The 72,089-nt window shown below is 37.4% G+C and overlaps 1 protein-coding gene across 1 annotated transcript; it reads left to right on the top strand.

The window, feature by feature from the left end:
* The first annotated feature begins 35,401 nt into the window (after positions 1-35,401).
* On the top strand, positions 35,402-51,997 carry LOC138330933 (hemocytin-like). Its single transcript, XM_069278413.1, has 7 exons — positions 35,402-35,473; positions 37,242-37,441; positions 38,921-39,070; positions 49,128-49,281; positions 50,006-50,248; positions 50,590-50,778; positions 51,122-51,997. The coding sequence occupies exons 1-7, from the start codon at positions 35,422-35,424 to the stop codon at positions 51,322-51,324; spliced, it is 1,191 nt and encodes a 396-aa protein (XP_069134514.1). The 5' UTR covers positions 35,402-35,421; the 3' UTR covers positions 51,325-51,997.
* The last annotated feature ends 20,092 nt before the right edge of the window (positions 51,998-72,089 follow it).

Genomic DNA, 72,089 nt, shown 5'->3' on the forward strand with positions numbered 1-72,089 from the left:
TTGTCAGTATAATGTGACCGGGTGGGGTGTGTTGCTTGGTGTCTTCGGCGACATGCTTCAGTGATATAGCACTATAAAAAGGGCAAAAGTTCCACTATACAAGAAGACACAACATGAATATACCGCAGTCTCCTGAAACGCGCACCTCGCACAACATACACGCAACACACCGCATACATGGGAGGCCGTCCTTTACATGACCATAGCTGTTAATAGGACGTTAATTAATCAAACAAACAAACAAACAAACAAACATATACATTGTGCCCGTCCAAGTCAAGAGTCATCTTGATCTGGGCAATGATATTAATATTTACACAATGAATTAGTCACTCAATGCATTACCAAGAAAGAGATAGCAGTTTGTATTCCAGCTCTCTATTCCGGCTTTATATGTATGTATTGGAGTGTTTGGTGAATCACTTTCTCGAAAGAGAGGCACGTGCTTATGTACGATAAACTAAACGGGAAATAATTGAATTGGGTCAGTTTCGTACTAATGGTAGATATACATGACCGCAAAATACATAACAGTGATGTAAACTAAATCATATACTCTCAAAGTAGGTGTTACAAATGTTACAAAGATAACAACATACCTATATCCTATTGTAATAACACACCCGGTGTAAATATCAACAATACGATGCCTAATCATGCTTATAAAGTTAAACACGATACATGAGTAAATTGATAGGTATGGTCTAAAGATATAAATCATGATGCAGATATATCATGTGTAAACATCTGATTTACAAAACATATTCATCGGGTAAGAAAGCATTCTAAAAATATCAGATATATCATGTGTGAACATATATCGTATTTACAAAATATATTCTAGAAATTAAAGTTCCCTACTGTTTGTGTAAGGGAGATGTATTTAGCTTAATATCGTTGACAGGCCTGTTTACAAAGTAAGATCTTAAATACAAATATACCTAATGTAATAGTGGAAAGATAACTGAAATATATAGCTTTTTAGGTCATCTGACCCGAAGGGTCAGGATGACCTATAGTCGTCATGTTTCGTCCGTCGTCGTCCGCCGTGCGCCGTGCGCCGTGCGTTAACTTTTCACATTTTGAACTTCTTCTCAAGTTCTACCAGTGCGATTTAGCTGAAACTTACACGAAATGATCCTGACATGGTCCCGACAAAGTGTTGTTATTTTTCGGGTTGATCCGAAATCCAAGATGGCCGCCACAGCCGCCATCTTGAAAACACATTTTGAACTTCTTCTCAAGTTCTACCGGTGCGATTTGGCTGAAACTTGCATGAAATGATCCTGACATGGTCCCGACAAAGTGTTGTTATTTTTCGAGTCGATCGGAAATCCAAGATGGCCGCCACAGCCGCCATCTTGAAAACACATTTTGAACTTCTTCTCAAGTTCTACCAGTGCGATTTAGCTGAAACTTACACGAAATGATCCTGACATGGTCCCGACAAAGTGTTGTTATTTTTCGGGTTGATCCGAAATCCAAGATGGCCGCCACAGCCGCCATCTTGAAAACACATTTTGAACTTCTTCTCAAGTTCTACCGATGCGATTTGGCTGAAACTTGCATGAAATGATCCTGACATGGCCCCGACCATGTGTTGTTATTTTTCGAGTCGATCAGAAATCCAAGATGGCCGCCACAGCCGCCATCTTGAAAACACATTTTGAACTTCTTCTCAAGTTCTACCAGTGCGATTTGGCTGAAACTTGCATAAAAATGATCCTGACATGGTCCTGACAAAGTGTTGTTATTTTTCGGGTCGATCCGAAATCCAAGATGGCCGCCACAGCGACCATCTTGAAAACACAATTTGAACTTCTTCTCAAGTTCTACCAGTGCGATTTGGCTGAAACTTGCATGAAATGATCCTGACATGGTCCCGACAAAGTGTTGTTATTTTTCGAGTCGATCTGAAATCCAAGATGGCCGCCATCTTGAAAACACATTTTGAACTTCTTCTCAAGTTCTACCAGTGCGATTTGGCTGAAACTTGCATGAAATGATCCTGACATGGTCCCGACAAAGTGTTGTTATTTTTTGAGTCGATCAGAAATCCAAGATGGCCGCCACAGCCGCCATCTTGAAAACACATTTTGAACTTCTTCTCAAGTTCAACCGGTGCGATTTGGCTGAAACTTGCATGAAATGATCCTGACATGGCCCCGACAATGTGTTGTTATTTTTCGAGTCGATCAGAAATCCAAGATGGCCGCCACAGCCGCCATCTTGAAAACACATTTTGAACTTCTTCTCAAGTTCTACCGGTGCGATTTGACTGAAACTTGCATGAAATGATCCTGACATGGCCCCGACCATGTGTTGTTATTTTTCGAGTCGATCAGAAATCCAAGATGGCCGCCACAGCCGCCATCTTGAAAACACATTTTGAACTTCTTCTCAAGTTCTACCAGTGCGATTTGGCTGAAACTTGCATGAAATGATCCTGACATGGTCCCGACAAAGTGTTGTTATTTTTTGAGTCGATCAGAAATCCAAGATGGCCGCAACAGCCGCCATCTTGAAAACACATTTTGAACTTCTTCTCAAGTTCTACCGGTGCGATTTGGCTGAAACTTGCATGAAATGATCCTGACATGGTCCCGACAAAGTGTTGTTATTTTTTAGGTCGATCTGAAATCCAAGATGGCCGCCACAGCGACCATCTTGAAAACACAATTTGAACTTCTTCTCAAGTTCTACCAGTGCGATTTGGCTGAAACTTGCATGAAATGATCCTGACATGGTCCCGACAAAGTGTTGTTATTTTTCGAGTCGATCTGAAATCCAAGATGGCCACCACAGCCGCCATCTTGAAAACACATTTTGAACTTCTTCTCAAGTTCTACCAGTGCGATTTGGCTGAAACTTGCATGAAATGATCCTGACATGGTCCCGACAAAGTGTTGTTATTTTTCGGGTTGATCCGAAATCCAAGATGGCCGCCACAGCCGCCATCTTGAAAACACATTTTGAACTTCTTCTCAAGTTCTACCGGTGCGATTTGGCTGAAACTTGCATGAAATGATCCTGACATGGTCCCGACAAAGTGTTGTTATTTTTCGAGTCGATCGGAAATCCAAGATGGCCGCCACAGCCGCCATCTTGAAAACACATTTTGAACTTCTTCTCAAGTTCTACCAGTGCGATTTAGCTGAAACTTACACGAAATGATCCTGACATGGTCCCGACAAAGTGTTGTTATTTTTCGGGTTGATCCGAAATCCAAGATGGCCGCCACAGCCGCCATCTTGAAAACACATTTTGAACTTCTTCTCAAGTTCTACCGATGCGATTTGGCTGAAACTTGCATGAAATGATCCTGACATGGCCCCGACCATGTGTTGTTATTTTTCGAGTCGATCAGAAATCCAAGATGGCCGCCACAGCCGCCATCTTGAAAACACATTTTGAACTTCTTCTCAAGTTCTACCAGTGCGATTTGGCTGAAACTTGCATAAAAATGATCCTGACATGGTCCTGACAAAGTGTTGTTATTTTTCGGGTCGATCCGAAATCCAAGATGGCCGCCACAGCGACCATCTTGAAAACACAATTTGAACTTCTTCTCAAGTTCTACCAGTGCGATTTGGCTGAAACTTGCATGAAATGATCCTGACATGGTCCCGACAAAGTGTTGTTATTTTTCGAGTCGATCTGAAATCCAAGATGGCCGCCATCTTGCCAAAACACACATTTTGAACTTCTTCTCAAGTTCTACCAGTGCGATTTGGCTGAAACTTGCATGAAATGATCCTGACATGGTCCCGACAAAGTGTTGTTATTTTTTGAGTCGATCAGAAATCCAAGATGGCCGCCACAGCCGCCATCTTGAAAACACATTTTGAACTTCTTCTCAAGTTCAACCGGTGCGATTTGGCTGAAACTTGCATGAAATGATCCTGACATGGCCCCGACAATGTGTTGTTATTTTTTCGAGTCGATCAGAAATCCAAGATGGCCGCCACAGCCGCCATCTTGAAAACACATTTTGAACTTCTTCTCAAGTTCTACCGGTGCGATTTGACTGAAACTTGCATGAAATGATCCTGACATGGCCCCGACCATGTGTTGTTATTTTTCGAGTCGATCAGAAATCCAAGATGGCCGCCACAGCCGCCATCTTGAAAACACATTTTGAACTTCTTCTCAAGTTCTACCAGTGCGATTTGGCTGAAACTTGCATGAAATGATCCTGACATGGTCCCGACAAAGTGTTGTTATTTTTTGAGTCGATCAGAAATCCAAGATGGCCGCAACAGCCGCCATCTTGAAAACACATTTTGAACTTCTTCTCAAGTTCTACCTGTGCGATTTGGCTGAAACTTGCATGAAATGATCCTGACATGGTCCCGACAAAGTGTTGTTATTTTTTAGGTCGATCTGAAATCCAAGATGGCCGCCACAGCGACCATCTTGAAAACACAATTTGAACTTCTTCTCAAGTTCTACCAGTGCGATTTGGCTGAAACTTGCATGAAATGATCCTGACATGGTCCCGACAAAGTGTTGTTATTTTTCGAGTCGATCTGAAATCCAAGATGGCCACCACAGCCGCCATCTTGAAAACACATTTTGAACTTCTCTTCTCAAGTTCTACCAGTGCGATTTGGCTGAAACTTGCATGAAATGATCCTGACATGGTCCCGACAAAGTGTTGTTATTTTTCGGGTCGATCCGAAATCCAAGATGGCCGCCACAGCCGCCATCTTGAAAACACATTTTGAACTTCTTCTCAAGTTCTACCAGTGCGATTTGGCTGAAACTTGCATGAAATGATCCTGACATGGTCCCGACAAAGTGTTGTTATTTTTCGAGTCGATCTGAAATCCAAGATGGCCGCCACAGCCACCATCTTGAAAACACATTTTGAACTTCTTCTCAAGTTCTACCAGTGCGATTTGGCTGAAACTTGCATGAAATGATCCTGACATGGTCCCGACAAAGTGTTGTTATTTTTTGAGTCGATCAGAAATCCAAGATGGCCGCCACAGCGACCATCTTGAAAACACAATTTGAACTTCTTCTCAAGTTCTACCAGTGCGATTTGGCTGAAACTTGCATGAAATGATCCTGACATGGTCCCGACAAAGTGTTGTTATTTTTCGAGTCGATCTGAAATCCAAGATGGCCGCCATCTTGAAAACACATTTTGAACTTCTTCTCAAGTTCTACCAGTGCGATTTGGCTGAAACTTGCATGAAATGATCCTGACATGGTCCCGACAAAATGTTGTTATTTTTTGAGTCGATCAGAAATCCAAGATGGCCGCCACAGCCGCCATCTTGAAAACACATTTTGAACTTCTTCTCAAGTTCAACCGGTGCGATTTGGCTGAAACTTGCATGAAATGATCCTGACATGGCCCCGACAATGTGTTGTTATTTTTCGAGTCGATCAGAAATCCAAGATGGCCGCCACAGCCGCCATCTTGAAAACACATTTTGAACTTCTTCTCAAGTTCTACCGGTGCGATTTGGCTGAAACTTGCATGAAATGATCCTGACATGGCCCCGACCATGTGTTGTTATTTTTCGAGTCGATCAGAAATCCAAGATGGCCGCCACAGCCGCCATCTTGAAAACACATTTTGAACTTCTTCTCAAGTTCTACCAGTGCGATTTGGCTGAAACTTGCATAAAAATGATCCTGACATGGTCCTGACAAAGTGTTGTTATTTTTCGGGTCGATCCGAAATCCAAGATGGCCGCCACAGCGACCATCTTGAAAACACAATTTGAACTTCTTCTCAAGTTCTACCAGTGCGATTTGGCTGAAACTTGCATGAAATGATCCTGACATGGTCCCGACAAAGTGTTGTTATTTTTCGAGTCGATCTGAAATCCAAGATGGCCGCCACAGCCGCCATCTTGAAAACACATTTTGAACTTCTTCTCAAGTTCTACCAGTGCGATTTGGCTGAAACTTGCATGAAATGATCCTGACATGGTCCCGACAAAGTGTTGTTATTTTTTGAGTCGATCAGAAATCCAAGATGGCCGCCACAGCCGCCATCTTGAAAACACATTTTGAACTTCTTCTCAAGTTCTACCGGTGCGATTTGGCTGAAACTTGCATGAAATGATCCTGACATGGTCCCGACAAAGTGTTGTTATTTTTTAGGTCGATCTGAAATCCAAGATGGCCGCCACAGCGACCATCTTGAAAACACAATTTGAACTTCTTCTCAAGTTCTACCAGTGCGATTTGGCTGAAACTTGCATGAAATGATCCTGACATGGTCCCGACAAAGTGTTGTTATTTTTCGAGTCGATCTGAAATCCAAGATGGCCGCCACAGCCGCCATCTTGAAAACACATTTTGAACTTCTTCTCAAGTTCTACCAGTGCGATTTGGCTGAAACTTGCATGAAATGATCCTGACATGGTCCCGACAAAGTGTTGTTATTTTTTGGGTCGATCCGAAATCCAAGATGGCCGCCACAGCGACCATCTTGAAAACACAATTTGAACTTCTTCTCAAGTTCTACCAGTGCGATTTGGCTGAAACTTGCATGAAATGATCCTGACATGGTCCCGACAAAGTGTTGTTATTTTTCGAGTCGATCTGAAATCCAAGATGGCCGCCACAGCCACCATCTTGAAAACACATTTTGAACTTCTTCTCAAGTTCTACCAGTGCGATTTGGCTGAAACTTGCATGAAATGATCCTGACATGGTCCCGACAAAGTGTTGTTATTTTTTGAGTCGATCAGAAATCCAAGATGGCCGCCACAGCCGCCATCTTGAAAACACATTTTGAACTTCTTCTCAAGTTCTACCGGTGCGATTTGGCTGAAACTTGCATGAAATGATCCTGACATGGTCCCGATAAAGTGTTGTTATTTTTTAGGTCGATCTGAAATCCAAGATGGCCGCCACAGCCGCCATCTTGAAAACACATTTTGAACTTCTTCTCAAGTTCTACCAGTGCGATTTGGCTGAAACTTGCATGAAATGATCCTGACATGGTCCCGACAAAGTGTTGTTATTTTTTGGGTCGATCCGAAATCCAAGATGGCCGCCACAGCGACCATCTTGAAAACACAATTTGAACTTCTTCTCAAGTTCTACCAGTGCGATTTGGCTGAAACTTGCATGAAATGATCCTGACATGGTCCCGACAAAGTGTTGTTATTTTTCGAGTCGATCTGAAATCCAAGATGGCCGCCACAGCCACCATCTTGAAAACACATTTTGAACTTCTTCTCAAGTTTCTACCAGTGCGATTTGGCTGAAACTTGCATGAAATGATCCTGACATGGTCCCGACAAAGTGTTGTTATTTTTTTGAGTCGATCAGAAATCCAAGATGGCCGCCACAGCCGCCATCTTGAAAACACATTTTGAACTTCTTCTCAAGTTCTACCGGTGCGATTTGGCTGAAACTTGCATGAAATGATCCTGACATGGTCCCGACAAAGTGTTGTTATTTTTTAGGTCGATCTGAAATCCAAGATGGCCGCCACAGCGACCATCTTGAAAACACAGTTTGAACTTCCTTCTCAAGTTCTACCAGTGCGATTTGGCTGAAACTTGCATGAAATGATCCTGACATGGTCCCGACAAAGTGTTGTTATTTTTTGAGTCGATCAGAAATCCAAGATGGCCGCCACAGCCGCCATCTTGAAAACACATTTTGAACTTCTTCTCAAGTTCTACCGGTGCGATTTGGCTGAAACTTGCATGAAATGATCCTGACATGGTCCCGACAAAGTGTTGTTATTTTTTAGGTCGATCTGAAATCCAAGATGGCCGCCACAGCGACCATCTTGAAAACACAATTTGAACTTCTTCTCAAGTTCTACCAGTGCGATTTGGCTGAAACTTGCATGAAATGATCCTGACATGGTCCCGACAAAGTGTTGTTATTTTTCGAGTCGATCTGAAATCCAAGATGGCCGCCACAGCCGCCATCTTGAAAACACATTTTGAACTTCTTCTCAAGTTCTACCAGTGCGATTTGGCTGAAACTTGCATGAAATGATCCTGACATGGTCCCGACAAAGTGTTGTTATTTTTTGGGTCGATCCGAAATCCAAGATGGCCGCCACAGCGACCATCTTGAAAACACAATTTGAACTTCTTCTCAAGTTCTACCAGTGCGATTTGGCTGAAACTTGCATGAAATGATCCTGACATGGTCCCGACAAAGTGTTGTTATTTTTCGAGTCGATCTGAAATCCAAGATGGCCGCCACAGCCACCATCTTGAAAACACATTTTGAACTTCTTCTCAAGTTCTACCAGTGCGATTTGGCTGAAACTTGCATGAAATGATCCTGACATGGTCCCGACAAAGTGTTGTTATTTTTTGAGTCGATCAGAAATCCAAGATGGCCGCCACAGCGACCATCTTGAAAACACAATTTGAACTTCTTCTCAAGTTCTACCAGTGCGATTTGGCTGAAACTTGCATGAAATGATCCTGACATGGTCCCGACAAAGTGTTGTTATTTTTCGAGTCGATCTGAAATCCAAGATGGCCGCCATCTTGAAAACACATTTTGAACTTCTTCTCAAGTTCTACCAGTGCGATTTGGCTGAAACTTGCATGAAATGATCCTGACATGGTCCCGACAAAGTGTTGTTATTTTTTGAGTCGATCAGAAATCCAAGATGGCCGCCACAGCCGCCATCTTGAAAACACATTTTGAACTTCTTCTCAAGTTCAACCGGTGCGATTTGGCTGAAACTTGCATGAAATGATCCTGACATGGCCCCGACAATGTGTTGTTATTTTTCGAGTCGATCAGAAATCCAAGATGGCCGCCACAGCCGCCATCTTGAAAACACATTTTGAACTTCTTCTCAAGTTCTACCGGTGCGATTTGGCTGAAACTTGCATGAAATGATCCTGACATGGCCCCGACCATGTGTTGTTATTTTTCGAGTCGATCAGAAATCCAAGATGGCCGCCACAGCCGCCATCTTGAAAACACATTTTGAACTTCTTCTCAAGTTCTACCAGTGCGATTTGGCTGAAACTTGCATAAAAATGATCCTGACATGGTCCTGACAAAGTGTTGTTATTTTTCGGGTCGATCCGAAATCCAAGATGGCCGCCACAGCGACCATCTTGAAAACACAATTTGAACTTCTTCTCAAGTTCTACCAGTGCGATTTGGCTGAAACTTGCATGAAATGATCCTGACATGGTCCCGACAAAGTGTTGTTATTTTTCGAGTCGATCTGAAATCCAAGATGGCCGCCACAGCCGCCATCTTGAAAACACATTTTGAACTTCTTCTCAAGTTCTACCAGTGCGATTTGGCTGAAACTTGCATGAAATGATCCTGACATGGTCCCGACAAAGTGTTGTTATTTTTTGAGTCGATCCGAAATCCAAGATGGCCGCCACAGCCGCCATCTTGAAAACACATTTTGAACTTCTTCTCAAGTTCTACCGGTGCGATTTGGCTGAAACTTGCATGAAATGATCCTGACATGGTCCCGACAAAGTGTTGTTATTTTTTAGGTCGATCTGAAATCCAAGATGGCCGCCACAGCGACCATCTTGAAAACACAATTTGAACTTCTTCTCAAGTTCTACCAGTGCGATTTGGCTGAAACTTGCATGAAATGATCCTGACATGGTCCCGACAAAGTGTTGTTATTTTTCGAGTCGATCTGAAATCCAAGATGGCCGCCACAGCCGCCATCTTGAAAACACATTTTGAACTTCTTCTCAAGTTCTACCAGTGCGATTTGGCTGAAACTTGCATGAAATGATCCTGACATGGTCCCGACAAAGTGTTGTTATTTTTTGGGTCGATCCGAAATCCAAGATGGCCGCCACAGCGACCATCTTGAAAACACAATTTGAACTTCTTCTCAAGTTCTACCAGTGCGATTTGGCTGAAACTTGCATGAAATGATCCTGACATGGTCCCGACAAAGTGTTGTTATTTTTCGAGTCGATCTGAAATCCAAGATGGCCGCCACAGCCACCATCTTGAAAACACATTTTGAACTTCTTCTCAAGTTCTACCAGTGCGATTTGGCTGAAACTTGCATGAAATGATCCTGACATGGTCCCGACAAAGTGTTGTTATTTTTTGAGTCGATCAGAAATCCAAGATGGCCGCCACAGCCGCCATCTTGAAAAAACACATTTTGAACTTCTTCTCAAGTTCTACCGGTGCGATTTGGCTGAAACTTGCATGAAATGATCCTGACATGGTCCCGACAAAGTGTTGTTATTTTTTAGGTCGATCTGAAATCCAAGATGGCCGCCACAGCCGCCATCTTGAAAACACATTTTGAACTTCTTCTCAAGTTCTACCAGTGCGATTTGGCTGAAACTTGCATGAAATGATCCTGACATGGTCCCGACAAAGTGTTGTTATTTTTTGAGTCGATCCGAAATCCAAGATGGCCGCCACAGCGACCATCTTGAAAACACAATTTGAACTTCTTCTCAAGTTCTACCAGTGCGATTTGGCTGAAACTTGCATGAAATGATCCTGACATGGTCCCGACAAAGTGTTGTTATTTTTCGAGTCGATCTGAAATCCAAGATGGCCGCCACAGCCGCCATCTTGAAAACACATTTTGAACTTCTTCTCAAGTTCTACCAGTGCGATTTGGCTGAAACTTGCATAAAAATGATCCTGACATGGTCCCGACAAAGTGTTGTTATTTTTTGAGTCGATCAGAAATCCAAGATGGCCGCCACAGCCGCCATCTTGAAAACACATTTTGAACTTCTTCTCAAGTTCTACCGGTGCGATTTGGCTGAAACTTGCATGAAATGATCCTGACATGGTCCCGACAAAGTGTTGTTATTTTTCGAGTCGATCTGAAATCCAAGATGGCCGCCATCTTGAAAACACATTTTGAACTTCTTCTCAAGTTCTACCAGTGCGATTTGGCTGAAACTTGCATGAAATGATCCTGACATGGTCCCGACAAAATGTTGTTATTTTTTGAGTCGATCAGAAATCCAAGATGGCCGCCACAGCCGCCATCTTGAAAACACATTTTGAACTTCTTCTCAAGTTCAACCGGTGCGATTTGGCTGAAACTTGCATGAAATGATCCTGACATGGCCCCGACAATGTGTTGTTATTTTTCGAGTCGATCAGAAATCCAAGATGGCCGCCACAGCCGCCATCTTGAAAACACATTTTGAACTTCTTCTCAAGTTCTACCGGTGCGATTTGGCTGAAACTTGCATGAAATGATCCTGACATGGCCCCGACCATGTGTTGTTATTTTTCGAGTCGATCCGAAATCCAAGATGGCCGCCACAGCCGCCATCTTGAAAACACATTTTGAACTTCTTCTCAAGTTCTACCAGTGCGATTTGGCTGAAACTTGCATGAAATGATCCTGACATGGTCCCGACAAAGTGTTGTTATTTTTCGAGTCGATCTGAAATCCAAGATGGCCGCCACAGCCACCATCTTGAAAACACATTTTGAACTTCTTCTCAAGTTCTACCAGTGCGATTTGGCTGAAACTTGCATGAAATGATCCTGACATGGTCCCGACAAAGTGTTGTTATTTTTCGAGTCGATCTGAAATCCAAGATGGCCGCCACAGCCGCCATCTTGAAAACACATTTTGAACTTCTTCTCAAGTTCTACCAGTGCGATTTGGCTGAAACTTGCATGAAATGATCCTGACATGGTCCCGACAAAGTGTTGTTATTTTTTGAGTCGATCAGAAATCCAAGATGGCCGCCACAGCGACCATCTTGAAAACACAATTTGAACTTCTTCTCAAGTTCTACCAGTGCGATTTGGCTGAAACTTGCATGAAATGATCCTGACATGGTCCCGACAAAGTGTTGTTATTTTTCGAGTCGATCTGAAATCCAAGATGGCCGCCACAGCCGCCATCTTGAAAACACATTTTGAACTTCTTCTCAAGTTCTACCAGTGCGATTTGGCTGAAACTTGCATGAAATGATCCTGACATGGTCCCGACAAAGTGTTGTTATTTTTTGGGTCGATCCGAAATCCAAGATGGCCGCCACAGCGACCATCTTGAAAACACAATTTGAACTTCTTCTCAAGTTCTACCAGTGCGATTTGGCTGAAACTTGCATGAAATGATCCTGACATGGTCCCGACAAAGTGTTGTTATTTTTCGAGTCGATCTGAAATCCAAGATGGCCGCCACAGCCACCATCTTGAAAACACATTTTGAACTTCTTCTCAAGTTCTACCAGTGCGATTTGGCTGAAACTTGCATGAAATGATCCTGACATGGTCCCGACAAAGTGTTGTTATTTTTTGAGTCGATCAGAAATCCAAGATGGCCGCCACAGCCGCCATCTTGAAAACACATTTTGAACTTCTTCTCAAGTTCTACCGGTGCGATTTGGCTGAAACTTGCATGAAATGATCCTGACATGGTCCCGATAAAGTGTTGTTATTTTTTAGGTCGATCTGAAATCCAAGATGGCCGCCACAGCCGCCATCTTGAAAACACATTTTGAACTTCTTCTCAAGTTCTACCAGTGCGATTTGGCTGAAACTTGCATGAAATGATCCTGACATGGTCCCGACAAAGTGTTGTTATTTTTTGGGTCGATCCGAAATCCAAGATGGCCGCCACAGCGACCATCTTGAAAACACAATTTGAACTTCTTCTCAAGTTCTACCAGTGCGATTTGGCTGAAACTTGCATGAAATGATCCTGACATGGTCCCGACAAAGTGTTGTTATTTTTCGAGTCGATCTGAAATCCAAGATGGCCGCCACAGCCACCATCTTGAAAACACATTTTGAACTTCTTCTCAAGTTCTACCAGTGCGATTTGGCTGAAACTTGCATGAAATGATCCTGACATGGTCCCGACAAAGTGTTGTTATTTTTTGAGTCGATCAGAAATCCAAGATGGCCGCCACAGCCGCCATCTTGAAAACACATTTTGAACTTCTTCTCAAGTTCTACCGGTGCGATTTGGCTGAAACTTGCATGAAATGATCCTGACATGGTCCCGACAAAGTGTTGTTATTTTTTAGGTCGATCTGAAATCCAAGATGGCCGCCACAGCGACCATCTTGAAAACACAGTTTGAACTTCCTTCTCAAGTTCTACCAGTGCGATTTGGCTGAAACTTGCATGAAATGATCCTGACATGGTCCCGACAAAGTGTTGTTATTTTTTGAGTCGATCAGAAATCCAAGATGGCCGCCACAGCCGCCATCTTGAAAACACATTTTGAACTTCTTCTCAAGTTCTACCGGTGCGATTTGGCTGAAACTTGCATGAAATGATCCTGACATGGTCCCGACAAAGTGTTGTTATTTTTTAGGTCGATCTGAAATCCAAGATGGCCGCCACAGCGACCATCTTGAAAACACAATTTGAACTTCTTCTCAAGTTCTACCAGTGCGATTTGGCTGAAACTTGCATGAAATGATCCTGACATGGTCCCGACAAAGTGTTGTTATTTTTCGAGTCGATCTGAAATCCAAGATGGCCGCCACAGCCGCCATCTTGAAAACACATTTTGAACTTCTTCTCAAGTTCTACCAGTGCGATTTGGCTGAAACTTGCATGAAATGATCCTGACATGGTCCCGACAAAGTGTTGTTATATTTTTGGGTCGATTTGAAATCCAAGATGGCCGCCACAGCGACCATCTTGAAAACACAATTTGAACTTCTTCTCAAGTTCTACCAGTGCGATTTGGCTGAAACTTGCATGAAATGATCCTGACATGGTCCCGACAAAGTGTTGTTATTTTTCGAGTCGATCTGAAATCCAAGATGGCCGCCACAGCCACCATCTTGAAAACACATTTTGAACTTCTTCTCAAGTTCTACCAGTGCGATTTGGCTGAAACTTGCATGAAATGATCCTGACATGGTCCCGACAAAGTGTTGTTATTTTTTGAGTCGATCAGAAATCCAAGATGGCCGCCACAGCGACCATCTTGAAAACACAATTTGAACTTCTTCTCAAGTTCTACCAGTGCGATTTGGCTGAAACTTGCATGAAATGATCCTGACATGGTCCCGACAAAGTGTTGTTATTTTTCGAGTCGATCTGAAATCCAAGATGGCCGCCATCTTGAAAACACATTTTGAACTTCTTCTCAAGTTCTACCAGTGCGATTTGGCTGAAACTTGCATGAAATGATCCTGACATGGTCCCGACAAAGTGTTGTTATTTTTTGAGTCGATCAGAAATCCAAGATGGCCGCCACAGCCGCCATCTTGAAAACACATTTTGAACTTCTTCTCAAGTTCAACCGGTGCGATTTGGCTGAAACTTGCATGAAATGATCCTGACATGGCCCCGACAATGTGTTGTTATTTTTCGAGTCGATCAGAAATCCAAGATGGCCGCCACAGCCGCCATCTTGAAAACACATTTTGAACTTCTTCTCAAGTTCTACCGGTGCGATTTGGCTGAAACTTGCATGAAATGATCCTGACATGGCCCCGACCATGTGTTGTTATTTTTCGAGTCGATCAGAAATCCAAGATGGCCGCCACAGCCGCCATCTTGAAAACACATTTTGAACTTCTTCTCAAGTTCTACCAGTGCGATTTGGCTGAAACTTGCATAAAAATGATCCTGACATGGTCCTGACAAAGTGTTGTTATTTTTCGGGTCGATCCGAAATCCAAGATGGCCGCCACAGCGACCATCTTGAAAACACAATTTGAACTTCTTCTCAAGTTCTACCAGTGCGATTTGGCTGAAACTTGCATGAAATGATCCTGACATGGTCCCGACAAAGTGTTGTTATTTTTCGAGTCGATCTGAAATCCAAGATGGCCGCCACAGCCGCCATCTTGAAAACACATTTTGAACTTCTTCTCAAGTTCTACCAGTGCGATTTGGCTGAAACTTGCATGAAATGATCCTGACATGGTCCCGACAAAGTGTTGTTATTTTTTGAGTCGATCCGAAATCCAAGATGGCCACCACAGCCGCCATCTTTAAAACACATTTTGAACTTCTTCTCAAGTTCTACCGGTGCGATTTGGCTGAAACTTGCATGAAATGATCCTGACATGGTCCCGACAAAGTGTTGTTATTTTTTAGGTCGATCTGAAATCCAAGATGGCCGCCACAGCGACCATCTTGAAAACACAATTTGAACTTCTTCTCAAGTTCTACCAGTGCGATTTGGCTGAAACTTGCATGAAATGATCCTGACATGGTCCCGACAAAGTGTTGTTATTTTTCGAGTCGATCTGAAATCCAAGATGGCCGCCACAGCCGCCATCTTGAAAACACATTTTGAACTTCTTCTCAAGTTCTACCAGTGCGATTTGGCTGAAACTTGCATGAAATGATCCTGACATGGTCCCGACAAAGTGTTGTTATTTTTTGGGTCGATCCGAAATCCAAGATGGCCGCCACAGCGACCATCTTGAAAACACAATTTGAACTTCTTCTCAAGTTCTACCAGTGCGATTTGGCTGAAACTTGCATGAAATGATCCTGACATGGTCCCGACAAAGTGTTGTTATTTTTCGAGTCGATCTGAAATCCAAGATGGCCGCCACAGCCACCATCTTGAAAACACATTTTGAACTTCTTCTCAAGTTCTACCAGTGCGATTTGGCTGAAACTTGCATGAAATGATCCTGACATGGTCCCGACAAAGTGTTGTTATTTTTTGAGTCGATCAGAAATCCAAGATGGCCGCCACAGCCGCCATCTTGAAAAACACATTTTGAACTTCTTCTCAAGTTCTACCGGTGCGATTTGGCTGAAACTTGCATGAAATGATCCTGACATGGTCCCGATAAAGTGTTGTTATTTTTTAGGTCGATCTGAAATCCAAGATGGCCGCCACAGCCGCCATCTTGAAAACACATTTTGAACTTCTTCTCAAGTTCTACCAGTGCGATTTGGCTGAAACTTGCATGAAATGATCCTGACATGGTCCCGACAAAGTGTTGTTATTTTTTGGGTCGATCCGAAATCCAAGATGGCCGCCACAGCGACCATCTTGAAAACACAATTTGAACTTCTTCTCAAGTTCTACCAGTGCGATTTGGCTGAAACTTGCATGAAATGATCCTGACATGGTCCCGACAAAGTGTTGTTATTTTTCGAGTCGATCTGAAATCCAAGATGGCCGCCACAGCCACCATCTTGAAAACACATTTTGAACTTCTTCTCAAGTTCTACCAGTGCGATTTGGCTGAAACTTGCATGAAATGATCCTGACATGGTCCCGACAAAGTGTTGTTATTTTTTGAGTCGATCAGAAATCCAAGATGGCCGCCACAGCCGCCATCTTGAAAACACATTTTGAACTTCTTCTCAAGTTCTACCGGTGCGATTTGGCTGAAACTTGCATGAAATGATCCTGACATGGTCCCGACAAAGTGTTGTTATTTTTTAGGTCGATCTGAAATCCAAGATGGCCGCCACAGCGACCATCTTGAAAACACAGTTTGAACTTCCTTCTCAAGTTCTACCAGTGCGATTTGGCTGAAACTTGCATGAAATGATCCTGACATGGTCCCGACAAAGTGTTGTTATTTTTTAGGTCGATCTGAAATCCAAGATGGCCGCCACAGCCGCCATCTTGAAAACACATTTTGAACTTCTTCTCAAGTTCTACCGGTGCGATTTGGCTGAAACTTGCATGAAATGATCCTGACATGGTCCCGACAAAGTGTTGTTATTTTTTAGGTCGATCTGAAATCCAAGATGGCCGCCACAGCCGCCATCTTGAAAACACATTTTGAACTTCTTCTCAAGTTCTACCGGTGCGATTTAGCTGAAACTTGCATGAAATGATCCTGACATGGTCCCGACAAAGTATTGTTACATCTTTGGTTGATCCCAAATCGAAGATGGCTACCATGACACTATATCTAATTAATTTCCTATATACGTTAAGGCCCTTGGGCCTCTTGTAAGAAATAAGATTTGTTGAAAGAAATTGAAAATGATCCTGACATGGTCCTGACAAAGTGACACCATATATAATTAATTTTACTATTGCCAAGGTAGTCAGATGACCGTTAAGGCCCTTTGGGCCTCTTGTTTCAAATGAGGTCAAGATAAAAGTTTACACAACACTTGACCTAGGTGCACCCATACAACAGCATGACGTTTTAACGCTTTATAATGTAAAAGTGTCTGACAAGCTATTACTTAAATAATGACACAGGTGAAAATAAAGGTCAGAGACTGGTACGCAACACATTGTGTCATCAAATTGGACCCGTATACCAAGTTGGTAGTAATAGTCTATTATCAAGGACATGGAATGTGGACAAATACGTTAGTAAATGTATTTTTGCATTCGACAAATGTTTCATGTGTGAACATTTTATTTTATGCCATACAGCTCTTAAACTCTCTTGTCTCTATAACTGCAAGCAGTCGAATATATAAACCTTAACATAAGTAAGAACATACCTGCAGGTAGGGCGTTAGAATTGTACCTGCTGCCCCTATTGCATGATCGTAAAAGGCGACTAAATTTAGGATCTTATCTTTTCTATTCTTCCTAACCGACTTAATCTTTCCTAATGCCTCCCTTGGCACCGCCTCACTTTTGGCCTTGAGTTGAGCGTTCGCCCCTGTGAGGAAGGCTCTGGGTTCTGTCCCCTGGCCGAGACACACCAAAGTCTATAAAAGTGGTAGTTTCTGCTCCTGCTTAGCGCTCAGCAAACGGGGAGTGGGACGACTGGTTCGCCCGTTGTCAGTATAATGTGACCGGGTGGGGTGTGTTGCTTGGTGTCTTCGGCGGCATGCTTCAGTGATATAGCACTATAAAAGGGCAATAGTTCCACTATACAAGAAGACACAACATGAATATACCGCAGTCTCCCAAAACACGCACCTCGCACAACATACACGCAACACACCACATACATGGGAGGCCGTCCTTACATGACCATAGCTGTTAATAGGACGTTAATTAAAGAACCAAACCAAACCAAACCAAGGGTTGAGAGATATATCCAGTTTTTGGTTTCCAGTGAATTCCCGGGAAATGGACAAGGATGACTTTGCAAAGACATACTGAAGTGATTGTCCGATCTTCTTTCGTGTCGTTTGGCATCTAGTGACAAGTAACTGATTCGTTTGACGATAATACATGAGTGGGGGTGTGCGCTAGCTTCTAGGTATTACTCAAACAGTCTAACGCATAACTGATGTAGTAGTGGAGCGAGAAAATTGGATATTGTGTAATATTTACATTCCATGTTGCATTCGCCTATATAACAATAGTATACCAAATTGTAGTATATGAGAGTATGTCTGCAATTTACAGTGATGAGGTCTCTGTGTAGGAATATAAACAATGTAAACAAACATGGCCGCCAGTAAACAATAAACAAAGCTAGTAGCCTATCATCACATAGGATTTGTATTCGAAATAATTAAACTTTAAATTAAAAATGTTAGCATTACAGTAATGAAATTAAAATGAAAATCAAGACGAAAACATTTAAAATTGCAGTAATTACTATTTGGACGCTTTCCAAATACCAAATTAATTAAAACGTCATAAAAACATCGTCCAGCGTCTTAGAACGTCGTATGCTACTGTGTCCAGAACACTGGAGGAAATTAAAAACTAGTCTACTTTGATTGGAAAACACAAGGAAAAATACAGCATGGGGCTTGAGTTGAGAGTTTTTCAAGGTACCTGGCATGGTAAGCTTTTGACTGTTTGAAGTAGAATTACACCGTGTAATTTCGAGATAAACTCAGCTTAAACTGATGGAATGTTCAACTTAATTTAAGAACAATCACATCGTTTAAGCTTTACACAGCATAAAAATGTACTCAGCAATAGTGACGTGCCTTCCGAAAACAGAAATTAAATTGTAGTGTTGTGAATTTTGATGATTAAAGGGGGATAACCCTTACTGAGTACACTAGACTCTACATCACTGCGAACGTCTTGGGGGAGGCGCTCGGCATGGTATTATGCCGAAGCTAGGCTAGACCGAAGAAAAACGACGACAGTACTAATGAGAACCAACTTTATCACAAGAACTCATTGATTAATATCGACAGATATCTGACAGACTGATAGAAACATAAAGAGTTCATAAAAGCGAAACCAGGCACACTCAATATCCTACAAAACTATCATAGAAAAGTCAGATTTAAATAAGATTGCATCTTACCTTTCTAGTGGCACAAAATCCCATTATCCTACGTAAAAATATGTGGTTTAAATAAATCACTTAGTCTCACGCGGAATAGAATTCCATCATCAGATGAATCACCTCAGCAGCGTCCTTCCCCGAGCGCTGATTTGGAACCACATCACTACTATAGAAGGGTATCTACATTGCGCGATATTAACTGTCACATCAAGAGATAAAATGTTTAGATATTTTAAAAGCTAGTGTATGTTATTTTGTAGATTTTTAGGTATTATTGCTAAAATAAAGTTTGATGTGGTATAAAATGCATTTTTGATTATTTTATTTATGATACCACGGGGAACTATATTATATCTGGAAAATATCTGCTGTTCCGGTATTTGTACCTGCTGACGTCAGCGATGTGACGAGCGGCAAATTTAAACGCATTATTAACGACGTTTCTTCAAAAAAAAGTTGAATGTAAATATAAGCAATAAACAGTTACCAAATTGTAGTATATAGTCAAGTCAATATGAATACAATTTGGGTGACAGATAAATAATCATGTGGGCGACATTCAATTTATCTGTCACCCAAATTGTATTCATATTGACTATATACTACAATTTGGTAACTGTTTATTGCTTAAAAGAAGCTATAGCTGTTTTATGTAAAGTGCATATTTTACAATTAATTCATTAGACATACATAGATAATGAAACTGAAAATACTCAGCTAAATATATGCAGTACATGCCAGATGGGTTACAATTGGGTAAATAACTTGAAACTATCCGAACATTTAGTAGTTATTGCAACGACGTCTACAAATGTACAGAACTACCACAAAAATATTGGAAATGTATGGAGTATTTTAGTGTAAACAATAGCTTCAGTGTCTTTTACAAGAATTCTTTATTGAATACGTTTTGGAAAAAAATCCTATATGTTGTGTGTCGGATCAGACGACATTACCGCTTGTGTCCACAGATAATTATGTAAGCACTAAGTAAGTGGTGTACACTTTGTTCCGTTATAGATATCATCGATGTCTATAGAAGGCCAAGTTACACACGTCCTATAATGTTTGCTTTAGATATTCAAATTCTAGGATGAACCGACTGCACATTGCTCATATTGGTATGTATCGGTAAATTGGACAAATTTTTCATAACGATCTGTGTCGACAAATATACCAGCGGGGATATTGTTCATAAGTGTGTGTATCGCCGGATTGACCAGAGACACATTTTTCATAGTTATCTGTGTCAACATGACCCTGCTCATAATGATGTGAATCTCAAATTGGGTCCTTGATATATTGTTCGTAATGACCTATGTTGTCAGATGAACCAGTGGCACAGTGGCCATAATGATGAGGGTCTACATATGGACCAGTGGCACATTGATCATATTGATGAGGGTCTACATATGGACCAGTGGAACATTGGTCATAATGATGAGGGTCTACATATGGACCAGTAGCATTATCCCCGTGACTGTTAGAGTCTGCCACTCCCGGCAGTGAGACCTATTCACTCTGGTTCGTGTAATCTACCTGGACGTACCAGAGCGGGACATGCGTTTCCTAGAAAATACAAAGACAGAAGTTCATGTATTTATAGTATACAACTGATGACTAAATCCCGAGAAGGGTAGTCTTTTTGACAGTTACAAAAATAATGTTTTCACTGGAATGTCTGGGCAAAAATTAAAAGATAACTTTCCGCAATTACCTTGTAATTATTTTACTACAGGTGTAACAGGAGAGGAGAAAATGTAGCGGTCAGACCGGGATTCGAACCCGGGACCCTCAGAATACTAGCCGAGTGCTCTACCGACTGAGCTACCTGGTCACCGATGATCGACCTAGTCCAATCCCGCTACACTCCTCCCTCCTATCTCGAAGTCTTCGCCCTCGAAGACACTCGAGACCCTTCCAAACACCACCACCGTGGGTTATTTAGTTGGGCGCCAATTTTGTAACAGGAGAGGAGAAAATGTAGCGGTCAGACCGGGATTCGAACCCGGGACCCTCAAAATACTAGCCGAGTACTCTACCGACTGAGCTACCTGGTCACCGATGATCGACCTAGTCCAATCCCGCTACACAGGGTCATTTCCTCTCTGTTTTTCCTTCTTTCTTTTTCTTGCAAAACATGTGTTGGGTTGCGTAGGAGAACAGTGCTACAGGCACACGAATATAATTTGATTTATTTTCCATTTCTGATAAAAAATCAGACTTAACTACCGCTTACAACATTCCTAGTATTTCCGCTATAGTCGCCGGTCATACTTGCTGATTATGACTTTGTCAATGATTGAACTTAATTTGTATCTTGGATCATGTTAACAGAGGATGTTTTGTTTGCGGAACATTTGGATCTACAGTCTTTTTACGTTTTGTTTAGATTTTATTTTGCCTTTTTGACTCTTACTGATGGGCTCGGTTCGTTGGCATAAATTATGTGCATTTACCTTGTGATGATGTCTGCCCTACTGGTAGGGCGTTAAAATTGTACCTGCTGCCCCTATTGCATGATAGGCGACTAATTTTAGGATCTTATCTTTTCTCTTCTTCCTAACTGACTTTATCTTTCCTAATGCCTCCCTAGGCGCCGCCTCACGTTTGGCCTTGAGTTGAGCGTTCACCCATGTAAGGAAGGCTCTGGGTTCTGTCCCATGGCCGAGACACACCAAAGTCTATAAAAGTGGTAGTCTCTGCTCCTGCTAAGCGCTCAGCAAAAAGGGAGTGGGACGACTGGTTCGCCCGTTGTCAGTATAATGTGACCGGGTGGGGTGTGCGTCTTGGTGTCTTCGGCGGCATGCTCCAGTGATATAGCACTATAAAAAGGGCAAAAGTTCCACTATACTAGAAGACACAACATGAATATACCGCAGTCTCCCGAAACACGCACCTCGCACAACATACACGCAACACACCGCATACATGGGAGGCCGTCCTTACATGACCATAGCTGTTAATAGGACGTTAATTAATCAAACAAACAAACAAAACAACGTACACGTTGTTATATATTCAACGTCATTTTTCTTCGCTGAAATATACGTTTACGTGAACGTGTAGCTACACGTACACGTTCAAGTTTAGATTCTTAACCTCTCTAATATGGAAATATATTCTTATTAAAATATTTTAAATCGATTGGAATGTTGTACTTATTTATGCCCTGTCGACGGTGGAGCATCTTTAAATAATAAAATCTTAAATTTTATAACGCAGGTCGTCTTATGTTTTTCGCCGTCGTCCTGAATACCGCGCGGTAGTTGATTATAACTGCGCCAGAAGGCAAAACAGCGAAATGAAACCCAACTGTAAAAATATATTTTGCAGGATATATTGCATAAGATTCATGATGTCACCTAATCCTAGGCCATCGATATATATTTTCTTATATTATCTTGTGCAGGTAGGGCGTTAGAATTGTACCTGCTGCCCCTATTGCATGATCGTAAAAGGCAACTAAATTTAGGATCTTATCTTTTCTCTTCTTACCAACTGACTTTATTTTTCCTAATGTCTCACTTGGCACCACCTCACTTTTGGCCTTGAGTTGAGCGTTCGCCTATGTGAGGAAGGCTCTGGATTCTGTCCCCTGGTCGAGACACACCAAAGTCTATAAAAGTGGTAGTTTCTGCTCCTGTTTGGCGCTCAGCATACAAGGAGTGGGACGACTGGTTCGCCCGTTGTCATTATAATGTGACCGGGTGGGGTGTGTTGCTTGGTGTCTTCGGCGGCATGCTTCAGTGATATAGCACTATAAAAAGGGCAAAAGTTCCACTATACAAGAAGACACAACACGAACATACCGCAGTCTCCCAAAACACGCACCTCACACAACATGCACGCAATACACGCATACATGGGAGTCCATGACCATAGCTGTAAATAGGACGTTAATTAATCAAACAAACAAACAAACAATGTTACCGAAAGGATCGGACATTTATAGTTTTAAAATCAAAATACCATTAAGCCACTATCACCACCAGCCGACTTGACAAACTTGATTTCATCAAAGAGATATCGCGTGCATAAATCGCCGTGATTTTTTTCTATTAAATACAAATGCCTCAAATTTGTTGTTGATACATAAAACACGACATTAAGTCGCCACAAACATTGTTGACGAACAGATGGAGGAGATGGTAATGTATACATGTAAGTTTATCGGAATCCTTTGGACTAAGTGAACAAATTAGCCGATTGTAACGTCGCCTCTGATTGGTTGAAACAGTAGTGTAATTATTGTATGCATTCTCTCAATTGATTTGTAATTTTGGAGAAAAATGTTCCATTATTATATTTAATTATAAAGATTGTATAGATTAATGTTGATTTTTGATGTAATGGAGAGAGAACACAAATCACTAGTGTCAAAAAAACCTCTCTTATCAATAAAAAATAAATGAAGTACCTTACCAACAAATGATATGACAATAGCTATATTATTACTTTAAATGTATGTATACCTTTTATCAAAAAATGATGTTTAACTGAGTAAGTATGTCTCTATTTGAATTATACCGTATTTACAGTTTTTTTTTTGCAAAACCAAAAACAGTCTCCCAAAACATGTACCTTGCATCCCATACACACCAAACACGCGAGAGGTCGTCTTTAAATCACTGTCTGTCAATAAGATATAAATATAATTAACTACCCTGCCATCCAACGATTCATTATCTCCCTACAGTGACGTAAGCATATCTATTGGATCAGTAAAATGGGACTTAGTATTGAACAATCAGGGGAAACATATAAGAGACTAATTAATACCCGCATATTATCAATAACTAGTATTTACTCTATTATTGTTTCCTCCTTTTCTATGTGTTTTAGGTGAAGTATGAATCAATGACTTTCGTTTAGATTTTTTATCCCAATGGGTTCCGTCTGTCCGTCCGTACAAATGGTTTCCGGAGCATAACTCTAAAACCAGTAGATATTTCCACGAAACTTCATACACACATTGGTCTTATGGTCTAGTAGTGCCTTTTGCTTTATACAAATGGGTTCCGTCCGTACGAATGGTTTCCGGAGCATAACTCTAAATCCAGTAGATATTTACACGAAACTTCATACACACATTGGTCTTATGGTCTAGTAGTGCCTTTTGCTATTTTTAGGTTTTCATTTTTTGCATTTTTATGTCCCCCAAACGAAGTGGGGGGACATATTGTTTTTACTCCGTTTCTTATTAAGAGCACAGCTCTGCGCGGCCGAAGGCCACGTAGATCAAAGCTCTACTAACCATAACACGTGTGTATATAGATTCCAATACATTCAAGTACACCTTGAACTTTGAAATCGTGTCCCGGGAAAAGTCTCGCGCCTCCATGCAGGCAGCCATATTTTAATTCTCGTTATCAGCATGACTCGAATTTAAAAAAATGAATGCTTTTGCCGAAAAGTGGTACCGCGGTTTCATCGGTTTTCGACGGCGAAAGACCAAAATAGATTTTTTACACACAATGTCAACCATATTCAATTCAAATAATTAATTATATGTTTCAGAAGCATGTTAAGGATGTTTTTATGCAATAGTTCATGAATTTCATCTACTAAACGAAGCACTGTATCCACAAACGCTGTAAGATTTATATTGTAGCCTACAGTGTACGTAGGTCTACTGTTTCTTTTTCTTTTTGTCAAAGTGACGTTTAAATAATGAAATGTTTCAAGATAAAGTAACACTATTATTTTAAACTATGTTAAGCTGTATATGAGTGCAAATTGCCACCATAATACCACAAATGAATGGTTATTCAATCCTTCAAAACGTCACCTCGCAAGGTTGAATCACCCGGGCTCAAAGCGGACAAAAAAGTGACGTCATTGGAATGTTCGGGATCAAATCGACAAACTTAGAAATGGTAATCAGAATAAAGAAATTAATCATTTATTTACTCATATCGCAATATTTTCATATCGCAACTGTTACAGGAAATTCTTATTACCTGGTATCGTGTTCTATGCCTGGTTAATCTTGATATTAGTACTGAAAATATCTGGTTTATTGATATTGTTCCGCTACTTTTGTTGAATTTGAATTCGCAAATTCGAAGGGCGTCAGAACGCTTGTTTTCAACCGGAATCAACACCGTAGTATTAAAGACCTTTCAAGTGAATTTTTGCATCGGGGGAACAGGGACATAAAAAGTTGATTTTCTCAAAAAGTAAGAAAAATAAAATACATTAATTTTGCTGGAACACTAAAAAAATCATTCTGATTTCGGAACAGTTGGAATTATGAAGATACCTCTAACAGTATTTTTATTATTATTAGTATATATTATGTAAGTAATTATTATTTTTATTCTTATTTCTTCCACTTTCTTCCTCCGCGCGGGTTTCCACAGCTTTTCTCAGAAACTACTGGGCCGATTATCACGAAACTTCACATACATACTCATTAGGGTGTGGGATTGTGCATAAAGGTATTTTTTCCCAACCGGAAGTCCAAGATGGCCGCCAGAGCCTATTTCCTGTTTTCAGATTTCGGTCTCCGATCTTAATGAAAATTGGTCTATGGGGTTTTTAAGGGATGGCAAATATCATGAAAACATTTTCGTGAAGATTTTTGGTATTCCAACATGGCTGCTGGCCCACTTCCTGTTTTCAGATTTCGGTCTTCGATCTCAAAGAAAATTGGTATGTAGGGGTTTTAAGGGATGGCGAACAACATGCAAGCATTTTCGTAAAGATTTTAGTATTCCAAGATGGCCGCTGGCCAACTTCCTGTTTTCAGGTTTCGGTCTTCTATCTCAATGAAAATTGGTATATAGGTGTTTTAAGGGATGGTGAACAATATGCAAACATTTTTCTAAAGATTTTAGTATTCCAAGATGGCCGCTGGCCCACTTCCTGTTTTCAGGTTTCGGTCCCCGATCTCAATGAAAATTGGTCTATAGGATTATTAAAGGATGGCGAACAACATGGAAACGTATTCATAAAGATTTTGCTATTCAAAGATGGCCGCTGGCTCACTTCCTGTTTTCAGGTTTCGGTCTTCTATCTCAATGGAAATTGGTATATAGGTGTTTTAAGGGATGGTGAACAATATGCAAATATTTTTGTAAAGATTTTAGTATTCAAAGATGGCCGCTGGCCCACTTCCTGTTTTCAGGTTTCGGTCCCCGATCTCAATGAAAATTGGTCTATATGATTATTTAGGGATGGCGAACAGCATGGAAACGTTTTCAGAAAGATTTTGCTATTCAAAGATGGCCGCTGGCTCACTTCCTGTTCATCAGGTTTCGATCTCCGATCTCAATGAAAATTGGTCTACAGGGGTTTTAAAGGATGGCGATCAACAAAAAAACATTTTCGTAAATATTTTTGATATTCCAAGATGGCAGTTGGGCTAACTTCCTGTATTTATATTTTGGTCTGATTTCAATAAAATTGAATATAGGGGTATTAAGGAATACTGATCAATATGATAAAAAAAATTAAAAGATTGTCGCTGGGCCATCTTCCTGTTTTCAATTTTAAGGGATGCCATACAGTCATGATAACTGCCAAATCAATTCCTCTGAAAATAGCCTTGTATTGCCGTATTTTTGCGCGTATAGTGCACACTTTTTTTCATAAATTATCAAGTGAAAAGTTGGGATGCGCACTATACGCAGGTACAAGGCATGGCCAGGTCCTGGGTCATGATCACTGAGTTATGTAGTTATGTACATTTTAGGAGAACCTGAATTCCTATATAAAAGTACATCAAACTTCTCCAAAGATGTTCATTTACACTGTTCAACTGCATTCTTGATTTGTTGCAATTTGGGATCCGTTTGGGGGACTATGTAATGGTGTCCATTATAATGAGTACTTGTTTCCGTAACCATGGAAACATTGCTGAAATATCATATTTTTGTACCAGGTTCGTTTCCGGAGCATAACTCTAAAACCAGAAGAGATATTTCCACGAAACTTCATAGACACATTGATCTTATGGTCAAGTAGTGCCTTTTGCTATTTTAAGGTTTTCACTTTCTGTACTTTTTTTGTAACCATGGCAACATTCATGAAAATGGCAGATTTTTGTACCAGGTTCGTTTCCGCAGCATTACTGGAAAACCAGTTTAGATATATGCACGGAACTCCATAGGCACATTAGGCTTATGATCTTGTAGTGCCTTTTGCTATTTTAAGGTTTTCACTTTTTGTACTTTTTTCTGTAACCATGGAAACATTGTTGAAAATGACAGATTTTTGTGTAAGAATCGTTTCCGGAGCACAACTCTAAAACCAGCAGATATATTTCCATGAAACTTCATAGACACATTGATCTTATGGTCTAGTAGTGGCTTTTGCTATTTTTCTGTAACCATAGAAACATTGCTGAAAATATCATATTTTTGTAGCAGGTTCATTTCCGGAGAATAACTCTAAAACCAGCAGAGATATTTCCACGAAAGTTCATAGACACATTCTTTTTATGGTCTAGTAGTACCTTTTGCTATTTTTAGGTTTTCATTTTTTGCACTTTTTCCGATACCATGGAAACATTGCTGAAAATATCATGGTAAATGTTACTTTGCAAAACTCCACCCATCTTTGTGTATATAGTCTAATATAAATGTCAAGGCTGTATACCTAATTCAACAATTGCAGCCCCGCTCTACTTGAATTATGCCCCATCTATCTTTAGCTCAACTTCCTTTTTCCTGTTTTTTTTTTCATACACATATGTCTCCACAATCAAACTTACTTCAGCTTTGGCGGGGGATCTGAATGAGTATGTCCTTGTTATTGTTAGCTTATGTAGCGTCGTATTACAAGTCCTAATGGTAACAATCAATGTTAATATCGTGATTTTGATAGTCGCCACAAACATTGTTGACGAACAGACGGAGGAGATCGTAATGTATCCATGTAAGTTTATCGGAATCCTTTGGACCAAGTGAGCAAATTAGCCGTTTGTAACGTTGCTTCTGATTGGTTGAAACAGTGGTATAATTATTGTATGCATTCTCTCAATTGACTTGTAATTTTGGAAAAAAATGTTCCATTATTATATTTAATTATAAAGATTGTATAGATTAATGTTGATTTTTGATGTAATGGAGAGAGAACACAAATCACTAGTGTCAAAACAAATCTCTTTTATCAATAGAAAATAAATGAAGTACCTTGCCAACAATTGATATGACAATAGTTATATTATTACTTAAAATGTATGTATACCTTTTATCAAAATGTGATGTTTAACTGAGTAAGTATGTCTCTATTTGAATTATACCGTATTTACAGTTTTTATCAAAACCTAGGTCTCTTTCATATCTAATGGTGTCTCCCAAAACATATACCTTGCATCCCATACACACCAAACACACATACGCGAGAGGTCGTCTTTAAATCACTGTCAATAAGATGTAAATATAATCAACCAAATCATTATCTCCCTACAGTGACGTAAGCATATCTATTGGATCAGTAAACTGGGACTTAGTATTGAACAATCAGGGGAAACATATAAGAGACTAATTAATACCCGCATATTATCAATAACTAGTATTTACTCTATTATTGTTTCCTCCTTTTTCATGTGTTTTAGTTGAAGTATGAATCAATGACTTTCGTTTAGATTTTTTTAAAACTTTTATAGCGTCGTATTACAAGTCCTAATGACAACAATCAATGTTAATTTCGTGATTGTGATATTGTTGCTGATATATAGTTGACTATTTACAAGAGCTCGGCCCATATGCCATCGATTTGATTATCAATACTACTCTCTACATGGTTTATAGCTGTCAATGACACAGCCGATATAATTTCTTTGTCCTCCATTATTAAATGTATTTTGTTGGCAAAGTCTAAATAGAATAAAAAATGCTTTGTGCTCTCTGAGTAGATACCAAACATTCAAAACCTCAGTCTGCTTCTCCATCATTCATCAGCGCCATCTCTATTACATCGTTGCACATTTGAAACTATGTCCTGTATATTACGGTAAGTAGATGTAAGCCGAGGAAACAAATGCTTATTTTCAAAACATTTTGATGACTTTTGTTTATTTGAAGTTTGCAATTATACGCTGTCATTAAATTAATGAATACATAATTGATGTATCTATCATTTTCATGGTTTAAATACAAATTTCGACATTATGATAAGTGTAATTTAAGTAAAAAATTTATTCAAAATAGTATAAAAGTGAATGGTAAATATTTTTCAACATAATACAAATTGAAGTATAACAGTTAAATTAATACGTAAACAATGTCATGTTAACTTGCATGCTTTGATGACGACTGGCGAAACGATATTTTATGCCAGCAAACAGGTGGATAAATCAACATTAATTTATACAATCTTTATAATTATATATAATAATAGAACCTTTTTACAAAATTACAAATCAATTTAGAGAATCAGAAATAGACATATCTTTACTGTACTGGACGTCTGTTGGCTGTGTGGACATGCTTTCTACTGTCACAGTAGAACAGTCTAAACAACAATGAGGAAATATGAGTTGCATTAATTACTTTTGAGGAAAAATGAAACGAAAAATGGTAAGTAATAATTAAAAGTACACTCGTTTTAAAACAAATCTAACGCTAAAAGTGAATCACAAGTAAAATGATTTTATTGCTTTGATTCTAAGTTAACGATTCTCAGTAAATGTCAAATGAATTTTGAGCTTCAAATAGTTCAATTTAGTATGAAATAGGTTTAATGATTCTGTAAACAAACTTGATTTCATCAAAGAGATATCGCGTGCATAAATCGCCGTGAATTTTTTTCTATTAAATACAAATGCCTCAAATTTGTTGTTGATACATAAAACACGACATTAAGTTGCCACAAACATTGTTGACGAACAGACGGAGGAGATGGTAATGTATACATGTAAGTTTATCGAAATCCTTTGGACCAAGTGAGCAAATTAGCCGTTTGTAACGTCGCTTCTGATTGGTTGAAACAGTGGTGTAATTATTGTATCCATTCTCTCAATTGACTTGTAATTTTGGAAAAAAATGTTCCATTATTATATTTAATTATAAAGATTGTATAGATTAATGTTGATTTTTGATGTAATGGAGAGAGAACACAAATCACTAGTGTCAAAAAAAATCTCTCTTATCAATAAAAAATAAATGAAGTACCTTACCACAAATGATATGACAATAGTTATATTATTACTTAAAATGTATGTATACCTTTAATCAAAAAGTGATGTTTAACTGAGTAAGAATGTCTCTATTTGAATTATACCGTATTTACAGTTTTTATCAAAACCTAGGTCTCTTTCATATCTAATGGTGTCTCCCAAAACATATACCTTGCATCCCATACACACCAAACACACATACGCGAGAGGTCGTCTTTAAATCACTGTCAATAAGATGTAAATATAATCAACCAAATCATTATCTCCCTACAGTGACGTAAGCATATCTATTGGATCAGTAAACTGGGACTTAGTATTGAACAATCAGGGGAAACATATAAGAGACTAATTAATACCCGCATATTATCAATAACTAGTATTTACTCTATTATTGTTTCCTCCTTTTTCATGTGTTTTAGTTGAAGTATGAATCAATTACTTTCGTTTAGATTTTTTTTAAACTTTTATAGCGTCGTATTACAAGTCCTAATGACAACAATCAATGTTAATTTCGTGATTGTGATATTGTTGCTGATATATAGTTGACTATTTACAAGAGCTCGGCCCATATGCCATCGATTCGATTATCAATACTACTCTCTACATGGTTTATAGCTGTCAATGACACAGCCGATATAATTTCTTTGTTCTCCATTATTAAATGTATTTTGTTGACAAAGTCTAAATAGAATAAAAAATGCTTTGTGCTCTCTGAGTAGATACCAAAAACGAAACGATATTTTATGCCAGATATTCCGGTAATTGCATTTGCTGGCGTAAACAGATGGACGCTAAATGTTAACATCTAAATTAATTCCAGTTAAATGTTTGTAAAACATGTAAAATGGATTCACGGTTGCCAGGAGGAGTCCTTGGTTGCGAATTAATGTATTAGGAATGTGATGAACACGCGGAAATAAAGAGGTTTACAATACTATAGTACGAGGATATAGTATATAGGCGGTGTTTTAGTGGCATATGTCCCCAGTCCATAAACATCATACAATCATCTAATATCTTACTTCTAAAACATAAACTGAATCGATGATTCTAAATAGTTAATTGGTCATTAATTTAGAGAATTTATTCAATAATTACATCATTGTTTCAACCAATCAGAAGCGACTTTACAAACGGCTATATATATATTATTCAATTAATTGCTCACTGGGTCCAAAGGATTCCGATAAACTTACATGTATCAAATATTGTCTCCTCCGTCTGTTTGTGGCGACTTAATGTCGTGTTTTATGTATCAACCACCTTTGAGGCATTTGATTTTAATAGAATACAAATTCACGGCGATTTATGCAGGCTATATCTCTTTGGTGAAATTAAGTCTGTTTACAGAGTCATTACATATCCTATTGCATACAAAATTGAAATATTTGAATGTCAAAATTTATTTGACCTGATTGTAAACACAAACTTAAGGCGATTTACTGAGAATCGTTATCTTTTAAGAGTAAAAGCAATAAAACTATATCACTTGTGATTCACTTTTAGCATTATATTTGATTTAAAACGAGTGTACTTTTGATTTTTACTTTCCATTTTTCGTTTCATTTTTCCTCAAAAGTAATTAATACAACTCATATTTCCTAATTGAAACGTTGCTTAGGCTGTTCTACTGTGACAGTAGAAAGCATGTCCATACAGCGAACAGACGTCCAGTAAAGATTTGTCTTTGAACTCACCAGAGTAAGTGTTCGGGGAATTCGCTCTGTTTACCTTCCTTTGAACTCACCAGAGTTACATGTAGTGTTCGGGGAATTCACATGTTTTAGGTCATCTGACCGAAGGTCAGGATGACCTATTGTCATCGTGTTTCGTCCGTCGTCGTGCGCCGTCCGCCGTGCGTCGTGCGTAAGACTATTTATACAAAAGCCTACTCCTCCTTCATCCTTTGATGGATTTCATCCATATTTGGTTTGAAACATCATTGGGGAAGGACAATCATATTTTATATAAATGAGTCTGTTCCGACCCCTAGGGGCTGAGGGGTGGCCCCAAAAGGGCAAATTTTCTTAATTTTAGCTGGCTCACTTCAATTCCTGTTTTCAAGTTTCGGTCTCCGATCTCAATGAAAATTGGTCTATAGGGGTTTTAACTGATGCCGAACAACATGCAAACATTTTCATAAAGATTTTGGTATTCCAAGATGGCCGCTGGCCCACTTCCTGTGTTCGGTTTCAGTCTCCGATCTCAATGAAAATTGGTCTATAGGGGTTTTTATTGATGCCGAACAACATGCAAACATTTTCGTAAAGATTTTTGTATTCCAAGATGGCCGCTGGCCCACTTCCTGTGTTCGGTTTCAGTCTCCGATCTCAATAAAAATTGGTCTATAGGGGTTTTAATTGATTCAGAAGGGGGAACTTTAGGTGAGGACAATCATATTTTATAAAGGACCGAGCTAAGACCCATGGGGATAGTACGGCGGAGGTCCAAAATGGGAGCTTTGCTGAAATTTGGCTTTAAAATCTTTAAAATATTAATCCTTGAATGGGTTGCAACCATATATGGATGAAAGGCTACCAAGTTTGTTCAACAAATGGCATTAACCTATTTCAGAAACTTACATATTCAACTAAGGAGTTCCTTGTGTTGTTTATTTTAATTGTTAACCACTACTTTATACAGTGACTTTGTTGTTTTGTGCCATGAGTCAGACGACCATTAAGGCCCATGGGCCTCTTGTTATTCACTTAGCAGAGTGTGTGTCTGTTTACGTATTAAAACTATAGCCTCTTCTATCCTCTGTTTTTATGTAAAGCTTTTTAGCCCACCATCATCAGATGGTGGGCTATCCAACTCGCCTTTCGTCCGTGGTTCGTCGTCCGTCCGTCCTTCCGTCCGTTAACAATTCTTGTTACCACTATTTCAAGGCCGCCATCTTGGATTTTGATAGTTGAAGTTTGTTACCGTTATTTCTTAGAAAGCACTGAAGGGATCTGTCTCAAATTTCATGTGCAGGTTTTTTTAGGTGTCTAGTTGTGCATATTACATTTTCGGACTGATCAGTGAACAAGATGGCCGCCAGGCCGATATCATGGATTTTGATAGTTGAAGTTTGTTATCACTATTTCCCAGAAAGAACTGAAGGGATCCGTCTCAAATTTCATGTGCTGGTTCCCGTATGTCCTTAGTTGTGCAAATTGCATTTTCGGATTGATCGATGGACAAGATGGCCGCCAGGCCGCCATCTTGGATTTTGATAGTTGAAGTTTGTTACCACTATTTCTCAGAAAGTGCTGAAGGCATCTGTCTAAAATTTCATGTGCAGGTTCCCTTAGGCCCCTTGTTGTGCATATTGCATTTTCAGACCGATCGGTGAACAAGATGGCCGACAGGACGCCATCTTGGATTTTGACAATTGATGTTTGTTACTGCTATTTCTCAGAAAGTGCTGAAAGGATCTGTCTCAAATTTCATGTGAAGGTTCGCTTCGCCCTAGTTGTGCATATTGCATTTATCGGATAAATCGGTGAATAAGATGGCCGCCAGGCCGCCATCTTGTATTTTGGTAGTTGAAGTTTGTAACCGCTATTTCTCATAAAGCACTGAAGGAATCTGTCTCAAATTTCATGTGCAGGTTTCCCTAGGGCCCTAGTGGTGCATTTTGCAATTTCGGAACCATCGGTGAACAAGATGTCTGACAGGCCGCAATCTTTGATTTTGATAGTTGAAGTTTTTTCTGCTATTTCTCAGAAAGTACTGCAGCAATCTATCTGAAATTGTATATGTATATGGTTCCTCTAGGGTCCTAGTTGTGCACATTGCATTTATCGGATAAATCGGTGAATAAGATGGCCGCCAGGCCGCCATCTTGTATTTTGGTAGTTGAAGTTTGTAACCGCTATTTCTCATAAAGTACTGAAGGAATCTGTCTCAAATTTCATGTGCAGGTTTCCCTAGGGCCCTAGTGGTGCATTTTGCAATTTCGGAACCATCGGTGAACAAGATGTCTGACAGGCCGCCATCTTTGATTTTGATAGTTGAAGTTTTTTCTGCTATTTCTCAGAAAGTACTGCAGCAATCTATCTGAAATTGTATATGTATATGGTTCCTCTAGGGTCCTAGTTGTGCATATTGCATCTGGTAGTTGAAGTTTGTTACCGCTATTTCTCAGAAAGTACTGAAGGAATCTTTCTCAAATTGTATTTGTAGGTTCCCCTAGGTCCCTAGTTGTGCTTATTGCATTTTCGTACCGATCGATGACCAAGATGTCCACTAGGCCGCCATCTTGCATTTGGTAGTTGAAGTTTGTTACCGCTATTTCTCAGAAAGTACTGAAGGAATCTTTCTCAAATTTTATATTCAGGTTTCCCCTAGGGGTTTAGTTGTGCATTTTCGGACAGATCGGTCAGCAAGATGATCGACAGGTAGCCATCTTGGATTTTAATTAATGATGTTTGTTACTGCTATACATCTCAGAGAGTACTTAAAGGATCTTTCTCAAATTCCATATAAAGTATGTAGTAAACGTTTGAAAAGTAGAGAAAAGATCCCTCTTTCTGTTGTCAGACATAGATCATTCTTTGGTTGGCGTCAAGATCCATCTGGGATCTCTTGTTACTTATTTCAATCGGAGTTAAGTATCCGTATAGGTAGGGCGTTAGAATTGTACCTGCTGCCCCTATTGCATGATCGTAAAAGGCGACTAAATTTAGGATCTTATCTTTTCTCTTCTTCCTAACTGACTTTATCTTTCCTAATGCCTCCATTGGCACCGCCTCACTTTTGGCCTTGAGTTGAGCGTTCGCCCCTGTGAGGAAGGCTCTGGGTTCTGTCCCCTGGCCGAGACACACCAAAGTCTATAAAAGTGGTAGTTTCTGCTCCTGCTTAGCGCTCAGCATACAGGGAGTGGGACGACTGGTTCGCCCGTTGTCAGTATAATGTGACCGGGTGGGGTGTGTTGCTTGGTGTCTTCGGCGGCATGCTTCAGTGATATAGCACTATAAAAAGGGCAACAGTTCCACTATACAAGAAGACACAACATGAACATACCGCAGTCTCCCAAAACACTCACCTCGCACAACATACACGCAACACACAGCATACATGGGAGGCCGTCCTTACATGACCCTGGCTGTTAATAGGACGTTAATAAATCAAACAAACAAACAAACAAAATACAGGTAGATGTAAGATATGGTTGTAACAGGGAATTAATATGTTCGTTATCAATATGTTGCTTGTAGACACAGCAGAACGAACGTGTATAAGATGAAACTGGTCATTTTAATACTCAGCAGCATTGCTACATACGTAAAGACAGGTAAGATAACAAAACACTTTAAAAAAATATTTTATCAGAATACTTATTAAAATACCAATACTATTACGTTATACACATAACGTATTTTCACACTCCGACTTCCCTAACTAGAACTCCATGTAACGTACCGGAAATCCATTGTGATGCCATGACAGAAATAATGAAGTGACGTCAGAGTTTGAAGACGGCGTGGTTAAATGGCTGCCTCCGTTGAATTTTTATCCCCCGCTTTCTTCGAAACGGGGGATATTAATTTGGATTTGTCCGTCTGTCTGTAACACTTCGTTTCCGTGCAATAACTAACAAATGTAAACCGATTTTCTTCAAACTTGGTGACAAGGTTAAATTACTTAAGGGCTCGGCCAAGTTCGATCGCGACTGTCGATAGGCCTTATTTAGCGGAGGTATGGCCCTTTGAATTACCAAAAACGTCAAATTCTGTTATTTCCGTGCAATACGTGTAACAAATGTAAACCGATTTTCTTTAAACTTAGTACCAAATTTAAATGCCTTAAGGACTCTGCCAAGTTCGATCGCGACTTTCAACGGACCTTATTTAGCGGAGTTATGACCCTTTGCTTAAATAAAAAAGTCAATTTCTGCCACTTCCGTACAATAACTGTAATAAATATTAACCGAGTTTCTTCAAACTTGGAAACAAAGTTAAATGTCTTACTTCCGAATATGACTTCAGTTTATTTTTTCATGTTTCAACCAAGGTTACACCTAACCTCAATAATGTTTACCTACACGTTTCAACCAAGGTTACCCCTAACCTCAATAATGTTTACCTACAATATGTCCTGAAAGCGGGGGATGGAAATTCCACGAATTTGCTTGTTTTTATTGATAGTCCTTTCGTTTTGTAATACATTAGAAAGGGTGAAGTTCTATTCACAGAGAAACAAATGGTCGAGTTCTGTAATGAGTTTAATTAGAAGCAGATGTTACAAATTTGACTATTTGAGCTTATATGATTAAAACTGGATCTTTGATTACATTCCGATACTAAGCAAATCAGAGACAACTTAAGGATCGATAACGTCATTCAAGTACGTTATGAGAGTATAATGTACATTTATAAACGAATACAGTGGACCCGCGATAATCCAGACGCCGATAGTCCGGAAAGCTCACAATCCGGCATTGTGCACGAAGTTAGACGTAAACGGGTGCGTGGTTGTTACACACGTCTATAAGTCAGAAAGCAAAGACTTGTGGAAATGGTGATTAAAAACACACAATATACAAATCAATATTTGTTCTTAGAATGTTCACAACTAATTATTATCATAGTTTTTGATGCCAAGAACGTAGATGATATTGATTTATAGTTAGGAATTATATATATATATATATAGTACACATTTAACGATGGCTTTCGGTTTTTTATTTTGAAAAAAGAAAAACGCTTATTTAATATTCTTAACGTAATAGTATAAAATAACATCCATAAAACATAACAAACGAAGTATTTATTATAATATACGTATGTTACATGAAAGTCTATAATCGATTACAAAGTAAAGAGGAGTAACTCGTACGTGACAATTTTATTGACTAAGATACGGAATTCGGCAGTTTGGAAATCTCGTAATCCGGACGGTTTAGGCTGGGAACGAAGGTGTCCAGATTATCGAGGGTCCTCTGTAGTAATACTTGTTATTTTCACATTCACGACATAACACCTTTAATGTGAAGTATTTTATCATCAATGCGTGTCAGTTCATGATCGGTTGCTAAAAATGTTATTTTCCATTTATATCAGATACCCTGCTTTGTTCTGAATACCTTGTTTCTGGTTTTCACGGAGTAGAGGACGAAGCTCTAACCGCTTCCTCTGTACATGATCATCCCATTGACTGCAGTCCAAGAAACGGGAGACTGTTCTATCCTGGAGATGATTTCTTACCCAAAAGACTTGGAGGCTGGATAAGTAATGTAATCGACACAGACCAATTTATACAGGTATATTTATTGTATTTATATAGTAAGGTATTCCCTAAACTAAGAACATGCTTCAGGAACGGTATGGCTTCAAACATCTCCTTCGTTTTAACAGTTTCAATTGTAACGTTATTTTGCGGATCATGACAAAGCTATGTAGATGGCGCCTACAACCTCTGCTCTCGAACGGTTCATTGCGTTTTAATTTATTACAGTTATATTGTTCCCTTTGTCTTTGTAATTTCTATCGCAAATTTTGTATCAAATAACAGTGTTTGTTTCACGTGTGTCATGATAAAGGGACAGACCGCTTAGAAAATTCGACAATCTATTTGTCTACACGATAAGGATGAATTCTCTCTATCTATTTACAATTGACGTCCTACAGAAGGAATCCGTGTTACACAGAACACATCTCTGATATTAGTCCTTTGTAACATATGTTGGTTATTAAGTATAAGTATAGGAATGATATGTTTAAATAAGAAAACAATATTGTTATATATAAGACATGCTCTGATTTTCCACAATTTTCATTGGCTAATACATGGTCACGTGACGTTCAATTTATAGCATATTGACTCGGTTTTTCCGTTTTCAGAAACACCGAGTCAATATTCCTTTGCAAACTTCAATGCCCAAACGCTGCATTCTTCAATGTGGCGTTCTTTGTCCCATACTTTTCTTGTAATTAATTCTTGTTACATTGTACCTTCATAAATATATTGTATTTACTGCAGTCCATTACATATACATTTATAGTAGGTACGTACGGACAGGGCGTCACTAAGTGGGAAAAATATGTTCCCAATCACTATTGTCAACAATCAAATACAGATCCTTATAACCACTCCGTTCAACAGCGTCAGTGATATAGCACTATAAAAGGGCAACAGTTCCACTATACAAGATGACACAACATGAATATACAGCAGTCTCCCAAAACACGCACCTCGCACAACATACACGCAACACACCGCATACATGGGAGGCCGTCCCTACATGACCATAGCTGTTAATAGGACGTTAATTAATCAAACAAACAAACAAGATGATCTGACAAACATCCCATAAGGGGTCATGCCCGGATGACCTTTATACCATATGTACTTCAGATCAAATGTATTTTCTACATCTTGCTACATCAATTGAAAACAGCATTTCGTCCAAGTATATAATGCAAATTTAGTTTTGTTCTGCTCTTTGAGCGAGATGACTACGTACAGAAAATAATTCTGACAGTTTTTTTTTTCAAACTTTTTTTCCATCCCCGGTCAAGATTCTGGCGGCAACAATTTGATTGGCTATTTCCAAAAGTCACCAGAATAGAACTTGACCCCTAATGGATGTTGAAACTTGTCAGGTTATCATATTAAATGTAGTGGTAATAGGGATATTAATCAGACTGTGTTGTCAATAGTTTATGTTTTAAACCACAAGTGAAGTAATCGTAATTTAATTATACATATGGATGTAAGTGTTTGTGAATTCCGCTTTTAGGTTACCTTTCATGTTGACACCATAGTTACCGGCGTGACAATACAAGGACGCTACAGAGATTTTAACCAATGGGTAAAGTCGTACTATGTATTACACAGCATGGATAACGTCACGTGGACAACAGTGATGTCACAAAACGGATCCCCGAGAGTAAGTTCCATTAATTTAAAGTGTGGAAGTCATATTATTAAATGAAGAGACGTAAAGTACGATAACTAGAGTTATCGTTCCTTCGGAACGAAATATAAACAAGACAATTTTAGCTATCAACCCGCTTATAACTGCGATTTGAGTACTATGGAAACTGACGCATCAAATGTGATGAAATTTTGGACTTAACCAAATCCATGCGTCATTTATCTACTCAGATAGTCGTAGACTGTTCGAAAATATATTTGAGGGGGAAATTTTGGGTTGAACAGGCAAAAATCAACATTTCAATCTATAGTTTCTGTTGATTCGCCCTGGTGAATTTAATGATATAGTAGATGAACAATAGTAGAAAGGGGATGTTTTTCTGAATAAAATGGTTCCTTTAAAGTCTTTAAATTGTGCCACAAAACTCCAACACGGCGGTACAATAACTAGAGTTATCGTTCCTTCGGAACGAAATATAAACACGATAACTTTAAGCTATCAACCCGCTTATATCCGCGATTTGAGTAATAAGGAAACTGACTTATAAAATGTGATGAAATTTTGGACTTAACCAAATCCAGGCGTCATTTATCTACTCAGATAGTCGTTAACTGTTCGAAAATACATTAGAGGGAAATGTTTTGGGTTCAACAGGCAAACATCAAAATTTTCATTTATAGTTTCTGTTAATTCGCCCTGGTGATTTAATAATACAGTAGATGAACAGTAGTAGAAAGGGGGATGTTTTTCTGAATAAAATGGTTCCTTTAAAGTCTTTAAATTGTACCCCAAAACGGCGGTCTCAAAATTAGGTATATTTTTAACATTCTTCCGGGATTTCCCGTGGTATGTTCTAGAAAGTTCTCGAAGCGTTTATATATATGACGTCATTTCCGGAAAGTCCAATATTGCATATTTAGCCGGTTGACTGTTGAAGTCGCTTTCACTGTTCAAGTTAAAACAGGCAGTATAAGGTAAGCAGTTGTTCATTTTAAGTTTTATAGACATTGACATAACTATCGTTGGATATTAGTATTATTTCATGTGTAATATTTGATGTTAGAGGTTGTTGTTGTCTGATTTGATTGTTTCTGTAAGCATGCAGAATCTGACTGACAACATAACCAAGCGTTCAAAATTATGGCTTAAGGTGGTAGTCTCACATTGTCACAAAGTTCAATTTGTATTCTAATCATTTCATGAATTTATAGTGTTGGTGTGCACATTCTGTCAAACTTTTAAAGAAATTGAACCACGCGTTTTTTCTCTGTTGACATCTGAACTTGTCAATTTTGAATATGTTTTGTATACGAAAAATTATCCTTTCTATGGGAAATTTTCATCCATACATAAAATTAACCAAATTATGTGGTATCAGTGTTATTATCAAAGTATCATGGTCATATCTACTGTTTCCATATGAAAAAAAAATATTCTTCAAATGCAATATAATTTTTAAGAGCATTTTTAGTTGACATGGGTTAATTTTTTATGTTCCTTCACCTTAATTTTTTCCCATATGAGCACATCGATATAAAAATTGCAAAGTTCAATTTTGATATAAAACTTTGGTACTGAACTAACGATCCAAATTACGGATATTTTGTTGATCCGGCTCGCATTTTACAATTCCATATGGACTTTCGGAATCTATTCCAACCGACCGAGCGGTTCATTAACATGCATAAATACATAATTCTTATATGTGCTTCATTGTGTTAAGTGTCATTGTATGGGAAATCGGAAATCATGGTTATTCATTACGATCGTTGGAGTTGAACTAGGTACTGTCTTACATATGATATTATTGATGTAGGCTAAATGTCGTAACATGTAGAATTTTAAGTTAGCCATGACCAGCTGATGGCAGACCTATGTCATCGCGATCGACATTTCGAAACAAAAATCAGAAACCTAAAAATATTCTCGTCGAAGGATACGGACAAATAAACTTTTACAGGAAGTGATTTGAAGAAATTTCCCGTGTTTGCAATTTGTGTGTCGGTTACTTACACTTACAGTCAATGGACAAAACAAGGATTTATAAGTCCGATACTGACAGTATTCGTCATTGGGACAAAAGTATTCGTAATTCTTATTTTAATTTTTTTTTTGATATTCTATGTGTGTTTCTTTGAATTTTCCTGATATCATCTTATTAACAGATGTCAACCAAATTTGGTGTGCTTATAATATTTATATAATTTTCTTTTATAAACTTGTTGTGAACCTTCGATTTAATGAAAGCTGTGTTTTATCAACATCTAAAACTTTTTGTTGCTTTTTTGTAAGAAGAAAAAGACATCAAAGAGTTTAAGTGGTTCACAAAAATAATGATATTTTGAAAGCAAAACATTGGAAAATTATGCAAATATTATTATCTGACAGTGTAGTGTAGATAATTATCTACAAGTATGTCAAATTTGGTTAAAATATGGAAAATTCAAAGAAAAAATGTAAAAATGCATGTTTAAATAGGGAAAAATAATAATTATGAATTGAATCAACTCACACATCACAAACTTATACTAAACACGCCTACAGAATCAATAGTGTCAATTTCTATTAATCATGGAAATACGTTTCAACTGTAAAATTTAAAACATTACAAAAATGTTGCTCACTTTGCGGAAAAAAATCCCACTGATCTAAAGTTCACTTATGATAATATTTTACTTTCGATAAATTTATGTTTATGGCCCTGCAGGTAGGGCGTTAGAATTGTACCTGCTGCCCCTATTGCATGATCGTAAAAGGCGACTAAATTTAGGATCTTATCTTTTCTCTTCTTCCTAACTGACTTTATCTTTCCTAATGCCTCCCTTGGCACCGCCTCACTTTGGCCTTGAGTTGAGCGTTCGCCCCTGTGAGGAAGGCTCTGGGTTCTGTCCCCTGGCCGAGACACACCAAAGTCTATAAAAGTGGTAGTTTCTGCTCCTGCTTAGCGTTCAGCATACAGGGAGTGGGACGACTGGTTCGCCCGTTGTCAGTATAATGTGACCGGGTGGGGTGTGTTGCTTGGTGTCTTCGGCGGCATGCTTCAGTGATATAGCACTATAAAAAGGGCAACAGTTCCACAATACAAGAAGACACAACATGAATATACCGCAGTCTCCCAAAACACGCACCTCGCACAACATACACGCATCACACCGCATACATGGGAGGCCGTCCTTACATGACCATAGCTGTTAATAGGACGTTAATTAACCAAACAAACAAACAAACAAAATGTTTATAATTCAAGTTATATACGGAGATGGAAAAATATATAAAATAAGTTTATGCTCAAATTTGGGATCGAAATCAAAATTTTGTTTGGTAGAACATGTGTGGCATCTACTAAAATATCTCTGCTGCATTTCATGTCTACAATTTAAAATCAATATTTTTTTTGAAAAATACATTATTATAAAGGCCATTGTGCTTTAACAGCATGTTGAACGTAGAACATTTTCATAATTTTGTAAAACATACCACTATACTGCCACATTGTTCTGGCCAGTCTGGTGGTCTCGACATCAAACATAATGATTCCTCACTACTTAATTTGGCAGGAAGTAGAATCCCCCCATGGTATTCATACCCAATCCATTTTCTACACCTTGCTACATCAATTGAAAACGATATTTCGTCCCAGTATAATATTCAATTAGCTTTGCTGTGCTCTTCAGGCGAGATAACTACGTAAACCAAAAGAATTCTGACAGTTTTTCAAACTATTTCGTCCCCTGAAATTCGACGTTAAAATTCTGCAAGTAGCAATTTGATTTGCTATTTCCAAAGGTCATCTAGACATGACCCCTAATGGAATTTCCTCAGACCCTCTTATGCTCTCAACGTAGTGATAATAAGGATCTGTATTTTAATCAGATTGCTCTCATGACCTAAGGTCTTCGGATATTTTTTGCCAGAAATTTATTTATTTTTCTGAAATTACTTGTTATCTGCATCTAGTCATTGTCAAAAACCAATTCAACAGCTGATTTAATACGGGGTTTCGAGATCCCATAACGACGTGGATAAATTACTGTTAACATTCGATTAGTCCCTCATTCCGGTGATTATGACGTACCAAGTCACGTCAAATGACGATGTCATAATCACCGAAAGGTGGGACTAATCGTCAGTAAATAGTACTTTACCCACGTCTTTTTGGGTTCTCAAAACCCCCGTATTGGAACTCACGGTTTGTTAGTTGATTCACTATTTTTTGTTCTTTCCACTAAAATTATAATATTATAAAACATTAAAAAAAAAATTAAATATAAATATAAAAAAAAAAAAAAATTAAATATAAATATAAAAAAATATAAACAAATCCAAATAAATAATGTCGTGTCCTTCTGTTCTTCTTATACTTGCATATAAATTAATAAATAAAATCATATATATTATCATCAGCTTGTTTATCAATGCATAAAAAACATGAAATGTGAGTGTTGTTTTTGTGATAAGAGTTGTTTCCCCTGGAAGGAAAGTAGTTTATTTTGTGAGTTTTGTGATATAGAATATGAATACATTATTTTGGCATCAATGAATGATAATATTTCATCATAATGTGAAATCAACGTTTTGCTTAGAATTATGAAATTTTGGTTTTCATATATTTGTTAATTTATGTTAAAAAGATGAATTTATCTTGTGTAGTTTTAGTCAAAATACCACTGTTATAAGTTGACATGTATAGACCCGATCCAAAAACCCAAGCCAAAAATAAGCTAGTCTTCGTATATAGATGTATAATACCAATTAATTTTCCATGATCACTTACGATTCCATTGATTTCCTTCCAATGGATTATTTTTTCCAAATCAATACGCAACGTCAATGTTTCTATTGTGACTTCAGGATAACGTCGGCTTTCCGTGCCATTCGCGGATTTTTTTTATCGTGGAATAAAAAAAATGAATTGGCCAATCAGAAAGCCAGAAACAAAAAGAAAATTAATTATAGGTTTTAAATCCCTCTGACCTACATATGTAGATATTGTTATTTTTCCCGTGGTGGCAAAAGATCCATATCTGTATATATTTTCCTAGTAGACATCACTCACTGCTTCGCTCTTCACATCTGAATAAGTATATCAAAATGCTACCTTGTTCCATCTGCCTCTTGTCAACAGTATTACTTAAATGTTAACATCTCTTACACTGTAGAGCATGTGTTGGCAGCTCGACCGAATTTCCATGAATCATTATAACGTGGTGACGATACGTTGGATTCATGCAGACTGTAGTACAATATGATCTTCAATGTTTAATTTTGTCGCTGTTTTTTTTTTAATTATCTCCTCTTCTGTAACAAGGTCTGTTGCTAGTGTTACTGATTAAACAGCCATCAGAAGATCGCGGCCGTCGCTCCACAATCGGCCTTTTTTCATCAGCTGTCAGAATGTCTACAATCATGTTCTTTGAAAAGCTTGAAAATCCTTATATTGAAAAAGCTCAAGATCAAGATATTCATATACGAGTTGTCTCCCTCACCACGGGATAACGTTCTTAAACAGTGACAGTTGTACTCTCTGAGACAAATGTCGTTTAAATATACGTTACTACATGATGGTACGATTAAATTGCTTCATAAGCCATAGTTGGCCCTGCAGGTAGGGCGTTAGAATTGTACCTGCTGCCCCTATTGCATGATCGTAAAAGGCGACTAAATTTAGGATCTTATCTTTTCTCTTCTTCCTAACTGACTTTATCTTTCCTAATGCCTCCCTTGGCACCGCCTCACTTTTGGCCTTGAGTTGAGCGTTCGCCCCTGTGAGGAAGGCTCTGGGTTCTGTCCCCTGGCCGAGACACACCAAAGTCTATAAAAATGGTAGTTTCTGCTCCTGCTTAGCGTTCAGCATACAGGGAGTGGGACGACTGGTTCGCCCGTTGTCAGTATAATGTGACCGGGTGGGGTGTGTTGCTTGGTGTCTTCGGCGGCATGCTTCAGTGATATAGCACTATAAAAAGGGCAACAGTTCCACTATACAAGAAGACACAACACGAACATACCGCAGTCTCCCAGTACACTCACCTCGCACAACACACCGCATACATGGGAGGCCGTCCTTACATGACCATAGCTGTTAATAGGACGTTAATAAATCAAACAAACAAACAAACAAACAGTTGACGCTTGTTTAGATTGTTTTTGATAAAACGACTGCAGTCTGAAAATAGCACCGAGTTTCAGTTGTGTGATACAGATCACACATACAATTTGTTCAATTTGTATCGCATATCACATATACACAATGTACATGTGTAGTGGAACAGTGTTGATTAATATTACACAATTACTACCGAGTGTTAAGGAAATTATTGTTAGACAATTATTGTTTGATTAATTTATATTCATATGTCCCTTTGTGTCAGGATACATTACGAGAAAATTGTAAATATCACTTTCCAGGGAGACAATTCTAGATATATCCTCCACATACAAAGGAGCGTAACTGTAAATTTGTTGGTGAATGATTAAGATGTCCAGACATGATACCACTCAACCTCTGAGTCAAATCGTAAGTTTGAATCCCATTTGACGCAGTAAGTTTTTAGGTATGGTCCATGGTTTTTCTCCGGGTACTCTTGCTTTCCTTGGGCATCTAAACCTAGTACGTTCAAATGTGTAAAACGGAAGATGTACAGTATCTGGACGGATAAAGGTTGCAAACTTTGAATGACAAGAAACTTAAGTTCTACATGTAACGTCACATGTAGAGATATACGAGTATATGTCAGTGTACACACACAACTTGACACAAGATGTTTGCGTTTATACAGGGGCATACAGTGACGGAAGATAAACAAAACTTTTATTAAGTACATGTATACATTTTGTACTGGACCATATATACGTGTAGGTGTGCATGTATACATATACAAAAACAAACAATTCCGTTATCTATTAACGCAAGTACTGATAACATTTTTTTTGAGAGAGAATTTCTTCCATAAATAGGATTTGTTTCTTTAAATATTTTTCATTAAAAACATGTACACTTGGTATTTGAAAAAAATCAATATTTATATTGTTTACAGGTAAAGTAAGTGAAATATATCACAAATGTAATACTTTTTTCTGATTTTAGAACCTGGACTATCAGTAAGCCATGGCATAAGACCAAGTGTTGAAACATATACAATGTATTGGCATTATTAATTAAAGCTACATGTAGATCATCGCTATACATGTATATACAAACATATAGTGTATATTGTATTTGCAGGATAATTTTGACTAAGAATGTCTCCTTTAGCTATATATAAACAAATATCATTTTTTGCTAGATTAAGTGCTGGCTGGTGCCTAAAACCTCCTGTTATTATGGAGTTATATCCCCTACTGACAGATTCTATAAAAAATACAGACAGATGCATGTATCCCTTCTCTGATTGAACATTTTTACAAAAATTCTATGTAATTTGTCACACATATATGATACATATGAAACTGTTTGAAATGTTTGATAATGATTTCATCATAAAGCATTTTATATGTTTCATTGTTCCTTTACTGATCTAACAATAGGCTTACAATGCACAAGAGAAACATCCCTCATAGACCAGTACTGTAACAGCAATTCAAAAAATTACCCTAGTCAATAGAAAAAGATGTCATGATTCACTGGGTTTGAATGGTAAATTTCGAGAACTGCAGAATTATTGGAAAATATGCTTGCTATAGTCCCATTTCGGAATGCGTGCCATCTTGTTACTAGCTGTTTTATCCTGCAGTTCCGTTGTGGTTGTCTTTCTGACAAATCCAGTGATATATATATATAGGTAGCAATAAACCAAAGACCAGCATGACCCTGGGTGATATTTTTATCCAGTGGGAAGCCCCTCTTTTGTAAGCTTAAAAATGATATATTCACAAATTGGTACAGCCAATCGGTATATTTTTTTACATAAAATAAGTAAAATAGATTAAAGATTAAAATTTTAGGCTCCTCCTGATGTATGTCTTGACCGGAAAATACTAGCTTTACTTGAAGCAAAATCCATGGAACGGGTTCAGGCATTTTTACCTTTTAAATGACTACATTTAGATTTCTAAGCCATGTGCCTTATTTATAAAAATTGTCCAAATCTAGTGTGTTCTGTCACCTTATATTGGATAAAAAATATTTTGGAATGATAAGGGATGGGTTACAGGAGGTAATGGTTATTTCCTCAATTTCATGGTGTGTGTGTAAGCTTAATGTTAAATAAATCAGCTGAAATTAATTTTATTTTATTCGAAAAATTACCCTATAATAACTTATGGGGTGTCATACAATTCATATTGCATTAATTCTGTTTATTTCGATTTGATTTATTTATCCATTGCCTGGTATACATGCAAACATAAAGTAATAGTTATTTTGTGATTTTTACTGTTAAAACACTAACTTTTCTTGTTCTCTAAAGAGTACAAATTTGTAAGGAATTGAGTGTTGGGTCAGGCCGATATTATCTATTATTAATTTCTTATTCATACACATTCTTTTGGATGAACTTATTCATGAAAATGCATATTTCTAGGGTAAGAATTTAAAACTTGTGATATCATAATCACGTCATTATTTATTCATCAGAATTAGTTTACATATTGCAGAACAATAGTGCAAGTAGAATTTGTGCTTATGTTTGTGATTTCGTTGAGTATTTATTACATCATAGGTACTGTCCATACATACTGATGATGTCATCTGATAACTATATGTACAGTGTACATGATATGCTAGGATGAAGGGCTACTAAATTTGTTCAAATGAATGATCTTGACCTTTATTCAAGGCCACAGGATTCAAATAGGCTAAAATCTTAAAATATAACCTGGGTCATACATAGAAATTCTTTTTGATTCTCTTAGTGTACGTATTATAAGTATACACTGTGCAAGGTATAGCAGGTCTTTTTCTTTAATCAGATCTATTTCAATTTACTTCAAAATGTGATATGATTTCCTGACCTGCCCTGCAGGTAGGGCGGTAAAATTGTACCTGCTGCCCCTATTGCATGATCGTAAAAGGCGACTTAATTAAGTATTTTTTCTCTTCTTCCTAACTGACTTTATCTTTCCTAAACTTTTGACCTGATTTGAGCGTTAGCCCCTGTGAGGAAGGCTTTGGGTTCTGCCCCCTAGCCGAGCAAACCAAAGTCTACAATAGTGGTAGTTTCTGCTCCTGCTTAGCAAACTGAGAATGGGACGACAGGTTTGGCCGTTGTCAGTATAATGTGACCGGGTGGGGCGTGTTGCTTGGTGTCTTCGGCGGCATGCTTCAGTGATATAGCACTATAAAAAGGACAATAGTTCCAGTATACAAGACAACACGAATATATCGCAGTCTCCCAAAACACCTCGCACATAAACGGAATACACAGCATACATGGGAGGCCGTCCTTACATGACCTTAGCTGTTAATTGAAAGTTAATTGAATAAAACAAAATAAAAGATTTCCTGACCTTATGAATTAGCTCCAGGAGTTATCTCCCTTTCGCAAGTGTCTTCATTTATTCCGTGACACTCCTTCAGGTGTAGCCCCACTAGTACAATTAATATGATATACACGCTGTACGTCATTACACTTTGGGTCTATAATAAGTACGTCCTATTAACAGCCAGGGCAATTTAAAGACGGCCTCACGTGGATGGTGAAATGCAAAGTGCGTGTTTTGGGAGACTATGGTATATCTGTGTTGTCTTCTTGTATAGGGCAAATGTTACCCTTATTATAGTGCTAAATCACTTAACTATGTCGCTGAAGACACCAAGCAACATTCCCCATCCGATCACTTTTGACTGACACCGAGCAAAACAGTCGTCCCACTCCCTGTATGCTGAACGCTAAGCAGGGGTTCTACTATACAAGAATACATAACACGAACATACCGCAGTCTCCCATCCGAGACACACACCTTGCACTTGAGGCTTTGTATAACGATGTAGAGAGAAATATATTTGCCTTTCTGAAAACAATTGAATGTATAATTTATTTCCGTTTAAAAGCAATTTTATTGCATAACAACGATGTCAGGCGGAGGAAAATCTAAAGGATTTCCTTCTTCATTGTCTCATTTTTATTTTAAGTTGTTCAATGGGAACACAGATATGAACACACCAGTGACGTCATCAGTAACACCGAACATCACAGCTCGGCATTTACGAATCAACCCACGGACCTGGGAATGGTACCCGACTATGCGGTTTGATGTCAGCGGCTGTCAAATTAAACAGCAGATAGGTAAACTTGAATTGAGGTTAAATGTGTAATTTTTAAATTGTGAAATGGAGCCATTTATCTTTTTTTGTAGTTTTAGCTTTACAAAATTTGATTTTTTAAAAAATTTTCCTTTTTAATGACGTTTTCTGAGAAATCAGAAACTATCTCTTCGTCTGGCTTTGATCCTGAAGAATAGCCAAATTTACATCAAAATTGGATGATGTATAAATTTCGACCAATCAGAAAACTGTTTCGTTACCTTGGCAACGCAGGTTTTCGAAAGTGGTACCATTGTGTTATCCCTCAAAATTTATATATGCCAACTGTCGCCAATATCAAACAATATCTTCATTTTTTACCAATCAGAATCCAGGGCATGATGGCTATGCTTTCGCTTGATCCGGAACAAATGTTCTTTCATATTTACTCAAACACCTCAAAATATCATATCAGGCCCTTGGATAGCCAAATACATATAAATTGATTGCTGTTTATTTCTCTTTTTACTCTAATTGCTATTATATATTAAAGTTAAGAGTTTCACTAAAATATTTCAATCATGTTTGTGTTAAAGTCCCGAAGGTTTTTAGATTCCTTATATTTTAAACTCCCTTTTTGGACTCAATTTACAGTTAAAATGTTAACATAAAACGCTGATTCTGAAATGAAGTTGGCTTTTCAAAGTGCCTCTCACATTCACAGAAAAATCACCTTTTAGTTATGTTCGATATCGTTTGTTGAACAGGAGGACTAAGTGAATATGAACTAAAGAATGTAACACTTTCTGAAAAAATGGGAAACCATACAGTCTTCAGTCTAATGTCAAGCCGTTCCGTAGTGGACTGTGGCGCAATGTGTCATGGCCACATCACGTGTATGTCGTTCGCCTACGAGGCCCCAAATGGGGTGCCGAAGTGTACTGGATATGACGCGTGGATCGTCGTGCACGAATCGAGCACTTCCAGCATGGATGTGTTCGTCAACAAAGGTGTTCGGTTACATTTCTGGGAATGATAAATGAAATAACATAAGACAGAATATTTATGAAGATTGGTTACGTACATAAAATGTAGTACATGTAGTTACACTGTGCGTTTTCATATACCTGTATATTCAATCATCATTTTAAAATAAAACAACACATCATGTTTTGTCAAGTGGCTAAGTGTTTTTGTTCCATTATATCGCCAATAGCAGAGAAGCGTTCATGCCCTTAAATCTATGAAGCGGCATTGTAGAAATGTAAACGTTATGTTCTTTATGAAAACTGATGTAGTTTTAAATACAACTGTACGGAATGATATTAATATATGATTTCAATCTCCTAAGATATGCTAGACACGTACGGCTACAGAGAGGATCAGGAAGCCGCCATCTTGTATAACATCGTAGAGGTGAGACAGGATCAGGGAAGTGCAGCAAAGACCTGTACCTCAATGTACACACGTCTGATGGTTGTCGACACGTTAACCAGGATGGAAGGTCTGAACAGGATCATCGCCAAGTATTATGTACTGAGTAAGTCGTAAAGGATTTTAAAAAACGATTAAGGATAGAAAAGATGTAGAAATGTACTTATCACTGTGTAGTCTTCTTCTTTACTTTCTCCGATTATATGTGAATAATATAGAGAGTTTTGCAAGTTTGTTCTGTTTTGCATCAACATGAATTCTTGAGACGGATATGCAAATACTTATATACATTTGTATTTTCCATCCAAACTTTAATGCGTTTTAAATTAGCAAAGTCGGCTTTAGGCATTGGAACAAAAAGGCTTACAATCGTACTATATTTTATCAATAACTGTTTTTATTAGAATATTAGTGCAAGTTTTAATCAGAAACTAATTGTTTTTCGACAGTACAAGATTTCCGGTACTTCGTCGCCGGAACCTACACATCTACGGTTTGGAGTTACTTAGGAGATACAGGAGATGTTATCGACAGTGACCTCTGGTCTCCAGGTAACCCAGATCAAGGTCAAGGCCACTGCGTCATGTTGACACAGACAGGTTTGGCCAGTGTGGATTGTCAGGAACAACTTTTCGCGATTTGTGGCAATTAATTTTCGAGAAGGTTGTCGGATGTAGTAGTTGATCAGCCTGTCGACGTACATCCAATCAGCCGGGGTTCGATTCCCGTCTTTGGTCGCAAAAGGTCAGAGATTATCTGCCCGATCATGTGCATTTTTCTCCGGTTTCTTACAGCACTTGCACATTTGAATGGATTTTGTAACGTGACTTGAAATTGATCCTAAAATATCGTATTTGTTAAAACGGATGTTAACAAAAACGTAATGGGTTACTTACACTGCGTAAAGCTAACATAGGGAATGAAAATATCCCACTTTTTTCTTTAATTTACATGAATTATTACATTGAGATTTTCTATGCGCTATACATTCATTCTCTAATGTTGATGAATGTCTTATAAGGTAACGAATTCAGAACACAGGCTCACCGCCGACTAAACTGGGAAAATTGAAAGTTCTGTGATGTTTAGATTTATCTTCAGCTTCTACTTGTATGGACATATTTGTTTTTTCGAATATGTGATATAAACCATTTGCAAAGAATTTTAAATACTTTTCTTTGTAGTAATGCAAACGTTCCATTATCATCGTAATGTATCCGCATCGGATAGGCCTGAGGAGAAAGGATCATCTTCAGTATCCAATTCGGATATCCTATATGTTAGGGTAACCGGCATGTGTGCAGTTGTAATGAGTTCAATAGATTGTTGACAATCGTTATTTACCATGCCAGGTTAATCTCATACTTAATGTAAACTAAATATTTACATTAAGACGACAATGGATTTTGTTATGTAAAATGTAATAGAAAGAAAGAGAATTCATTTTACTATATGTAAGTAAAATGTTTTGGGAAAAAAGTATATGTTGTGTTTCAAATGTTTACAGACATATAACTGTAAGTTGGGTTTTCTTCGTTATTTTCTAGATAAAAACATAAATTCACGATCAAATGCACCTACATTGTATATATAATTGATGGCAATCATGATTTCTTGATGCAATTACACCGTATTCGCGAAATGTTTTAAATTTTAGGTCTTCTGACCCGAAGGGTCTTTCGGTGAAAAAAATAAACAATTCTGGAAAACAATTTTAAATTTCAATATTCGTCTAGATATCATAATGTCTACATTGAAACAGGTTTAATGTCTACTTTGAAAAAAAATATATATGTTGAAATTTTAAGAGGCTATTTCATATTCTTCACACAGAGTATTGATGGAGTCTGAATGTCTGTAGCTACAATAGTTATACATCTAGTGAAATTGTCCTTTATACGTCATTAAACATCTGATGTATTAAAACTTCTCCATGAATAACGATTGATATCGACGATCGCTATTTCGATTTTTGGTAATTGTCTATATTATTGAACATGTCAGGGAGTTATCCGCCATGCTTCAGAAGAAACCTACCAGAACTGCCGTGTAAAATATTTGATAGTCATGCTCGCCTTAGTTGTATTAATAATACATGCTCACATAAAATGCTATGGAATTAGCAGACCGATTATACGTACCCGACCTACTATGTTTTTCGGTCGGGAACGAAATGGTCCCAATGCATATGCGTGCTAATGGAGCACTTCCGCAGAGAATCATTCAGGCCAAGTTTTCCAGTCTTTTAAATATTTCCAATTATTTTACGGTTATATAGATGCATGCATACAATATTGCGTAAAATCTTTGTTTGATTTATTAACGTCCTATTAACAGCTAAGGTCATGTAAGGACGGCCTCCCATGTATGCGGTGTGTTGCGTGTATGTTGTGCGAGGTGAGTGTACTGGGAGACTGCGGTATGTTCGTGTTGTGTCTTCTTGTATAGTGGAACTGTTGCCCTTTTTATAGTGCTATATCACTGAAGCATGCCGCCGAAGACACCAAGCAACACACCCCACCCGGTCACATTATACTGACAACGGGCGAACCAGTCGTCCCACTCCCTGTATGCTGAACGCTAAGCAGGAGCAGAAACTACCACTTTTATAGAATTTGGTGTGTCTCGGCCAGGGGACAGAACCCAGAGCCTTCCTCACAGGGGCGAACGCTCAACTCAAGGCCAAAAGTGAGGCGGTGCCAAGGGAGGCATTAGGAAAGATAAAGTCAGTTAGGAAGAAGAGAAAAGACAAGATCCTAAATTTAGTCGCCTTTTACGATCATGCAATAGGGGCAGGTAGGGCGTTAGAATTGCGTAAAATCAACGTTAAAATAATCATTAATTATATTTATATTACGCTTCAATTTCACAACCTTTATAATTGTTGTTTATTTCAATTTTAATTGACCGCCATATTTATAAGTATCGAAAATAATATCTGACTGTGACTTAAATTTATATGTTGCCTAGTAGGTTAGTGATATAACATGCTGAAAACGGCTCAATAACATGTACACAAAGGTGTTAAAAGCCCTTTTCAATTATTAACTTTGCTCCACTAACAGTAATGGGCACCAGTTGTACCTCTAAAGACGGAACCGTTATCTGTCCAGACGTCTTTTGAGCCTCAATATTGCAGCAAATAGAGTATCGATTTTTCGTCAAAATCCAGTAATGAAATTGGGTTGATCAGGTTATTGGATATTAAGTGTTGGTTTTTCCAAATTTGCCTTGTCTCGGATGCTTGTTATTATTGTTTACCGATTTATTGTCTAACAACATACTGTTAAACACAACTGAATTGTGTGAAGATTCGTATCATAAAATTTACAATAACATTATACCACGTACACCGATCAACTTATTTTCTCACTAGACTTCGATTTACCCAAAGGACCTCTTTCACGAACAATGGGAACTTCCGGTTTGAGTGCACCAAAAATATTTTCTAAAAAGTTGGCTCATTACCTTAAGTAAATGTAGTGAAAACATCAGAAAAAATTAGGACCGGTAAATTTGTCGTTTAAAGGTTATAATATGGCAAGGTCTATTTTTAGTAACGTTACATAATTATATGAATGTGCTTATTTTGGATCATTAATCAAGAATCTAACGGTGTCAACATAAATATATAATCCAATACTCATCTATAACACTTGATATGATTTCAAATTGATTTATTTAGTGATGCTTTTCAGAAAAATTATGTTTTACATTATCAAAATTACAAAACATTTGGACCATAAGACCATAATAAGCTGTTTTGCACTTGAAATAGCTTCACTAATATGTCCTGTTCTAATGATTTATTTTGTAATTATAGAGCATATTTACAGTGAAGAGAGTGATTAAAATGGGATTCTGTAAGTATCTAGTTTGAGAGCGAAGAGTTACCAAGTTACATGGGTCATTTGTTACAAACCTACAGTAGTTCAATTAGTTGTAGGGCTAACACTTCTGATAGATTAACATTTATGTTGATTCATGCTAACAAATGTAAATCTCATCACTTTTACATATTGCATTGTTTTAGATTTTAAGTTTAATTTGGGAAACTCATTTTATATACCATTCCAAATTTAGATACATTAATGCCAAATACTTCTTTAATCTTGCAAAATAACTAACTGAATGTAGCAGTTTTAATAATGAAAATACACGTTATCAGGAATTAGATCATCAAAACTCGATTAAATCTTTATTGTCAATAATCATATTTGAATTCCATATTAGTATTATTTGATAATTTGAAAATTAAATAGCTTTACTGAGTATTAGACACAAAAGAAAGGCTTCGATAACAGTATATGTACATGGAGTATATCCCTGTGGTAAAGAGTGTGTGGTGTTGAAACCGTCTTATTGCATACTATACAAATTGACTTTGAGTTCAGAATTATATGAATTTTATTAGTAATTCTGAAGTAATTAATCCTTATGGACAAAAACATCTCTGAAAATGTTAATTGGCCAATACGGTATTAATCGTACAGAGATAATGGAGAAACAGTCAAACAGGAAATGAGAGTGTCTGATCAAACTGGAATTCATTTAGATGGTTTTTTACATAAACTGTATGTTACTTAGCTTTGTGTAACGTGTAAATTAATTTATTTGGCTCCCCCTGACATGTATAATTCATGTTGTGATAATCAAATTTCTTATAAAATCTAAATTTAATACCTGAAATGATAACCTTAAGCCATTTTGATTGATAGTATGATGTGTTTACGAAACACAAAGCTAATTATGAAAAATAAAACTGTGGACCTCAAAACCTTTTGACTGTTTCATTAACCATATAAGATGCTGTTAGTTTTTAAACTGAAAAAAAAAATATCTAAGTTAACCTTTATGGAATTCATGAAAATTCTGAAGAAAATTCAAAAACTCGAAATCAAACTTCAGTTGATTGATCACAAAATGTTCTGAACAATCTAAATCTTACACTGCTAAGAAATACTAAATATGGTTAAATTAATGCAATTTTGAACGAAAAATCATGTATCAGTTTGTCTTCGTTTTTAACACAAAAACTTGTAATGGTGTGATTTAATGCCATTGCCAACGAACACTTTGAAAGCACAATATTTTGAAGAAAAATAACAACATTATACATATACATGTATGTACTAATATACAGAATGTGTGAAAATTGGTAAAAACTTGATTCTCTTGCATAATAATCTACTTCCACCCATTTTTTTTCTAAACTTTGTTATTATTTTACTTTATATGCCTTTCAGCTGTAAATAAACAGAACATTTCTGAGAATGTAGTTCCGATCATCATCTAGCTTAAAAAGTGAATGATGAAGCCCTTAAATCCCGAAACACTTTGTTATTGTGATTCAATATTTTGATTATGCTACAATACAATATATAGGTTATAAAATCATATCTTACTTTACATTTAATGTAACTAATGAGTATTAAATAAGATTAAGAAATAACTTTCTTTGTTTTCTCAATTTCATGATTGAAAACGGCCGTCGTGCGACCATAGTGTAATATTGCTAAAATAGATCTTGCCTCACTAAGACCTTTAAACGACAATTTTACCGGTCCACAATTTTTCTGAAATGTTCACTATATTTTTTTAAGGTAATGAGCTAACTTTTTAGAAAATATTTTTGGTGCACTCAAACCGGAAGTGGGTGAATCACCATTGTTAATAATTGACATGGCCGAAAATAACACCCAAAATTTCAACATTTTCTGTCTTAAAACTGTAGCCAAAATTTTATTTGTTACATTTTGCCTACATATTTGTGATCGTAATATGTAATTATTTATACTCTTCAGAAATTAAAACAGTTTTATTACATAAAACATTATTTTGATACCTTTTTAGATAAAAAAGGGAACCCTGTCATACACCTCTACTGGGCAACTTTAATTTGGCCACAGCACAGGCCCCTAGGACCTTTTGAATTTTTTAAACGTATTTCAAGGGTTTGCATTAATGTTGCTACATGTAACATTTAGTTTCGATAAAATTGGTTCGTGGGCAAATTTCCATTGTTCGTGAAAGAGGTCCTTTGATAAACCGCTAACCTACGATTCGAACTTGGCAACTGTTCCAACATGGGATACGAACTCGCGACCCAGTGTCGAAGGACTGTTGTCAAGCGTCTAGTCGCATCCAATCAGAATTTGAAAGCGGGAACTTCAAATTCGACGCGAGATCCGACAAGAGTTTCAGGGAGAGTATCGGCTGAATATTCTTGGCTAGCGAAGTTGAGAAACACAAAATTATAATATTTTAAAGTTTATGATGATGGAGTATGGCTTGAAGTTGGTTGTTGGTTCATCGTCCGTGAGGTTCACGACGATGTAGTTGTAGACTTGAAAGACGAAGGACTCCAATGTTGTATCGACGTTTTATTTCATTCTGTGATGCATATTTACATTTCAACTTACTATATACGTGTAAGCATGGTTATTACAAGCACACAGAGTAATGCTGTGGTTGGCCCCGAAATGGGACCAGACACAGGGTGTGTCCGCTATCCGTCCCTCTACTCTGTATATCTGAATATCACTCCCAGCCCCTTATATATTCTGGTTCGATATTGCATACGTGTACAAATGGCAGGTAACTCATGTTAGTACAACATTAAATTATATAACAACAAGGAACCCATCTATACACCAGACTGTTACGTCGCTGACAAGTAGACATTTGCCCTGGAGACGCAACACGAGTATGTCTCAAATACCGTACATTAAGTCTTGAAGATTTTAATAAATAATAATTAAAGATTTCTAAAATAATACGTATTATACCATATTACGTCCCCTTGTTAATATTTATCTAAAATTAGTTAAAATTTGAAATAATTAAATAAACTTCCAAAATAATACTAATCATACCATATTAACTCTTTGTGCAGGTAGCTTGAAATATTTAAGCAAAATACGGAGAAAAAAAATCTATATGACTTCGATATATTCATGATAATTATGCTTTGTGTTTTTGGTATAGGCCTAGTACATAACAATTGTAAAGTACCAGGTACATGTACATATTATTGGTGCATGATACTTATTGTATATACACAGGTATAAACAGAAGTACACAAAAACGTACTCGATTAATATTTGACATATACATATCATTGATTATTTAGAAAAAAATAATTATGTTATTTATCTAATTATTTACGTAGTTTGCATTAATTTTTGTTATCTAAGATATATAATGTGCAACTATCATTGCTTTATCAATGACATAATCAGATGAAAATTGTTTAAAAGCAGAAATAACTTGAATTTATACGTATATACCAAGAGACCTGGAAGTCTGTTGCATCCGTTACATTAGGCCATGGGCTAGGAGGGTCCCACATGCACATCCCCCCCCCCAAACCGATATTTTCCTGAACCCTTATGACCCACTGATCACAAATCAAAATGTTAACATTGCATAAGTTGGGATGAACTTCCGGTTATGACGTCATCAAGATGGCCGCCATCTCGAATTTGACTAAAAATTAAAAAATAGTCATAACATTGACATTTTTCAACCGAAGTAGACAAATGAGGTATCAAAATGACCACAATAGAACAACAAATACATATCAGGACAAAAAAAAACCAATATATGTAGTGATTTCTACGCAGGAAATGAAAAAATCTGATTTTAACCTCAAAAATGGAGATTTTTCAGCAATTTTTTTCATATTTAGCTTGACGCAGCAAAAATGTTTCCCAACAGCAAACTATTATTTCTAATAAGTTTTTGACCACTTATCAATCAGTTTAAGCAGAAAAAACGACAAAAACCAATGTTAACATCGTATAAATTCCGGTTATGACGTCATCAAAATGGCCACCATCTCGAATTTCACTGAAAAATGCAAAATAGTTATAACACTGATATTTTTCAACTGAAGTAGACAAATGAGGTATCAAAATGACCACAATAGAACAACAAATACATATCAGGGCCAAATAATCAATATATGTAGTGATTTGTACGCAAGAAATGAAAAAAAATAAGATTTTAAGCTCAAAAATGGTGATTTTTCAGCAAATTTTTCATACTTGGCTTGACGCAGCAAAAATGTTTCCCAACAACAAATTATTACTCGTGATCAGTTATTTCAACTCCTATCAATCAGTAAAAACAACAACAACAACAACAAAAATATACAGGAATGCAAAAAAGAATTATTGTTATACCCTCAATTGTGTAGATTAGCAGCCCCTCATAAATAATTATTATAGCACAACGCCTAATGATAGCGTAACAAATGTAACCTAAGCTAAGCTTGTGTTTCCGTTAATATCATTAACAGTTTCCAAAACGTTTGTGTCTTTGAAAATGAGCAGATTCATTGTTTATTTTCTATGCATAGCATAAGCAAAATGTAGGATGGTTACTACAGTGTCACATATGTCTTTCACTGGTTCTCAATGATAACCATTATCATTGTGCGTGCTTTCTCGCCTCACTGCACTATCCACTGAAGAGACTCGGCATATCTGGTAGCTGGCACATGCAGTCCGAATCAGAGTAATCGAGATATCGGTATCCAATTCGTTGAAAGTCAGAGCGTCGTCTTCGATGTCGATGAGCTGATGTGACACTACATTGCCAGTGTTGTTCTAGCCTGTCTTCTTTTATGACCCATCCATGGCAAGAGTTCATATCAGGAACAACAGGTTCAGGGATGTGGGATCTCTTTCAGATTCTAACATATCGTACATATATGCTGTTTCAGACTTCTCCGGCATAATGGGAATTACACCAGATCAACATTCTTTAGTTCTCCTTAGCGCATAGCTCCATAATTCGTATGAAGTACTATTCATCAATCGTGTGGACCCTCGTGCAACCATAAATGGCACAGGTGATATCATCGAGGTCATTAATGAGGCCATAAATGTTAAATGCTTTTCATTGGTCTGACTTTTCCCACTCCCTTGAAGGTGCTGGTTGTGTCACATCTGGTGTATGCGTAAAGAGAACATTGAAGACTCTCAAGTAAAAAGTTCTCTACAGTGCTTTCCAGACTTGGCAAAGAGTGAAACTTCACTGCAGACCTCATCTATGACCTCAAAGAATCCACCTGTGCCACCTATGGTTACTGTGGTTCACAAGAATGAGGAATTGTGCTTCATACGAATTAAGGAGAACTAACCCAACCCTCCGCAGAATGTGGATCTGGTGTCTTTTCCATAATGCCGGGGAAGTCTGGAACATCATATACGATATGTGAATCTAGGTGAAACTAGGTAGGAAAGAGGAAGAGCTCCAGCATCCCTGAATCCGATGTTTCTGATGTTACATCATGGACGGTTGACAAGTTAGAACCACGATGGTAACCCGATAATGTAATGTCACATCAGGTCATCGAGGTCGAAGACGACACTCTGACGAGAAAGCATGCACAACGAAAATGATTATCATTAAGAACTAGTGAAAGAAATATGTGACACTGTAGTAACCATCTCATATTTCCTAACGTTATACACAGGAAATAAACAATGGATGTGCTCATTCTAAAAGACACAACACGTTTCGAAAAGTGTCGTGATATTTGCGGAATTTTAATTTGATACCCTATAGCTATTAGTTGGCGGTTTGCTGTAATAATTCAGTTTCAGAGGCTACTAGTCTACAATATTTCGAACATGAAAATGAATTAGTTTGAAGTCCTACTTAGATATTCAGCCAACTTTAAATTCAAATTTGTTAAGATATAAATCGTCAATAGCCAATGTTATATTCAGGAAATTCCGAGACACCAGGAAACTGTAGTGTCAGTGGTTTGGAAAAAAATAACCATATGCCGCATCCGGTGATGTTTTGTAAACCAAATGATAGTAAAACAACAATTCTCTTTTGCATTTCTATATATTTTTGTTGGTGTTGTTGTTGTTTTAACTGATTGATAAGAGGTAAAATAACTTATTACGAATAATAATTTGTTGTTGGGAAACAATATTGCTGCGTCAAGCCAAATATGAAAAAAAAAAATGCTAAAAAATTACCATCTTAAAATCTTATTTTTTTATTTCCTGCGTTCAAATCACTACATATATTGGATTATTTGGTCCTGACATGTATTTGTTGTTCTATTGTGGTCATGTTGATACCTCATTTGTCTACTTCAGTCGAAAAATGTCAATGTTATGACTATTTTTCATTTTTCAGTGAATTTCGAGATGGTGGCCATTTTGATGACGTCATAACCGGATTTTATACGATGTTAACATTGTTTTTTGTTGTTTTCGTTGCTTAAACTGGTAGATAAGTGGTAAAAAAACTTATTAGAAATAATAGTTTGCTGTTGGGAAACATTTTTGCTGCGTCAAGCCAAATATGAAAAATTTGCTGAAAAATCTCCATTTTTGAGCTTAAAATCAGATTTTTCCATTTTCTGCGTAGAAATCACTATATATAGTTCGCAGACAAATATCGTTATACAAAATATAGCATTTAATGATTAAAGAGTATCCTAAATTGATATTGGTACTAGTTTCCACTATAGGTTTAAGCATTGAATAAAAAAGGGCAACAAATGAACAGCTAATGATGAACCGACTGGGAAAAGTTTCTGCATCAAAATGTCCATTACATACATATAACACACACAAAACAAAACATCACATCAACAGGAAAAAAACAACCCATATTAATGTACATAAAGATGAAGAAAGGGGCAAGCAAAAAAAAACAACAAAAGACGTTCCATGACACCATATAAATATGAGAGATCAGTTGTCTGTTAATATTGGGATTGATCGAAAAAATTGGTTCCTCTGCCGTAACAAGGAAATCCGAATTTAGAAAGTTATAAAAATCCCATCGTTAAAGTAGAAAGCGCATAGCAGAAAAAAAAAAAACTATTCCTTATTTTTTTGAATTGTTTATTTCCTTTATTTTTAGCCACGTTTCTTTTATTACAGAGCGTAAGTTGTCCATTGAATTTTGTCCGCCGTTCGAATTTACTGATATTTCTATGTATTTGTGCGACGTCAATCTCTTTGATCAATTGTGGTCATTTTGATAAACTTTGCTTCCAGATGTCTCATCGACTTCGAGAAATCACTATATATTGGATTTTTTGGTCCTGCTATTGCATTTGTTGATCAATTGTGGTCATTTTGATACCTCATTTGTCTACTTCGGTTGAAAAATGTCAATGTTATGACTATTTTTGATTTTTTAGTCAAATTCGAGATGACGGCCATCTTGATGACGTCATAACCGGAAGTTCATCCCAACTTATGCAATGTTAACATTTTGATTTGTGATCAGTGGGTCATAAGGGTTCAGAAAAATATTGGTTCGGAGGTTTTGGGGGTGCATGTGGGACCCTCCTAGCCCATGGCCTATATGTTATGATCCTATTTTAGTGTCGGTAAAGTATATTTTAGGCCGATTTTTGTTAGTCTTGTGACCGACACTGGAACTGAAATGAGTCGTTGTTTACACATTACATTGTAAACGTTTACACGGCAATGCAAACGTACTTCCCATGTTCCTGTGATAGTATGGATTCAGTAACAGCAATACAAATGTAATTTGATTTAGAAAAAATAATCCCTTGGAAAAAATCAATGGAATCGTATGTGTAAACGTATTTCATTTTATAAAGTAGCATGGAAAAACTAATTTTAAGCATTGAAGTCACTATTTTTTAATTTCATCGTGTTATGAAATAAATTTTGTTTGCAAACTTTTGTGGGAATCCGCTTAAATAAGGAAAATGCAATTTTTTTTTCAAATACTGAATAGGGTGATTCATATCAATACTACATCGATAAACTTAAACTAAGCCTTAAACGTGTTCAATGTAAAATCCAAGTTGTACACAAAAGGTATTGTGAATCAAATATTCTTTTAGTTCAAAGTTCGTGATGTAGTATCTCAAATTAACATTAATTAATGCTTTGATTTCGCCTTTTTTAGTCAAATCTTTAGTCAGTACATCTTTGCTACCCCGGGGTTACAATCCGCTTTCACTTAGCTAGCGACACCTGTTCTATCGATCTGTGTAAAGTCTATAGGCTTAATAAGATTTGATAATACACACATATTTCTACTATAGTATTTATATTGTTATAAATACTGAAATGGAATTATTTTGAATTTATGTTTTTATTTCAATTTATCCATCCACAGTAATGAGATACACGTTTCAAATGACCTTCATCATGAAGCGTAATGTCATTAATAAAATCACCGTATTGAAACGTTCAGAACTATACTGTGAACAATCATGGAAAGAATATCACCGTGCCCATGAAGCCTGACGATGTAGCCTACTACGCTCCAGTTACCATCACATATATAAGTGATCTACTGAAAATCTACGTCCTGATTAATAATGATGACACTCTATCTTTCGTCTCATACTAAAACCGTCCCACTTAACATATTTCAACTCAACCGACACGTATTACATTGGATGGTCGTTGGAAGTTGTATCAATAATTCAATTTTGCATCAAATGCTATTTCAATATTTACATTAACACTACACTTTTAACTTACAACACGTTATTACCACGCCCTGACTAGATGGTAGCTATGTGTCAGTAAACATACTGATCATGATAAAACAGCGGTAGCCGCTACCAACTGGATTAAGCTTTATTTCGAATAAAAAAAATAAAAATAGCAAATATGACAAAAGTCTTCGTAAATAGATAAATATACATTACTACAAGCAGGAAATAGTGTGTGATCGCTGTAACTGTTGTATGTTAGGGTTATTATTCACCATAATAACATAAGGTAATGTGCCAAAAGTCTTCGTAATTTTTATTTTTCCCTATATATTCTATGTATTTTTACATATTTTCTTAAGATTGTTCCTGATCTCATCTAGGCGTGGATTTTAATCAAATTTGTCCTATTTGTAGAGAAAATTATCTACACATTTCAGCTCATAATATTTACAGCGCCATTTTCACCGGCCCTCTATTGACACTTTAAAAGCATAATCTAAAAAAACGTATTTCATTAGGGTTATTACACCAATAATAACGCAAAACGTAAATTTTATTTTTTCTATAATATTCTATGTAATTTTTACATGGTTGCCATTTTGGTAATCTAGAACAAAATGAGGTATTAAAAGACGTCATAAGTTTAAGTGGTGCAAAAACAAAACAAAAGAGAGATAAGGATATAATATTGCACAAAACAATATATATTGAAAACAAAATATCGGAAAATTATACAAATATTATGAGCTGAAAGTATAGATAATTTTCTACAAATTAAAATTATTAAAATGATTAAAATTCCGCCAATAGATGAGATCAGGAAAAATCAAAGAAAACAGGTAAAAATACATAGCATATATAGGAGAAAATAAAAATTACGAAGACTTTTGGCACGTTACTGTATGTTATTATGATGAATAATAGCCCTAGCATACAACAGTTACAGCGTTGATCACACACTATTTCCTGCTTGTAGTAATGTATATTTATCTAAGTTGATACGTTTATTTCAGTAAGTGTGACTTGTGAATAAGCATGCGCCAAGCTTGTAACAACATCCGGTAACAAATCATTTATCAGATGGAGCTCCTTTAACCAATTTCACGTTAGCCTTCGAGTGTGTGAACGCTGGGTAAAGAAATACTCAGAGCAATCACAATATGTTTACGTTACTTCTCTAATGTTGACCGATCTTCACAACTCCTTGCTGACCTCAAAGTTATCAAAGAATTCTTAACCTGACATATGTAATTAGAGTGCCTATACATAATATGAATGAAGGCAAGGCCTTAAAGGGACTAAATCATTAGATTTACAAAGATTTCTTAGAGATTTTTACTTCCTGCAAACGTTCTTATACCTGAAATTAGAAAGTTTTCAAATTACAGCATTTTATTTGAAAATATTGGCAATGTTTATCAACATTAAAAATATCGCCAAACACAACAAGAAGCTGTATCTGTCGGCATTGGCTGTTTATAACGGAAAGAACCGAGTGCAGCTTTGAGTTCAAAAACGGGATCGCTGAAAATCTCATCCGGCTAATGGATATAGATGTAATAACACCACTATAAGAGGCCACTTATATTTTATCAGTTATATTGACCTGATTCAGTGTAATAGCCGATACATACATTGACAAGTAAAGTCTGTGATGAAAATATGACAAGATGCTCCATTGCTGACAAATGGTATTTTTTCACTATCAAAAACCGTAGCAGACGATTTAGTGTTTTTCTTCAGTTACAAAAGTTTCTTACTTTACAGTATTACCACCATTGACAAGTTTTAGCTTCTAATTTTACTTCAAGTAAAAAATATGAAAAATAAGTAATTGCATCCTGAAAAATTCCGTGGCATTAAATCGTATATGGAATTAAGTACTGATTGCGCATGCACCAAAGGCAAAAGAAATTATTTTATAAATCAGATAGAAAAAAGGTTATATAACTATAGTGACATGTAGGGGAATGTCCATTAGGCGGATAGACATTATAACTAGGGATATATAGAGGGAATGTCCATTAGACGGATAGACATTATAACTAGGTATATTTATTACACCAATTTATATTTGAGAAAATATAATATGTTCAACTATTACGCTGACTATTCATCAATAACACCTTGTTATATTGCACAGTTCGAAGTTATGTATTGCACGTTTGCACGGAAACGTTATATTGCACGGTGCGAGATGTTATATTGCACGGCTTTAGGAACACCTCGCTGTTGGTGTCTAGTTTTGTAGAAAACTTCCGAGGAATCGCGCGTAACAGTGAGTTACGTTATTATGACGTCACAAAGGTCCACGCTTTATTTCGCGCTAGCTTTATAGATCTCGAATCAAGCACGTCATGTAGAAGTTTATCGAGTAGAGGACGGACACGGCGAATGTATTAGATTAAAAGGCTGCATGCAGGACTTGAAGCTTCTTCGTACTGTACGGTGCTGGTGATTTTGTTACGTGATTGTCGTATTCGTTTTATAAAATATTCAACTAAAAAATTAGTGATTATGTAATAAAATATAATATTTGTTGATTACCACCACCGAGGGGTAAATATTATGAACTAGAGCACAGTAACCCATGAAATATTTGTATCATAGGGAAATTCCATTAGACAGATAGAGACTATAACTAGATATTTATAGAGAATATCCATTAGACGGATTTATATCATAACTAGGGCTATATAAGGAATTTCCATTAGACGGATAGAGACTATCAATAAAGATATATAGGGAATGTCAATCATTGATATAATGATAAAAGAAATATTTAATACATGTACCTCATTAGTCCGCTGAACATGCCTATATTATTAGTTTTTGTTTCCATTTTTTCCTTATTATAAAGTCTATGTATTAGTTCATTTACAAAAAAAAAACAAATAATATTGGCAGGTTTAGAGGAGTAGTACCAAATATCAAGACAAATGAAAATAAAATAATGTGGATTCAGTATTAGGTTGGAAAGACATATCTTCATTATTATCATAATCATCTATTTTTAATAGAAGCCAAGCTTGGTTTAATTTCTGAATGATCTAAGGTCATACATAAAGCTTAAAATTACAGTGTGAACACTTGCGGATATACAAGTATACATTTACATAGTACATTGATATACACGTATACACACTGTGTAAATTACATTGCGCCTCTTGGATTTAATTAATAACGAATAATTATTATACTTCCCAAACAAGAATTCCACGGAAGTGGATGTGTCGCCTGCACAGCATCACAAAAAAAATAGTTATTTACAATTGAAAATATTTCTAATAATTTAGGTGAAGTAATCAAGTCCCATAACTCTTGCAAATGTTGATGGATTTTGAGAAGTATCGAACCCATCTAAGATCTCATTGATATAAACCAATATACCAAATTTGGTGAAATGGGACAATAAATTTTTTGTTTGTTTGATTTATTAACGTTCTATTAACAGCTATGGTCATGTAAGGACGGCCTCCCATGTATGCGGTGTGTTGCGTGTATGTTGTGCAAGGTGAGTGTACTGGGAGACTGCGGTATGTTCGTGTTGTGTCTTCTTGTATAGTGGAACTGTTGCCCTTTTTATAGTGCTATATCACTGAAGCATGCCGCCGAAGACACCAAGCAACACACCCCACCCGGTCACATTATACTGACAACGGGCGAACCAGTCGTCCCACTCCCTTTATGCTGAACGCTAAGCAGGAGCAGAAACTACCACTTTTATAGACTTTGGTGTGTCTCGGCCAGGGGACAGAACCCAGAGCCTTCCTCACAGGGGCGAACGCTCAACTCAAGGCCAAAAGTGAGGCGGTGCCAAGGGAGGCATTAGGAAAGATAAAGTCAGTTAGGAAGAAGAGAAAAGATAAGATCCTAAATTAAGTCGCCTTTTACGATCATGCAATAGGGGCAGCAGGTACAATTCTAACGCCCTACCTGCAGGGCCAATAAATACTAAAGTTTTCAAGCGGATGCCATGTTTCGACTATTTTAAAGTCCTGTAACTCTTGCAAATATTGCCAGATTTTGATCAGTATCGAACCCTTCTAAGATCTCATTGATATAAAGCAACCTACCAAATTTGATTGAAATCGGACAATCATACTAAAGCTATCGAGCGGAAAGCATAGATTTGTCAGTTTTGAAGATTTTAAAGTCCCGTAACTCTTGCAATTATTGATGGATTTTGACCATAATAAACTAATCCGAGATCTCATTGCTATTAAACAATTTATAAAATTTGGTTGAAATTGGACGATACATATTTAAGTTATCGAGCGGAAACCATGGATTTTTCTATTTTAACGATTTTAAAGTCCCGTAACTCTTACAAATATTGACGAATTTTAACCATCATTGAACTCATCCAGGACCTCATTGATGTTAAACAATTTATAAAATTTGGTTAAAATTGGACGATAAATATTTAAGTTATCGAGCGGAAACCATGGATTTTTCTGTTTTGATGATTTGAAAGACCCGTAACTCTAGCAAATATCGACGGATTTTGACCATTATCGAACTCATACGAGATCTCATTGATATAAAGCTATATACCAAATTTGGTTGAAATCGAAAAATAAAAACTTCAGTTATCGAACGGAAACTGTTCCCGGACGCCGACGACGCGGACGCCGACATAGTGATACCGAAGTGTCGCCCTTGCGTTGCAGGCGACACAAAAATGAGTGCCGTTACCCCTTTAGGCCTATATATAGCATAACATATATCAAGTGTGAAGAAACGCATCATGGCTTACCATGGCTTTTATCCGTGTATATTAATCGGTCATTAATAAATAATTATGGATCTGACGAATCGGCTTTGGATACTACACATCATCATCTACTCTGGCAGTGAAGTTGATTTTTAAGGATCCTGAGGTCTCACTGATTAAAAGACCGCTACGATTATCTTTTGTCCAGACATCATTGGTAAGTAGATTTCCTGGTTTAAAGTTAAACACATGTGTGTATACGTATGTATATTTCTGTTGTATTTGGCACTGGTGGGGAAACAAAAAAATATTTTAGATTTTGGACTAATGCGCCAAATCGATGGTTTTCTTTTGAGTAAAATGTTGCTTGAAAGACGGGTATATTTGTTAGTAGAATGCGATTACCTTCTATCAAAGTTATGCTTCATTGATTGCAATAATTTCATTTTGATTCCATTTGATGTACTTGTTTGTGAGCATAGAAAAGATCAATGTGACCATTCGAAGGCGAAACTCTTGCCTTTGTAACCCTCGATAATACTACCATATATTGCAAGATATTGACCATGAATTCTCATATACAGGATGTGGTTATGTAATGATTTTTTTCAGGTTTAAAACGCGAAAATTATTTAATTTGTATTGGTATAAAACAAGAGTATTCTATGCATTCTCGTAGTAACATGTTATCGGTGTGACGTCATGTGATTGCAAGCGTAAGTTTTGAGGGAAAACGACTCAAGTTTCGCTCACAAAATGATGACGTCACACTGGATACCTAATAAGCAAAGACATAATATAATATACATATGTATTATGCTGTTATAAGCTTAGGTTGTCGGAAAGGAACAAAAAACATAGAAATTATGTTTCTCAACAATTTCCTGGATCCTATAAGAATTACAAGCATTCTACAAGAATGATAAATAACTCCTTACCACCTCTTTAACTACTGGATGGTGTCAGGCCCACAAAAGAATATCGTTTTCACTTTAACAAAAATAGTATATTTAGCTGACATCAATAGACATTGAGGTTCTGAAGTTTCAGCTGCGGCTTTTTGGGAAAATGTACAAACCTGTATAGAAAATGCTCTAGATATTTCACCTAACATTATTATTACTCGTGATGTTAATGTTGATTTGCTCAATGTTGCACCAAACCATATTCTTTTGGATATTATGAGTACTTTCAGTTTAACAAATGTAATCAATGAACCTACACGAATAGGTCAGACTAGATCAAGTCTGCTTGACCCAATTCTTTTAAGTCAGTCTATATCTTGTATTGATTCTTCTTCTGTCCCCTAGCCGAGACACACCAAAGTCTATAAAAGTGGTAGTTTCTGCTCCTGCTTAGCGCTTAGCGTACAGGGAGTGGAACGACTGGTTCGCCCGTTGTCAGTATAATGTGACCGGGTAGGGTGTGTTGCTTGGTGTCTTCGGCGGCATGCTTCAGTGATGTAGCACTATAAAAAGTGGCAACGTTCCACTATACAAGAAGACACCACATGAATATACCGCAGTCTCCCAAATCACGCACCTCGCACAACATACACACGACACACTGCATACATGGGAGGCCGTCCTTACATGACCATAGCTGTTAATAGGACGTTAATTAATCAAACAAACAAACAAACAAATGATTCTTCTGCAATAAATATTGATAGATCGATAAGCGATCATGAAGGTTGATTGTTATTGTAACTTTGCCATGCGCTTTTAAATCTGTTTTATAAGAGAAAAATTTTGTTTTATATAAAAAGAGCCGATTATGTTAAATAATCTTATATGCAATACGATTGGCGTGAATCTTTGCTTGGTAGTGGGTCTGTAGACAATGCGAAGTGAAACTTTTACTAATGTATTTTAAAATTTCACCTTAAAACTTGAATTTTTCTTTAATATTAAGAGATTACATGCTTATTTTTCAAGAACCGGCTTATTTTCGAATGGGCTAACTTTCGTGTGTATTTTAGCGGTAGTCAAATATGATATATTATGATATTATTAACAAGGTTTTTATTGATTTCTTTATTTGAGTTAACTCCCTTACTTTTCTTTTTTTCAAATGACTTGCTACAGTACAATGACTTTATTTTTAATAACAATGGCAAAGATAATGAAAGAAGCTGAAAGAAACATATTCTATTCTATACTTCATTTTAAATTGTTTTGAATTCATATTGTTATCCTGCAGGTAGGGCGTTAGAATTGTACCTGCTGCCCCTATTGCATGATCGTAAAAGGCGACTAAATTTAGGATCTTATCTTTTCTCTTCTTCCTAACTGACTTTATCTTTCCTAATGCCTCCCTTGGCACCGCCTCACGTTTGGCCTTGAGTTGAGCGTTCGCCCCTGTGAGGAAGGCTCTGGATTCTGTCCCCTGTCCGAGACACACCAAAGTCTCTAAACGTGGTAGTTTCTGCTCCTGCTTAGCGCTCAGCATACAGGGAGTTGGACGACTGGTTCGCCCGTTGTCAGTATAATGTGACCGGGTGGGATGTGTTGCTTGGTGTCTTCGGCGGCATGCTTCAGTGATATAGCACTATAAAAAGGGCAACAGTTCCACTATACAAGAAGACATGTAACATGAATATACCGCAGTCTCCCACAACACGCACAAACTCGCACAACAATACACGCAACACACCACATACATGGGAGGCCGTCCTTACATGACCATAGCTGTTAATAGGACGTTAGTTAATCAAACAAACAAACGAAAGTTATATACATGTACAATAACGTATAGATTTGGCTTCGTATTAAAACGGTTAGTCAGTTGACAGGTGAACTAACCAAGCATATATATCGCTCCGTATATCTGTAGGTGTACATGTGTGCAGCCAGGCATGAATGTGTGAGACTTTGACCAAATCAAACAATAGATAATGATCCAGAGTTGTCTGTTCTATTGTTTAGATGATTAAGAACTACTCTTTAACGACATCTTAACATTTGATTGTTAAGGTTTCAAAAAGTGAAATTGTAATACGTGATATTTAAAACAAATGTACACGATCTAGATTTATCTTTTGGTGTTGTATGTAGATGTCATTAAATCATTCAAGACATGCAACAATAAACGGTGCATAATGTGTCCATACACAGCATCCACAGACACATTTGAATGTGCTATCAACAACAAAGCATACAACGTCCGACAGAACCTGACGTGCAAATCCAGCAATGTCATCTACCTCCTCTCGTGTAGGAAATGCACAAGTCAATACGGTGGGGAAACCGGCGGTCCACTCAACGTCTTAATCATCAATAACCGCTGGTCTATCAAACAGAAGAAACCTGACCATTAGGTTGCCAGACATTTCAACTTACCCAGCCATAGTTTGAAAGACATGCAGGTGATTGCAATTGAGCACTGTTCCTACTGGACACAAATCAAGCGTCGATCGACCGAGAGTTCTGGATTACCTATCTAGTGACCTGCTATCCAAAGAATAAGACTAAGTTTATTTGAAAGATCATTTATACCTGATACAATAAAGCATTGGAATAATCTTGATACTGACAGCTCTGGGTTCTGTCCCCTGGCCGAGACACACCAAAGTCTATAAAAGTGGTAGTTTCTGCTCCTGCTTAGCGCTCAGCAAAAAGGGAGTGGGACGACTGGTTCGCCCGTTGTCAGTATAATGTGACCGGGTGGGGTGTGTTGCTTGGTGTCTTCGGCGGCATGCTTCATTGATATAGCACTATAAAAAGGGCAAAAGTTCCACTATACAAGAAGACACAACATGAATATACCGCAGTCTCCCGAAACACGCACCTCTCACAACATACACGCAACACACAGCATACATGGGAGGCCGTCCTTACATGACCATAGCTGTTAATAGGACGTTAATTAATCAAACAAACAAACAAAAAATGACACCAGATTTAGTAACACTATTTCATCATTTAAACGTAAAATTTCTTTTAAGGGAGAATGTGCTCCTACATGTATGTTTAATTCTTCTGTTTGTAGAAAGTTAAATATGTTACATACAAGACTCAGGTATTGATGTAATTCCATAAATGCTGATCTCAAACGTAATATTTTGATTCAGTCACCACAGTGTATATGCTCATATGCAGTAGAAGATGTAGAACAGTATTTGTTAGATTGTCCATTATTTGATATTTCTAGAAATGCCTTCAAACATAAACTAGCGAACGATTTAAATTTAACTGGATTATCTGTAGATCTACTGCTGTTTGGTTCGGAAGCA

This window comes from Argopecten irradians, chromosome 9, assembly GCF_041381155.1.
Source record: "Argopecten irradians isolate NY chromosome 9, Ai_NY, whole genome shotgun sequence".
Lineage (NCBI taxonomy): Eukaryota > Metazoa > Mollusca > Bivalvia > Pectinida > Pectinidae > Argopecten > Argopecten irradians.

Coding starts and splice junctions, on each gene's coding strand:
- LOC138330933 (XM_069278413.1), top strand. CDS start 35,422: ATGAAACTGGTCATTTTAATACTCAGCAGCATTGCTACATACGTAAAG. Junction 49,282..50,005: donor TCAAATTAAACAGCAGATAG/GTAAACTTGAAT, acceptor TTTGTTGAACAG/GAGGACTAAGTGAATATGAA. Junction 50,779..51,121: donor CGCCAAGTATTATGTACTGA/GTAAGTCGTAAA, acceptor GTTTTTCGACAG/TACAAGATTTCCGGTACTTC.